Source organism: Eretmochelys imbricata, chromosome 7, assembly GCF_965152235.1.
Source record: "Eretmochelys imbricata isolate rEreImb1 chromosome 7, rEreImb1.hap1, whole genome shotgun sequence".
Lineage (NCBI taxonomy): Eukaryota > Metazoa > Chordata > Testudines > Cheloniidae > Eretmochelys > Eretmochelys imbricata.
The window spans coordinates 31587957-31657921 of record NC_135578.1 but is presented as its reverse complement, the minus strand read 5'-3'; the positions used below and the strand labels follow the sequence as shown (position 1 = coordinate 31657921).

Here is a 69965-nt window from a genome sequence, read left to right as displayed (position 1 = left end):
CTGAGTTAGGGTCTGTCTATGCTGCAGTCATAGGCTGCAATTGCAACTCGAGCAGACATACCCTAGCTTGTTTTAATCTAGCTAGCTTGGCTCCCAGAACAGTGAAGCTTCAGCAGTGCATGCTTCAGCATGGGCTAGCCCTGAGAATAATGACCCAGGGTTCCAGACAGGCTGGTCAGCCTGTGCTGAAGAATTGCTCTGGTACCTGAGCTAGGGAGAGTAAAGCTAGCTCAGTATGTCTGCTCAAGCTGTAGTCACACCTTCAGTCTTGATTTATACTGGTGTAATTGAGTGGTCTGGTGGTTAAAACCAGGCATCAAGACTCTTGGGTTCCATTCCCAGTTCCGTGAGGGGAGTAGGGTCTAGTGGTTAGAGCTGTAGGGGCTGAGAATCAGGACTCCTGGGTTTGGTTACCAGTTCCAGAACGAATAGAGTCTAGTGGGTCAGAGCAGCAGGAATGAGGGTCAGGACTTCTGATTTCTGTTCCCAGCTCTGGCTGGAGAGCAGTGTCTAATGGTTAGAGCAGATGGGGCTCGGAATCAGGACCCCTGGGTTCCATTCCCAGCTCTGGAATGGGAGGGGAGGTTAGAGTGTGTATTTGTTGGAGGGTTGGGAGTCAGGACTCCTGACTCTGAGGGAAGTGAAATGTAGTGGGCTAGGGCAGGGGAAGCTGAGAATCTGGAGGCCTGGGTTCCTTCCCTCTTTTCAAAACTGAACAAAGGAACTATCCTTTCTGACATGACAGTGTTAGACTGTGGAACTCATTGATACAGGATGACATTGAGGCCACAACTTAGCAAGATTCAAAGGGGAACTGGACATCTCTATGGGTAACAGGACTATCAATAATACAACAAAGAGTAGAAGGCATATAAACCTCATGCTTCGGGCCTTAAGCCAATCTGTGACTAGTAGAGCTGTGTGAAATTTTTCAACCAAAACTGTTTTGGGATGAAAAATGCAGATTTGGTGACACCGTAATGATTCGTGATTTCATGTTGGTTTTGCTGAATTATTTGTTTCGGGGGAGAATCCCAAAAAAGTCTAAATGTTTTGATTTTTCAATTTGAAACAACTTCATTTAGAAATTTCCTTTAATTGTTTTTTTTTATAAAAAATACTAAAAAGTTGAAAAGCAATTTGCAATCAAAGCAAAATGTTTAGTTTGAAACCAATTTTTTACTCTTTTTGATTTGCTGAAAATTTTGAACAATTTCATTTTCAGCCAAATCGTGTTTTTCCCTTGATTTTTCCAAATTGTGAGTGAGCTGAAAAATCCATTTTTGCCCAATTTTAATGACTGTTTAAGATAAAGTGAGACTTGATGGCGGGGAGATTATGACATATCTGCCCACTTCAGGGTTCTCACACCTTCCTCTGAGGCATCTATTGCTGACCGCTGTCAGAGAGACTCCATGGACCTTGGCTGTGATCAGTCTGGCAGTTCCTATATTCTGCCACCATTTCTATAATTATTCTTACAGAATTCCCTTAAGAATTGCCACCACGTGACTGTCCTGCAATAGTGGGCTAATCCTCAACTACATGGATTAACACTTGCTGAGGATCTGGCCCAAAAGTATTTGCTGAGCTGTTGGGTACAATATGTTGGATCCCAGCAGAGTGTAACAGCAGGTTTGGAACTACATGGAGGAGCTACATAGAGTAATTGAGTCGTGTCCCCCACCTTGCACACCAGCAGGTCCCATGGTATAAATTCTTGCTGTGACTTGGAGGTCAACATGCTGTCTGAAGAGGTTGATTCCCTGCATCAAGTGCAAAATTCATCCCCTATGGAGTTGTCACTGATGCCTGCATAATACTTCTGGCATGATTAAAACAGTAAAAGAGATAGGGGAGAGTCTTCAAACATGCCTAAGCCCCCTCTTTCAAAAGTGATTGGGAGCCACATTTTCAAAGGTGTTTTGGTGCCAAGAGATTCAGATAAGTGCCCAGTGGGATTTTCAGACATGCCCAGGAAGATGAGGCATCTGTCTCTCATGGGAGTGGCTAAGTCACTGGTGAAAATGGAACATAGGCTCCTAAGACACTTAGGCACTTTTGAAAATTTTACCCATAGACCCTACAACAGTTGCTCATTTTTCTTTCCTTAACTGGCTTCCTTGGCTGGGTCTGGCATGGTGGGTTTCAGAAGGATCTTCATCTGTTGTTCTTCACCTCTCAGATGCCTGGGTCTCAATGAAAAAGAATATCGGTAAATATTAACATTTATACAAGCATCAAGAGATGTACTTGGCTTAAAACATGCTTGGAGCTAAGGGGCCAGATCCCACCTGGTGTAAACCAGCCATAGCTACACTGGAGTCAATGGGATCAGATTATCTATCTAATCATGCCTATCACTTCTTGTTTGTGCTCTCTCTCTCTATCTCAGTGGACCCATGTCTATATCACAAAGCCCCCACATGGTGCATCATGGCGACTGTTCTTGCCTCCCAGTAGATTCTACTAACCGTGTCTCCACCTCCGTTATGGTCTCAGGCAATGGCACGTTGAGCGTCTCTGGCAGGAAGGTCGCTGCAATGCCGGAGATGATTGGGGCAGCTCCATAAATGATCAGTGGCAGGAAGGGAACGTATTCCTCCAACATCTTCACCAATGGGGCAGTGATGCTGCCCAGGCGTGCCATGGTGTTGCTCAAACCCATGCCGGTCTGCCTGTGAATTTGAAATCATAACAAACAGAGCTATTAGCATAAGCCACAGTGATGAGAAAAATCTGGGCTAAGGAGCTCACGGGCAATAAGCCAAGCAGTACCTCTCAGCTAGGCCCTGTGGACTAGTAGAGTGACTACAGAGTCAGGACACCTGGGTTCTTTTCCTTGCTCTGCCACCGACGCACTGCATGGCCTTGGGCAAGTCACTTCCTCTCTCCGTTCATTTCTTTCCCCTCACACCCTCAGTCTGTCTTGTCTATTATGATTGTGAGGAGCAGAGACTGCTGTCACTGTGTCTGGGCAGCACCTGGTACAATGGGGCCCTGATCTCAGTTGGGGTCTGTGCAGCGCCTGGCACAATGGGGCCCTGATCTCAGTTGGGGTCTGTGCAGCACCTGGCACAATGGGGCCCTGATCTCAGTTGGGGTCTGTGCAGCACCTGGCACAATGGGGCCCTGATCTTAGTTGGGGTCTGTGCAGCGCCTAGCACAATGGAGCCCTGATCTCAATTTGGGTTTGTGCAGTGCCTCATACAATGGGGGCCCTGATTTTACTCGGGATCTGTGGAGTGCCTGGTACTATGGGGACCCGATCTCAGTCAGGGTCTGTGCAGCAGTTGGCACCATGGGGCTCTGGTGTGGTCTCTAGGTGCTAACATAACAAATAGGAACTTTCCTTGGGGCAGGTTACCACACAAGTGCAGGGTTTCTTGCAGCTGGGACTGGGCTAGCTAGATCTTTGATCTGATGTGGCAATTCCTATTTCCTAGAAGGGCAATTTTGGGTGACTAGATTGAGATGCCTCAGAGGGCCCTCACTTTTCAGATGGCACATCCTCAGTAACTGCAGAGAATCAGACCCAGTTGCGGTGGTGTCCTAACGTGGGCATCTCCTAAAATCCGAAGTGCCCAAAATCATTAGTAGAGCTGGTTGGGAAATTGTTTTCCTGTCCCATGATAAATTTTGAGATTTCAAACATTTTCCCCGTTCTGAATCTGGATGAAATATTGAAATTTCAAAAAATTTTGGGAATTCAACAGTATACAAAAATCCTGGTTTGGGTCCATCACATCATTTTGTTTCGATTTCGAACATTATGAATTAGTACAAAAAAGGGGTTGCTGTTTTTTAATACAGATTCCAAAACACAAAGTTGTTTCCAGCCAGAAAAACTGAAATTTTCGTTTTGCAAATGTAATATCCAACCTTCCTCCCCCTTCCCCCACTTTTTTCTAAACAGCCCTTTCCTGTGAAAAGCTTTGGCTTTGATGAAATAGCTTTTTCCGTCAGAAAACTACATTTTGATGAAAAATTCCCGACCAACTCTAGTCACTAGTCACTTGGCTCTGGTTTTGCTGTTCCGCGGGGCTGCATGTGAAGTTTGAGCTGCACTCTCTGAGGTTTTTCCACCTACCTAATCACTGTGGGGTACAGCTCACTCGTGTAGAGGTAGACACAGTTAAAGGAGGCAGCGAGACTGCCTTTTCCAAAGACAGCCAGAACGGTGCGCAGGGTCTTCAGATCTTGGGAGAAGCACACAGTGGAGGAGGGGTTAGCACATGGGAAAAGGCTGACATGCTCAAGAAGGGTCAGGAGCTAATGGGATGGCGCCACTGGTGCCGATGGGGCCAGATCCCCAGCCGGTGTAAATCAGCGTAGCTGCACTGGAGTCAATGGGGCCAGATCCCCAGCCGGTGTAAATCGGCGTAGCTGCACTGGTGCCGATGGGGTCAGATCCCCAGCCAGTGTAAATCAGTGTAGCTGCACTGGAGTCAATGGGGTCAGATCCCCAACTGGTGTAAATCAGCATAGCTGCACTGGAGTCAATGGGGCCAGATCCCCAGCCGGTACAAATTGGCTGTAACTCCATTGGAGTCAATGGAGCCAAATCCACAGGTGCTCCATTAAAGCCAAAAGGGGCAAGAAATCAATGGGACTGGGCTAATTTACACCAGCTGAGGATCTGTGCCTCAGTTTGCCATCTAGAAATAAGAGTGATATTCCTTTCTGTGTTGCGTCTATTTAGATTGTGAGCTCTTTGGGGCAGGGCCTGTATCTCCCTTTAGGGCTTGGCACAATTGGGCCCTGATGTCATCTGGGGTCTGTGCAGCACCTTACCCAATGATTAAATACTAATAACCATCCACCCAGCTTTGTTTGTGAAACTGTGTCTGTTACCCCTCCCAGACAGCGGCTCATCCACTTCGCAACCATCTTGCAACAGGCCAGCCTGGGTCAGGCTGAATATGTCTCTCAGGTTGCTTCATGGGGAAGTGCCATGGCAACTGGTGTCATAAACACGTGTCAGCTGCTTCAATCCCTGGCTGCAGAAGGTGGTTCTGTACCCGGCAGGGCCTCAGCCACAGAACACAGCTGTGACGTATCGGTTGGCTTGAGCCCCATTAGCCCTTATGGACCACTCTCCTGGCTCTTCTCCCTGCAGCCGACCATATTAGCCAGGTTTTGGACCTTTGGTTTGACAAAGGCTTGAACACTTCTGGATCTAACCCTGAAAATCCAGGGCACCAAGTAACCACCTTGTGGGACAAAGATGTTGGCTAGGATAGAGAGTCCAGCCAGGATGAGGGTCAATGCCTGTGTGAACCGGCGCCCGATGAAGCTGATTGTGAGGACTGAGATGAACTTCGCTGGGAAATCAACAGCTCCAAAGACCATCTGGATCAAGAAGATATTGACACCGAAATTCTGCAGGTCCATGGCCAACCCATAATAGGCAAAGCTTGTGGAGAACCTGGAATGAAGCAGACAGGTATTGATACTTAGAGGGTCCTTATCATTGAGTTTATTTGTTACAAGCATGTTCCCTTTCAGCAATAGGCCCTGCAAATGTGTTTAGTGGTTAGAGTAAGGACCCCTGGGTTCTCTTCACAGCTTTTGGGTGGCAGTGTAGTCTAGTGGGTAGACTGCACTGTGTTCTGTTCATGGCTGTGTGAGGGGATTAGGGTCTAGTGAGTTAGACTGGGGAGCAGCTGGGAGCCAGGATTCCTGGGTTCTATTTCCAGCTTTGGAAGAAGGGTGGCGCCTAGTGGTTAGAGCAAGAGGGGACTTTGCTCTGTTGTTAGCTCTTCAGAGAGGAAAGGGGTCCAATAGCTGGAACAGGACAGTGTAGGTGCCAAGGACTCCTGGGTTCTTTTCCCAACTCTGTACTTTTGTCCTAGTAGTAGGAACAGGAGACTAGGAGCCAGGACTCTTGGGTCCTAAGCCTGCTTCTGGGTAGAAGTGCCTCCTGTTGGTTTTCTCTACATGCTGTCTCCCCAGGTGGGATTTACCGAAGTCTAGCTATAACATACTGCATTGTGATCTAGTGGGATATTCAATCAAGGTGAAATTGACTGTCATGCCGATTGAAATTGGCTGTCACTGACATGCCCTGGGGTGAAGTGGAGCATCAGTGGGGCTTAGTAGAGCTGAACAAAACTTTTCATCTAAAACTTTTTTCAGCTCAAAATGCAGACTCAGCGACATCAAAATGTTTAGGGAATTCATGTTCCTTTTGCTGAATTGTTTCAGGTTAAAAAAAAGCACCCCAAAACAAAAACAAAAATAAAAAAAAATCTAAATATTTTCAGTTTTAGTTCAAAATGAATCATTGTCTCAAACATTTCTTTAATTTTATTTTTAAAAAATCTTAAAATATTTGAAATCAAAACAAAATGTTTCATTTGATTTTTTCAACTTTTTGATTAGTCAAAAATTAAGAAAAAAATGGTTTTCTGTTCAACCCAAAATGATTTTTTACTGATTTTTTGGAATTGCCTGCAGGTCAAAAAATCCATTATTTGCCCCGTTCCTCAGCAAATTGTCAAGCCTGGTTTACTTGCTGCAGGCTGCTTCATATCATTGTTTCAGCTTCTGCTTTGTGCAATCACAAGAGCCGACTAACCATACAAAGCAGAGGCAGAAGGAGATCCGGCGTACAACAGGGGTCCGCACCAGGTCAATGAAGGTATAGCTGCTTTTTGTAGAGGCTATTTCTTTCTGCATGTTGGATCTCAAGACCTGGGGAGAGAAGAGAGTTCTGGGTAACAGCATGGGGCCTCCATTGTGGGAAAGGCCTGGAAACAGAGCAGGGGAATGGGAGAGAATGAGATTCTGGATCATCCAGTGGTGCCAAAATTCTTGTCTCAGAGCAGGCCTCAGTGCAGACAAAATAACGTGTACGTCTAGGAAGGGATGGATGGATGGCTAGATAGAAGGGTGTGCATGGGGATGGATGGATAGTTGAATGTATAGAAACATTTGTATGGGGATGGATGGATGGCTAGAGAGACGTGTGTGGGGATAACAGATAGATAGATGGAGATGAATAGAGATATTATGTGTATGAATATACATTTATAAAAGATGTGTGTTTATGTCTAGAGATGGATACATAGATGGCTGGATAGGTGGTTATGTATGTACGGCTATAGGTAGAGAGATTGATAGAAGATACCTTGTACATATGGGAATCCCATTGTACGAGAAAGAAGTCAGACCATGGTGAGAATACCATTGCTCAGGGAGCGCTAAAGCCAGTTGCACCACTAGTGTACATGTGCAGAGTCCCAATGACACGAGTGCAGCCATGCTGATTTATATCTGCTTGTCCCACGTGCCTATATCAGCCGCTGGAGTTGGTGGGAGCGCTCAGCCTCTCTGAGATCCAGTCTTACCTCTATGTTGAGTTTGTTTCCTTCTTCCTTCTTCCGGTTTATCCTGGCCACTCTCTTGAGCTGCTTCACTGCCTCGTCAGGTCTGCCAGCTATCACCAGCCATCGGGCGGACTCCGCGAACCACCTGGGTAGCAGAAGAATTGAAAACACAACTGCAAAGAACACGCGCATTGCTCTTGTTGCACTGGGATCAGCCCCACTGGAGCACGGTGCAGTACTTCTACACTAGGGGCAGTGCCCAAAGCCAGTGCAGGGCACAAGCAGTGACAGAAGCAGAAGGGAGCATGTTGTGGAATAGCCTCAGTGGAACCTGCATTCTCTGCTTTGGAGCATGTTGTGGAATAGCCGCAGTGGAACCTGCATTCGCTGCTTTATCTCCTCCCCCTGCTACCAGCAGCCCCCTCGTGACAGCCAAGTGTTACTGCAACCTGAAGCTCCAGTCCCACTAGGAGACTGCCCAGTGGCAGCAGATGGTACTGCACCTTGGCATGCATCAGGATGGAAGGATGGTTAGGGTGATAGCTGAGACCTGGCTTCAATTCCCTGCTCCCCTGCAGACTTCCTGTGTGACGGTTGCAAGTCACTTAGTTTGTCTCTGTGTCTGAATCCCCTCATCTGTACAATAGGATAATAGCACTGCTCTCCCTCAGAAGGTTGCTTTGGTTACAGCTGGTTGGCACTTTTCTGCTGAAATATTTTTCCATTGAAAAATGCGGATTTGTCCAAACTGAAACTGTTTGCAGGGAAAGGTCAGTTTCAATGAAGCTCTTGATTTAAAAAAAAAAAATGGAAAAAGTTTAAAAATTTGACCTTTATCAAAATTAAAAGTTTCAACAATTTTGTTTCAAAATTTTTGATCATTTACACTTAAAAAAAGGGTAAAAAATAAACAAGCTCCAGATCAAAAGAAAAATTTCAAAATTATCAAAAGGAAACATTTCAGCTGACCCGACCAAAATATTTTTTCAGATTATCAATTCACAAAAGTTTTCCTGATTTTGACTTTTGGCCAGATTCAGGATGGGAAAATGTTTCAAAGTCTCAAAAACTCTCATATTTTTTTGCCAGCCAGCTCTAGCTGTGAGGATAAATATATTAAACGTTGTGATGTGCCTAGATACCATGGTGGTGGGTGCCAGATAAATACCTATGATAGGTCAGTTCCTCATATTACTGAGTAGTGACATTATGGGTGGAGTAGCTTTGGTTTCATTGGAAATTTTTCACAATATTTTAAATTTTTTTCAGCAAAACAAAAGTTTTCATTTTGTCTGCATTTTGGGAGGGGTTTTTTAAAAAAATTATTTCCTCTCTTTTATTTCCTTTTGTCTTCATTTTCCACTGGAAAATGGGGGAAAGTGGAAAAAAATAGCTCCAAAACACTGAAATGAAAATTTTTGTTGTGTCAAAAAATTTACAAATTTAGAAATAAATGGTTGTTTTTCAGCAACCCCCCACCCCCATCCTGAAAACTAAAATAAAATGTTTCCTTTTGTTGAAAATTTTTGAAGGAAACAGAATTTTGGGGGGGGAAAAGCCATTTTTCATGGAAAAAAATTTAAGACATCAAATCTTCAACTCTCTCTATTCATATGTTATCCTCTTAGTCTCGCCATTTTCCTGGTTTGCTGAAACAATTCCAGGTGTGAAAATCCACAGCTTTCATAGTTCTTTGTTCATTATTTGTATTGCCATAATGTCCTCAAGGCCCAGTCATGGGGCAGGACCCCATTGTCCCAGGCACTGAACAAAAAGACAGTCACTGGCCCAAACAGCTTATAATGTAAGGACAAGACAAGCAACAACAGGTGGATACAGACAGGGGAGCACAAGGAAACAGCGAGACAATATTGGTCAGCATGATAGGCAATGGTCTCTGCATACCAACAGCCTAACTGTCGTCAGGTTTTTTTGTAAGCCTCACATTAAAGGAGAGTTTGAAGAAGGATTTGAAGAAGGACAATGAGATACCTTTGCCGATGTTTACAGGGGAACTCCTCCCAGGCATGAGGGGCAGCATGGTAGAAAGCACAAAGGTGCTTGTTTGAAAATTTAGCAAGCGGGCGACGGAGGCAGGCATCATGGGCCAATGGGAGTTGGGAGTTGGCATAGTGCTAGTGGATGACAGATGAGATAGGTACGGTGCAGTAGGGTATGAAGGGCTTTGAAAGTGAAGATGAGTAGTTTATGTATGATGTGATGAAGAACAGGGAGCCAGTGGAGGGCTGCAAAGAGAGAGGTGACATGGACAAAGCCATGAGACAGGGAAATGATCTTAGGAGGAGTGTTTTGAATGGATGTAAATGGAGCAAGATTGCATTTGCCAAGGCCGGAGAAGAGGATGATGCAGTAATCGAGAGGCAAGAGTATGAGAACCAGGATAAGAGATTTGTTTATTCTACTTGCTTAAAGTTTGTCTCATTCCTGCATCCAGTGAGAAAAGCACGATGGAAGAGGAATGGATCAGAAAGGATAAGGGTGAGCTAACCTACCAGGAGTAGATGAAGCAGATGAAATAGGGCAAAGACACCACAAGCTGCAGCCAGCGCCAGTTGGGGATAGCGTAAGCCACCCCAGCCAGAATGAACTGCCCGATCGTGTAGCAGTATCCATACATGGTGCCCACAACAGCCCGTGTGCGGGTGGGTGTCCATTCCACAGCTGGGGAGAGACATACACAAAGGGAAAATAATCTCTCTGTCCTTGGGCTGATGACCTCCAGTGGTGAGAACAAGCATGAGTGGAGGCAGCAGGAAGCATGTACAAACAGCCTACCCCTGGCTCTTTGAGGCTGAGGTGAAATAGCTCCCCAGAACATGCATTCCCTGATCCATGCCTCCTCCCCCTGCTAGCTGCGTCCCACCTAGTGGCAGTAGGTGGTACTGCACACTGCTGGAGGCGCTCCATCCCCCTCCCCATGGCAGCAGCCAGTACTGTGCCCTGCAGCAACTCCAGTCCCCTGGTGGCAGCAAGCAGTACTGTACCCTGCAGGGTTACAGCAGCACCAGTCCCCCAGTGGCCACAGGCAGTACTGCCCTCTGCAGGGTTACAAACACTCCAGAAGACCCCACAGGGGCGGCAGGCTGTACTGTACCCTGCAGGGTTGCAGCAGCTCTAATACCCTGCAATGGCAGACATGCACCCTGAAGTACATCAGCCACAATACACAGCTGTTATATAATTGAATAGGCTGAGTCCCATTAGCCTCTGATACCCAGCTGCCCCTGGGTCCTCCAGTTCCTAGAGGACCTGAATACCTTGTATAGTGCAAGGGACTTTCTAGTAATGAGGAGGGCATTCTGTAGCTCCTGGCTGGTGCACATAGCCTGTGCCTGTTCTGTAGAAGATGTATTGTGGAATCTCTGTTCTGTTGTGGAATCATTGTCATCTGATGACAGCACACCGCTCAAAATAGCTTCCATTCCATTCTTGGGGACCTGCATGCTATTGGAAGCTGCCCTGTTTTGTGGCATCTCCTGTGCTCTGGCACTGCAGAAGCACACAGAGGTGGGATTGTTCCAGAGAACTCAATTCTCGTTTAGGTACCACATTTTCAGAGAGAACAGGGCCAGATTTCGAGGTGCATAATACCTCCTAAATAACATGTTCAGGTCTTTGTCAGTTGTGGCAATCAGTGACCCAATGGGAGCTGCTGAGTGCTTTGGTAAATCCAGGTTGGAATGGGAGCTAAGATTCTTGGAAAATCTAGCTCCCAATTTTTGGTGCTGAGACATTGGACATCCCACCCAAGCTATGTGTGCTTCTGGTCTCTCTGTGCTGCCACCACAGAGTAATTTATCAGCAGCGGGAACAAGGCACCTCCGTCCATCCCCAGTAACCAGCTCATCTTGTGTCTGGGGATGGCAGGTGCCGGACACACTTACACAGAGAGACACCGTTCAACACAATGCCCGAGAAAGCCATTCCGGTCAGGAAGCGGAAGATGCAGTAGGCAGTGAAGCTGGGCGAGAAGGCAGTGCAGGTGCCCGTGACAGCCATCTGCAAGTAGCACCAGATCAAGAGAGACCTGCGGCCAAACCTGAGCCAAAAAAAGCCAAGAGAACAGGTGAGGGAAACCCAGGATACTGAGGCAAGTATGTTCAGAACCTGGTGCAAGGAACTATTGGTGCCATTGACAGGCATGGCTTCCTGGCTAGGGGAATGGGCAAAGAGGCAGGAGGCCCCAGTTCTAAAACCAGCTCTGTGGCACGTGACAAAAGGTTATTGATGAAAATACTTAATGTCAGTCGTGCCGTAGCTGCTAATGATGAGGCCTGCAGGGCTGAATTAAGGCAATCTAGGGCCCCTGGCAGTAGGGTTATCCCCTGGCTGGTATTTGACCGTTAGAAAAACATCCAATCTTGATTTAAAAATCTCCAGGGATAGAGAATCCACAACAGCCCTTGGGCCGTTGTTCCAATGGTTAATTCCTTTTGCTGTTCGAAATGTACACCTTATTTCCAGTCTGAATTTGTCTAGCTTCAATTTCCAGCCACTGGATCTTGTTAGATCTTTGTCTGCTAGATGGAAAAGCCTTCTGTTATCAGATTGCTGCTCCCTGTGTAGGTACAGTACCTTTATAGAGAGCCACATGTTTTTTGCAAATGTGAAATAATACGAAGTAAAGCAAAAAACTCACCCTGCAGTGACAGCTCCTATCCTGTGAAGCTTGGCCTGGCTCCCCACTCTGAATGGGGAGGGGGTGGGGGGAGCACCTTGCCAAATCTAAACAGCACTGCAACCCCGTGTACCAGATAACAACACCCTGAGTCGAGAGCCAGGCCCAACCACACCGCACAGGACCCCAACAGCTGCTTCTGCAGGGTGAGTGCAGGGCAGGCTCGGGGGTGCAAGACTCATCTCCCCCAGAGCCTTCCAACCCCTGGTGGCAGGACTCAACCCCCCTCTGGGGCCTCCCAACCCCCAGGGGCAGGACCCGATCCCCCTGCATGGATAAAATTAACAAAACAAAAATAACAAGAAATTCCCCCAAAAATAAAATATACAATTATAAAAAGAATTCACCGGGCTCCACTTACAGACTGTGATCAAATCACCCCTTAACCTTTGCTTTATAGATCAAGCTCCTGGAGTCTCTCACTGTAAGGCACATTTTCCAAGCCTTTAATCATTCTTGTGGGTTTTCTCTGACCGCTCTCCAACCTACCAACATCTTTCTGGAAGTGTGGACACCGGAACTGAACACAGGATTCCAGTAGCAGTCGCGCCAGTGCCAAATACAGAGATACAGTAACTTCTCTCCTCCTGCTCGAGATTCCTGATTCCGCCAGGAATCAGCCTTGCTCTGCTTCATAATGACATTGCTCTCACCTGTCTGACAGACCTCCAAAGATGATGCCTCCCGCCAGGATCCCAGCCATGTAGATGGACTGAGCCATCTGCTTCAGCTGCCGGGAGTCACACACCAGGTCCCACTGTAAAGGAGAGAGAAAATAAAGCTTGGCTCCAGGAGGAAGACTGGGTTGTAGTTAAGGCCCCAGACTGGGGCTCAGAAGAGCTGGGTTTGATTCCTGGCTTAGGCTGAGATTTTCAGAACCATTGATGGCATTTAGACAGCCAGTCTCCATAGCAATCATTACAGTCTGCAGGGCATCACAGCCTTAATCTCCCTGAGGTTCAATGTCCATCATCTGTAAAATGAGGGAGGATCATCCTGTCTTTGTCTCTGTGCAGCATGCAGCACAGCTGGGCCCCCGTCTCAGTTGGGGGTCCACCCAGCACAATCTCAGTTGGGGTCTGTGCAGTGCCCAGTGCAATGGGGCCCTGATTTGAGCTGGGGTCCATGCAGTATCTGGCACAAGGGTTCCCCAGTCTGAGCTGGGCTCTGTGCAGTGCCAGGCACAACAGGGCTCCACTCTCAGCTTGGGTCTGTGTAGCATCTGGCACAGTGAGTCTCCGAACTCAGCTAGGGTCTCTGCAGTTCCTGGCAGAATGGGTCCTTTAGATGTTAATGTAGGACCAAATATAATGATCCCATGTGAGGTGGATGGTCTTGAATGGAGTGAGCATTCAAGAGACCAGGACCTCTACACCTAGCTCAGACACTGACTTGCTGTGACCTTGGGCAAGTCATGCTGCCTCGCTGTGCCTCAGTTTCCCCCAGCTGTGAGATGGGATAGTAAGGTTTAGTCTCTATTGTAAAGCCCTTTGAGATCCAGGGGAGAGCAGGGCTAACTCATAGCATCATTCATGGTTCCTTTAATGTGGATTAGTGGATTATGTCCAGTTTAATTGAGAGGAAACTGACTGCACAATGGATGGGGGAATTCCCACCCCAACCAGTGCAACCACAGCTTCCTCCGACCGATACACTGAAGGAATCAAGACTCTGTAAAGCATAAAGGCCGTGTCCTGCTCTCCTTTATGCCTATGCAATGGCAGCCACTTGAAGCTGCATGGACTGAAGTCACCAGGGGTGCCAGAATGTAACTGAGAACAGCAGATGGCCCTGGATGAAATTCTGCACTGATTTAGGCTGAAACCAAGCTGATGTCAATAGACATGCGGGGGCTGTAGGTTGGTGCAAATTTTACGATCAGATACTAGGAAGAGGAGGATAAATAGATAGATACTATGACACGCTCTGCCCATAGGACTGTGAAACTTAGTTGCAAAAATCTATGAAAAGGCATGATTCCAACAAAAATATTTTCAACTCATCCACCCCAACTTCCACCCCATGGTTTCAGCATCCTTTTCCGAGCTGGTTACCCGCATTGCAGCAGGTCTTGCTCTCACGTACCTCTGTAATGATGGTGCTGGTGAAAATGCTCTTGTCGTACACCCACCCATCAGCACAGGGTTCAGTCTCCAGCTCGGTTAGGTTTGTGACGGTGGCGTTGGAGTCTAGGAGCTGCCACTGCATGGTGACAAAGCGGTGACACTTCTCTGGCTGCTGTTTGCTGTCCATGGGGACAGAGACCCTGAGGAGGTCCTTGGCAGCAAGCTTTCCAGTGAGGTTGGTGTAAGGAGTGTTGCTGATGTTGATATGGACATGGCAGTGGTGCGCAGAGATGGCAGCAGTGAAGTTCTGCAGGAGGTTATGGCTAGCCATCATGAAAACTGGGATAGCCAGTAAGATAGTATAGATGATTTGGAAGCGACCCATCCCCCCGACGTGGTCTAAGAGCTCAGCAAAACTCATGGTGCCGGGTTGGGAGATTCAACACTAACCGTCTGAGTTAAGCAAAAGTGATGGGTCTCGAATAACCGAGGTTACCTGAATAGGTCAATTACTTGTAAAAATTAAACTTTGTGCGATCAAAATATCTACACAGAAAGACGTTAATTTGAATCCAGCTTGTATTCCACTTCACAACTTCAAAGACAGCCATAAAGGGCAGCACTTCTTAGAAGAAGTCAGCTGTTGGCAAATAGTGTCTGTGGATTCTTGAGGGTGTAGTTTCCAAAGAAGAGGCATTGAGTTGTATTCTCCCTAAATAACTGAGTGTGCTACCACGTTGCTTCTCCTTTGTTGCAAAAATGCCCATGCAACCATTCCTAGTTTCCTGTCAGCTGCAGGAAAACTCCACACACCCTTTTTATGAACTTTAGATGCATAAGGGAATGGTTTTGCCAAGCTTAACTCCACGTTGATCCTTGCATTTTACCCTCTGGAAAAGCAGGTGGGGTTTATATATTCCTCGGAGGGTTATATAAGGCCTTAACCAGGTCACTTGGTTAAAATTGTACTTTGTTTTGCATGGATTAAGTCCAAAAAAGAAAAAGTCTGAAAGCAATGTGCTAGATACCACGCCAAATGCTTCCAGTGCAGAGGTGACAAACACACTGATCCAAGCTGTTAAACCAGATTGCCTTTGGGTGAGTATATTATTCACACCACAGGGCTAGAAATTAACTTAAATGAAAAAGGATCCAGATTTAGCTGAGATACCACAATCCCGCCTCTGTCCTGAGTTGTCACTATTCTTAAAATACCACCTGGATATACCCAGCTGAGACTGTTGCCAGGGATTGTACAACCCCTTAGTGTGAGACATCCCTGTCCCAAAGAGCTTACAGTCTAAATAGACAAGACAGACCAAAGGGAGGGTTGTAATTAGCGCTGGTCTGAAAATTTTTAGCAACAGGTCTTTGCAGGAAATGTTCTGCAGGAAAGTGTCATTTTTGACAAATGTCTTGACTCTAAAACATCTTAAGAAAAAAGATTTGAAGATGAAAAATTGGAGATGACAAATTTCAGTTTTTCAGTGTAAAATAACTTTTTGTTTAGAAATTTGAGCTAATTATAGTAAAAAATGTTTGGAAAATACAAAATGGTTGAAAGATAAACAAAATGTTTCGACTGACCAGACCAAAATTTTTTATTTCTTTTTTTGAATTTTGAAATATTTTGAGATGTCAACTTTTCATCCTGATTCCAGGCTGGAAATATTTTTATTTATTTTTTTTAATTAATTTTCTCTGGATGGAAAACCTGCCCTGCTTTATCGTTATCTTCCTTTTACAGATGGAGAAACTGTGGCACAAGGAGAGCCGAAATGACTTGCCCAAGTGTCTGCGACAGAACCGGGGATGGAGCCCTGAATTCGTGGTTCCTCATCCTATGCATTAACTCTGAGGCCATTCTTTGTCACAAGGCTCTTCTTGCTGTGGTGTAGTTTTGATGCCTGATGAGTTGCTTGGTATGTCCAATACTGCCAGAGTCAACCTAGTTGGCTGATCGGCTTAGTGGAGGTGTCCTTTGTTTGTTACATGCTGCCACTTACGCCTTGCAGTTCAAGTGCTAGGGGTCTCAATCAAGCCATTTGGGGAGGTTTAATGAAGGATAATATCTGAGTAAAAAGGAAATGAGATATGATCCTAAGACTGGTGCGTTATGGGTTGTTGTTTGTCTTGGTTCCCAGGTACCAATGACTGGCATAGATAGATTGATACATATAGGGATGGGGGATGTGTGGGGGGATAGATGGACGGACAGATATTTCTTTTGGGTCATGTCGTATGTTTCCTGGGGGGAGGGAAAAGCTGAGGAGCTCAGCAGAAGGGGGGCAGTTCTGTTCTGTGGGGTTGAGCAGGGCAGTGTGAGCTCACATAGCAGGTCTGTGCCCTGCCCCACAGCTCTGTGAAGGCCCCTGTCTGACCCGGGCAGACTCAGAGGCAGCTCTGCCATCTGCACTGCAGAATCAGGGAGGGAAGTAGGAGCGGACGCTACTGCAGGAGCAGCTACTGAGTGCAAACCATGGCCCAGCCCCTTTCTTCCTCCTCCCCCCAGGGGCACTGGAACAATTTCTACGGTGCGGGTGCTGAGAGCCATCCAACCAAACTGTAAACCCTGGATATGATGAAAACCACTTCAAGCCAAAGGGTGCTGCAGCACCCTCCACAGCTCTAGTTCCAGCACTTATGCCTCCCGCCCCGTCCTGCAAACCATGGCCAAGCCCCTCTCTTCCTCCTCCCCCTGCAAACCAGGGCCTGGCCCCGCTCTTCGTCCTCCCCCACCAATTTCCACCCCTTTCTCTTGTTTCTGTGTTTCCCTGTAGGTGCTGGCCAGTGCTGTGTGGCTTGCAGGAGCAGTGGTTTCAGGTACAACTGATACCCTGGGGCCCACCGCACCATTGGGGGCAGAGGTGCTGGGATTGCTGGGAGTAGCCAGTGTCAGGAGCTGGATCTCGCAGGGGAACGATTTGAAGGGACTCGGGGATTGGGGTGCAACGATTGGTACCCTGCAAGGCCAGGTTAGGGCTGGCATTGCCCAGAGGCCAGTGCGTGAGGGAGGGAGCTTCCACAGGGAACGCCCTTTCATTGGAGGCGGGGGTAACAGGGCGACTCACAGTCCTGAGCACAGTCCAAGAACCTCCCCTCCCCAGAACAATGGGATGGCTCTCCTGCTCCTCCCCCCTCCTTTCTCCCTCCAGCAACACCTGGCCTGGAAAGGGGCCAGGGGAACCTCACTGCAGCTGCCCCTTCTAGGCCTGGGAAAGGGGGGTGAAGAACCCCTGCAGCTGCGGGGGGAGCAGAGATGGGGCTGGGGGGCAGAATTGCTGTGGGGTTTGGGACAGTGCATAATTCATTGCTGGGCTGGCAAAGGGGCAGATGTGGGGCTGGGGGTAGAGCTGGACGGGGAACGTTTTTCCTTCTCCCTCCTGAAGCGTCACGATTTTGAAATTTTTTCCCATCTCGCGTTTGGACAAAAAAATTGCAATGTCCAAAAAGTTTACGGACCGATAAACCTAAGAAAAAATTCCAGCCAGGTGACTGAAAACGCGTCTTTCAATTTCCACCTTTTTTGTCTTTTTTTTTTTTCCCAGTAGAAATAAAAAACGCAAGACGGCCATTTAGAAACTGAAAACAAAACGTTTTGTTTTGAAAAGGGCTATTGGGACAAGTTAAACCACTCTCCCACCCCCCACCCCCACCTGTAAACCTGGGATAACAGCCCTGACCTCCTTTGTGAAGCACTTTGAGAACTATGGATGCAAAGCGCTAGGCACGAACTAGGGATTATTAACAACAGCCATCAAGTGAGTCCTTTTTTCTCACACTGTCCTTTACTGGTTCGGGGGGGCTGCCTGACTGGTAAATGGAAAAATCCCAGTCTAATATTCTAACTAAAATCAATTTACAAAAGTTGAGCATAGTTCTGTATGAACCCAACAACAGCAATTTAACAGCCTCTCTTCCTAAGAGATCTTTATTTACAAATAAGCTTCAAGTGTAGTTTCAAGGTGCATTAAAACCAAAGCTATGGGGTTCTCAAACTGTGGGTCACGACCCCATTTTAATGGGGTCACCAGGTCTGGCGTTAGACTTGCTGGGGCCCGACGCTGAAGCAGAAGCCCAAGCCCAACTTCCCAGTGCTGAAGCCCTTGGGCTTTGGCTTTGGCCCTCCAGCCCAGAGTGGTGGGGCTCAGGCAGGCTCAGGCTTCGGTCCCCTCTCCTGGGGTTGCGGTGTAATGAAATTTGAGAACTCCTGAACAATAATCACAGACTTTGCTAAAGCTGATGGGTGTGCCAAGCACTGTTTCAATTTGTGGAAGAAGCAATTAAGCCCCTTTATACAGTAGCACCAGCTACAAAGAATGAAGTGACCCCCTCTGGGAGCTCAGGGCTAAGCCCTGCCTGCTGAGGGGTTTCCCAGATTGCAGACACAGGGGCTAGGAGGATGGCTTTGCAGCCTGTGTGTGCTGGAGGCAGGAAGCCAGAAGCAGTTGTGGGAGCTTGAGAGGAGGCAGAGATGCAGGGCTTCTTGAGCACAGAGCCTGTTGGTGGGGCAGACTTGGGGATTTCTGAGCAGAGAAACTGTTGGCTGTTGTTATTTTCTTCTGTGTTTGGGGAAACAGGATTGTGTGTGCATTCTTTGTGAATAAACTAGATCAGGGATTCAAACTCAAATCACCACAAAGGCCACATGAAAACTAGTACATTGGCCCGAGGACCACATCACTGACACCTTTTCATACAAAGATACAAAAGCGCCCCCCTCTGCCCCTGGCCCCGCCCCCACACCACCCCTTCCATGAGGCCCTGCCCCTGCCCTGCCTCTTTCCACCCCTTCCCCACCCCCATTCCAACCCGTTCCCCACAGTCCCCACCCCAACTCCGCCCCCCTCCCTGCCCCTATTCCAACCCCTTCCCCAAATCCCCATCCCAGACCTGCCTCTTCTCCTCCTCCTCCCCTGGGCGCGCCACATCTCCGCTCCTTCCCCCTCGCTCCCGGAAAGTCCTAAGCACTGCCAAACAGCTGTTTGTCGGTGGGAAGCTCTGGAAGGTAGGCGGAGGAACGGGGGTGTGGCACACGGGGCAGGGGGAAAGGGGAGGTATGGCGGGCCGCAGGAAATAACTCCATGGGCCACATGTTTGAGACCCCTAAACTAGATTATATCATGAGCTCCCAGTGCGATGCGATCCTTAGTTGTATAAACAGGGGAGTAGTGAGTAGGAGCAGGGAGGAGATTTTTACCTCTGTATAAGGCATTGGTGAGACCCAGAGTGGAATACTGCATCCAGTTCTGGTGCTCACATTCTTGAAAGGATGTTGAAAAATTGGCGAGGGTGCAGCTGAGAGCCAGAAAAACGATTTGAGGGCTGGAGAAAATGCCTGACAGTGAGAGACCTGGGCAGCTCATTCTGTTTAGCTTCTCAAGGAAAAGAAGATTGAGAGGTGACTTGACCACCGTGTACAAGGACCTTCATGGGAGAAAATCCCAGGTACTAAAGGGCTTTTTAGCCTACTGGGAAAGGCAGAACAAGAACCAATGACTGGAAGTTAAAGCCAGACACATTCCAATTGGAGGCAACAGTGTTTCCCAGTGTGAATGATTAGCCATTGGAACAAACTCCTGAGGTGAATGGTGGATTCTCCATCACTTGATGTCTCCAAATCCAAACTGGCTGCCTTGCTGGAAGATGCTTTAGCCAAACGCAAGTTATTGGGCTCAGTACAGGTAATCAGACTAGATTATATAATGGGCCCTTCTGACTTCAAACTCTGTGAATCTATGAAAACCTACCCAGAACATACCTGTCTGAATCATCAATTTCTCCTGCTAATGGAAACAGCCCTACAAGGCCCTGAATACTGGCAAACCACTTGGGCCAAGGGGAACAGCACTACAGAGAAAGCTTCACCTCACAACTTCTCCATCTATGGAGCTTTCTTGCCACAGGGCTCACAATGAGGAAAGTATTTGCAATTAACAGCTATGGGGATTGAGCATTATGGGTTTCTAGAGACGGGAGAATGGGGCAGACATGGAGGAGGCAGCTGGAAGCAGCCAGTCGAACCATTGATGCCCAGTGCCACGTGACCTAGAGGCCTGAGTGTTGCCCTGTGGCTTAGAAGACCTGGCTCTGCTGCTGGGTGATCTTCAGTAAGTCATTTTCCCTTCTCTGTGCCTCATTTTCCCCACCTTTAAACAGGGATAATGATACTCCCCTTCTTTGTAAAGCACTTTGAGCTCTGCTAATAAAAAGCACATTATTGTTACTACTGTTTGAGCTAAAACAGCTCAGCCTGCTGTTGTAGTTGCAAGAGGAAGACACTAGGGGGCAGACAGGCTCACATGCACTGTTGCATGTATTTCCCCCCAATCTGTTGCATCTCACTGGACCAGCCCTGGGCTCAGAGGTTAAGTCATCACAAGACACTGTGCTGTGAAATGACTGTGTGTTTATTATAGGGCCATGTTTGCTCCCCACTATACAACGACTTGTTTTCTCCAGTGCACAGGCTGAAACACAAGCTTTGGGACAGATCCATCCCTGCTGTATTTCCAGTGGGGTCTATAATCTTTATCCCCCTCTTGTGACAGGCAGGTGCAGAGCAGCCTCTGAGAGCAGCAGGGAGCATGTCATATCCCACTGGAGTCTGTATCTCCTGTTCTATGCCTCCTCCCTCTGCTATCTGCAGCCCCCCAGTAGTGGTCAGGTGTCCTGCGCCATCAGGACATGCCTCAGTGGCAGCCGGCAGTGCTGCTGTACATCAGCCAGATAACACAGTATAATGATATCCGTGTCGGTGCTGAGTTACATTAGCCCCTGGTTCCATTCCCTGTGCAGCTGTGTGGTTGCTGAGCATTAAGAAATGCATGGTTCAGAGTTTGTCCCGGACTCCTTTCAAAGCAGCGGGGGAACAGGTTGCATTACAGAAAGCTGATGTCACCGTGGAGATAAAGGGCATCGCTGTGCTCCTTGGCACGCTCAGAGCTTTGGTTAGCCCTGGGGGTGGGGGGTTCCTGCCTGCCCCTGAGAGCTTTGAATCAGCCCGCACATTCCTTTCCCAGTAGGTTTCTCTTGCAACACTTCGCCGAAGCTGTGGTGCAGATTTAACCCCTTTCCCCCCTGAATCCTTGTGTGCAAAAACCTGCCCTGTGTGTGGGTCTCAAGGGACAAGTTGTTATCTGTGAGAGTCGTGTGTAATTGGATGACGGAATATTTGAAACTGAGCAGCTGCGACCCCCCACCCCAATGGATCCCGAAGGCATCTGGGGCCGAGTGCCATCAGCAAGTCTCTCTGAGCAGAACTTTCTCCTGGTTCTGAAGGGGAATCTTCTCTTTGGTGTCTTCACCCCTCTTCATTCGGGACCTTTGATGAAAGAAGGGGGGAAATACCAATGAAGCAGAGAGGCAAAACAGGCATAAGTTATTTTTCAGCCAGTTTGAATACTAAAATGAGGCTCAGACATTAGTCACCAGGGCTGAACTTCAACAATACAAGGGCATTATACCACTCAAAAACCCTGTGGTCTAGTGGTTGGTGCTCTGGCTGGAGACTGAGTTCTAATCCCAACTCTGCTATTGACCTACTGTGACACTGGGCAAGTTCTGTTTCCCCCACTCCCCGCATTGTCCATTTAGACCAGTGGTCCCCAAACTTTTCATTGTTGCACCCTCTCTTACCCCTGTCTGTGCACACACACCCTGAGCTGGGACCGGGAGCAGGACCGCAGTTCTGAGGGGTGAGGGGGGACACAGAAAGGGGTAAGGGGGTCCCCAGCTGGGGGCACGTCTGAGGCTAGGAACGGAGCCGTGGACAGGGGCTGAGGCTGGGGCCGGGGCCAGGCAAAAGTTGGGAGCAGAGTTGGGCTGGGTGGCACTCCCTCCCTGCTCCCCCGGAAGTTGGCCCAGGCCCTGCCACCCCCCACAAATGTTCCTCTGGCACACCCCACATTTTGGACTGTCACAGATTTAGACTGTCAGATCTTCAGGACGAATCTGTCTCACTGTGCATTTATACAGTGCCCAGCACAACAGGGGCCCCAACCTTGGGTGGGGTCTGTGCAGTGCCTGGTCTGATGGGAGCCTGGATAGCTATCTATCTTTTGACATACAAACCCAGTCTCTTTCTACTCACTGGAATCAGTCAGTGGATAGAGGATATCAGGAAACCCTTTGTACAGCACCTAGCACAACAGGGTCCAGGGCCATGATTGGACACCTGGGTGCCACAGTCATACAAATAATAACAACTCTCTGCACAATTTGCCTGGCTGGCTGCGGGGCGGACAGGGCTGATCCCAAGCACCAGCTGAGTGTTTTGGCCTTTGGAGCCCAAACCCTGTCATGGCCGCAGGTGCCAGAGTCAGACAGGAAGAGCGGGGAGACCTTCCATCAGACCAACCTGCTCTCCACCTCCTCCACAGTGTCTGGCAGTGGTTGGTTGAGAGTCTCCGGGAGGAAGGTGGCCGCAATGCCAGAGATGATTGGGGCAGCACCGTAGACGATTGGCGGCAGGAAGGAGAAGTATTCATCCAACATCTTGGCCAAGGGAGCCACAATACCTCCTACCCGGGCCATGGTGCTGCCAAAGCCCAGTCCGGTCTGCCTGGCGTTGCAGGGAAATAACCATCCAGAACAGAGAAGGGTCAGCTCAGTACTGGGAGTGCAGAACTGCTGGGTGGGAATGCTAAACAGTGACACAGCAGGATGTGCTGCTCACCCTTCACAGTGCTGACCCCAGCATGGCACTAGGGGGCGCTGTGCTGCCGGGAGCAGGGTGAGGGCTCAGTAGGATATGCTGTCTTCTCACAGCCAGTGCAGACCCCCGTGTCCCAGCATGGCACGAGGGGGCGCTGTGCTGCAGGAGGCAGGGTGTGGGCTCACTAGGGGTATACTCTCCCCTCTCAGTCAGTGCTGACTCCAATGCTGCAGTGCCATGCTAGGGGGCACTGTGCTGCAAGGAATGGGGTGCAGGGCTCAGTAGGGGTCAGCTGGAAATACAGCATCTTACCTGATCGGTGTGGGATAGAGCTCAGTTGTGAATAGAAACACGCAGTTGAAGGTGGCCGAAAGACATCCCTTCCCAATCACAGCCAGTGATGTGCGGACTATTTGCAGCTCTGCAAAGAGGGGACAAGGAGAATCCAGGGCTAGAACCCTGTTGCAAACTCCGAGCTCTCCCTTGCCTCCCTTCCATTCTGCATCCCAGCACTGTAACCTTGGCAGCCTCTCTCCTCTGCCCTGTTTCACCTGGCATATCCCCAACCCTGCTCTTTCTTCCTTCGTCACTTCTCCAAGACCCAGCCTTTCCCCTCTCTCCCATGGGTAAGAATCTCCTCCATCTCTCATCTTGATTGTTTTGTCCTCTTCCGCTCTGACCTCACTCGCGCCTACCTCAGGACTATTCAGATAGGTGGCTGTGTATGGAGATAGATAGGTGGTTAGGTATGACTGAGGGAGTCAATTACTCTTTGTTTGAGTTACTTTAGACTCATTGACATTTCTTGGAGGTTACGCGCTAAGCATTGTCGTATGTGGACTGGACCAAACCCACCTCTGGGCACAAAGATGTTGACAATGATGACAAGCCCAGCCAGGAAGAGGAAGGCTGAGAGCGTGATCCTGCGCCCAATGTAGGACATGGAGATGGTGACCAACACTTTGGCCGGGAAGTCAACAGCTCCAAAAATCAACTGGATCACGTAGATACTGACGCCAAAGTTCTGCAGATCCATGGCCAGCCCGTAATAGGAGAAACTGGTCGAGAACCTGCCGTTCACCATAGAGAGGGAGGAAAAGAGATGAGTGAGAGTCCTGTTGAGTGTGCAGCCCGGTGAGATTTAGCTCCAGGCCTAGTCACAATTTAAGCCCAATCTAGATGGGACTTTAGCACTATCTAGGCCCTTGTGCCAGCCCTGTGAACAGCCACAAGGCCCTCCCCCCCCCAAGTTAGAGTTGGCCAGGGGAAATTTTAGTGTTACACTTGTGGGTGCTCTGGTTGGTGTGTGCAGTGATGTAACACAGTGTGGGGGGCATTATTCAAAGCAGGGATGCCCAGGATTGAATGGACACACAAAGGGCCCTAAAATGCACCAGCTTTAGAGAGAAAACCCACAGACCTGATAAGAACCTGACAGACTGGAAGATAAGAGCTAGATAGACACATAAGGTAGACAGACAGACTGAGTATGTCTAGGGATGGATTGAAGCATGGATGAATAACCCTTAGGCAGACAAATGTCCAAAATCTGTGGATTATTTATGCTTGGAAATGGACTAAGTATCGATTTGCAGGCGATACCATGATGGAAGGGGTTGCAAGCACTTTGAAGGGCAGGATTAGAATTCAAATCAAGAGTGGGTCTGCCAAACCTAATTTGGATCCAGATTTAGGATCAGGGACAAAGGGAAGGAGTGCTCTTACCACACAACTGAGAGGCAGCAGAATATCCGGCGTATGGCAGGTGTGCGTACCAGATCCGAGACACTGTAGGATGACTTCACCATTGACAGTTCCTTCTGCATTTTGGAATTTAGGATCTAGTAGGGAACAAAAAGGTCAGTCGGGAAGCCCATAACAGCCCCATGGATTCAGCTGTGATGACACAGGACCTGCAAATGGCTCCTTGCTTCGGCAAATGGTAGCTAGTCATTCCTTACTGAGGCAAACTCTCATGGACCTCAGGTTTCAATTCAACAAGACCTACTTATGATTGGATATAGAGTCCACATGTATTGACCATACAGGCCTGATATTATTGATACTATTAGTAATATTATGGTAGCACCAAGAGGCCACAACTAAGATCAGTGCTCAATTATACAGCTCTTTCCCTCCCCCACCCAGCTATTTGAACCCTATCCCCCACTCACTCTGCCAGTGCCCCTCAATCCTGACCCACAGCCCTAGCTGCTATCCCAGCCCTGGGCCTCCTTTGAGCCCAGACTACCAATCGTGTGAAATGATGTGCTGGTTTTATAACATAGACAAATATCCGCAGGGGACTAAGTTAACATCTCTTTGGAGCAAGGGAGGAAGCCAGAGCTGGGCCAGCTCTCTGTTGAAATCAGGCTTTATTCAATCTCCTTTGCCCAGTGCTAGAAATCTGGTGGGACAGGCCCTAGTTCTGTGTCCTCTGATAGATTAAAAGGTTAAATGGCCTGATCATCAGCTGGTGTAAATGAATGACTCCAGTGGAGTTGTGTCCATTTAGACCACCTGAGGAGCAAGCCCTTCATTAAAGACTCCATTGGGTCTCTTTACCTCTGTGGTAATCTTCTCCCCTTCTTCCCGTTTCCCATTCACTCTGGCGACCCTTTGAAGCACCTTCACTGCTCTGTCAGCTTTACCTGCCAGAACCAGCCAGCGGGCAGATTCTGCGAACCACCTGTTGAAAAAGGATAGTCAAATGTTTCTCTTGCAGAACCAAGGTCAATGATAAGAAAAGGAGTACTTGTGACACCTTAGAGACGAACAAATTTATTTGAGCATAAGCTTTCATGAGCTACAGCTCACTTCATCGGACGCATCCCATGAAGTGAGCTGTAGCTCACGAAAGCTTATGCTCAAATAAATTTGTTCGTCTCTAAGGGTGCCACAAGTACTCCTTTTCTTTTTGCGGATACAGACTAACATGGCTGCTACTCTGAAAGGTCAGTGATGTGACCCACAACTTCGATGGGGTCCTCAAAGCAGGATCAGCTGAAATAATGCAGCACAAGATAATTATCTGTGTTACAGAGGGGGGAAATGAGGCACAGACAGGAGCAGGAACTTGCCCAGGGAGTCAGCAGCAGAGCCAGGAACAGAACCCGGGAGTTCTGTGCACCATCGTCTTGAAACCCAAATGCCTGACTCCTAGTTCCCTGCTGTAATTCTGCTTCTCTGAGAGCTGAGAATAGAATCCAGGAGTCCTGACTCCTAGCTCTAACCACTAGACACTGCCCCCCATCCTGTCTGCTAACAACCACAAGGAAAGAGGACAGCACTTGCGCCTAGAAGGAGAGCTCTCCAGAGACACATACCAGGAATAGATGAGGAAGAAGAAGAAAGGCAAAGAGACAGTCAGCTGGAGCCAGCGCCAGTTGGGGATGCCATATGCCAAGCCCGCCAGCAGGATCTGGCCCAGGGTATAGATGAATCCTGTGATGGCAATGGTGATGGTGCGGAACTGAGTGGGGATCCACTCCACAACTGCAAGGAAAGGAACCTTGTTTAACCTGCCCATGGGCAGTGACGAGGATACTGCTAGCCCTGACTCTCCTTGGACCCACTGGCACCACATGTTACTGCACCCTGCAGGGCTGCAACAGAGAAGAGGCAGCAGAGGGAATGTGAAAACAGCTCTGTACTTCGAGCTGAAATAGCCATGCTGGAGAAAGCAACTCTTGCCCCTGCTACCTTCAGACCCCCAGTGGTAGCCAGGGATATTGCAGCCTCCAGAGCTGCAGCTCCCCCAGTGGTAGTAGATGGTATTACAACCCTGTGAGGCTGGAGCTGCTTCAGCCCATAGCCCAGTGGCAGCAGGTGGTAGCAAGGAGAATGTACAAACAGCCCAATACCCTGAACTGAAATAGCCCCATGGGAGCCTGCTTCCATGCTCTGCACTTCCTCCCTTTGCTACCTGCAGGCCCCTGGGTCATGCAGGTGTACTGAGCCCCCAGGAGATCCCCAGTGCCAGCAGGTGGTATTGCACCTTTTAGTACATCAGTCACAATATCTGTTATGGGTTGAGGTGAGACACTTGAGACCTAGCTGCTAAACAGGCAGGGCTTACTCAGGCAAGCGATGCTGAGCCCAAAGCCAGATAGCGCCATCCCACCCAGGAAGCGGAAGACACAGTAGGAGATGTAACTGGGGGAGAAGGCCGTGCAGGTTCCCATGACAGCCAGCTGCAGAAAGGACCAGATCAGCATTGCCTTGCGTCCAAACCTATGGCAAAGGGGGACAGAGAAGGGAATAAGAAACAGGCATTGAGTTAACAGAGAAGGGAATAAGTAACAGGCATTGAGCTGGTCAGGGCTCAGCTGTGGTCAAATGGGCTATGATGTGATTGGAGAGGAGGTGATTCTTGGGGCTGATAGGACCATTGGCTTCCAATGGCATGTCCAGCTAGGTTGCCATGGACGACAGACCATGAACAAGATGGGGACAATGTGGAGTGATGGTTGACAGATTTTAAGGCTAGATGGGAGCATTAGATTGTCCAGTCTGACTTTTGTATAACACAGATCATTGGGCTAATTCACTAGGACCGGAGGTCCCAACTGAAACTGGGGCTCCATTGTGCCAGGTGCTGCACAGACCCACAGTGAGACCAAAGCTCCATTGTGCCAGGCGCTGCTCCGCCCCTGACTGAGATCAGGGCCCCATTGTGCTGGACACTGCCCAGAGCTGAAGTGAGAGACCATCCCAGAGAGCTTGCCCCAAACAGACAGAGTACCAAAAGGAAAAGTGGGGCAGAGAGAGAGGGAGGGACTTGCCCCAGGTCACACAGCAGAGCAGGGAATAGAACGCAGGTTTCCTGAGTCCCTGCCCTGTGCTGCCCAGGTCAGCTTACCTGTCAGAGAGACCGCCTAGCACGAGTGCTCCCAGCAGCACCCCAGCCATGTAGATTGACTGCGCCATCTGCCGGAACTTCCGCAAGTTACACACCAGGTCCCACTGCAGGTGGGGGAAGGGAGACAGAGAGCAAGTCAGTAATTTCTGCAGAGGCCCAGTGGATGGTGGTCAGATCCTAAAGCACTGGAGCATTGCAACAAGTCACAGCCAGTGCGCTGTGAACTCACAAAGTGTCCGAGGTGCCTGGTGTCCATGTACACCAGTGGTTGCTGTCATTACACATGCTGTGGTTGTGCAACACAGTCACGGGTGTCCTATTCTCATTACCCTGGAGCAACTCCCACTGGAATCACTGGGGCTGATTCTCACTCATGCTTAGGCCCCTCTGTGCCTCTCTGGCAACATAAAGGAGCCTTAAAGTGAGTGGTGTGGCCTCCTAGGAATCCCCACTGAGCTGGATGCCTCCCTGGCTGGTGTGGAGCTGGAATAAGGGCTGATGCAGGGGAAGAATGAGCACCTGGCCAGAATGCACGGCACTCTGGCTATTCTCTTCCTCCCAGGGGCTGTGGGAAGCAGCACATATGTGGAGCAGCCCAGGGGTTCTTGTCCCTGGCTGCCATCCCTGCCCTGACCATTCTCCCCTCCCAAAAGATGCACTGGTGATGCTGATTTTGCAAAAGCAATTACAGTAACAAACACCATGGTAATAGACCTACGAGAAACAGAGAGGGGTTTGTATGGTGATAGATGATGGGTGTGTCTGGGGATAGATATTACAGACACATGGAATGTGTTTCACACTACTATATCACCTGTATAAATGCTGTCCGTTATCTGTATGGGCTAGGGTTGGTATTCCAGGTTCCTGGGTGAGTAACAGGGTTAAACAAGTCTGGAGAAGCCTCAGCCCTTGGGGAAATTGCATAACCCTGATTTGAACTGGTTGACAAAGGTGACCACACAGAGGACTGAGAAAGGTCTGAAGTGATAATTCTCACCTGATCCAAGAAGTGATATAATGCTGTGCCCAAAAGGCACGGGGAGGGTTTGAAGTACTGTGTTCCTACCTCATTTGGACGATGGGTGACTGCCAGATAAGACAGGCACGTGTATAAACTATTGATTGTTTTCAAGGTATGGTTTTCTGTAATGCTTTAGTTCTGAATAAATTGTACTTTGCTTTCGGATAGCTGGCGGGGCCCTGGGTAAGCAGAGCTGCAGGTGTTGAATTCAAGTCAGGCCTGCAGGGATAATCACAGTGAGTTGCAAGAAGAATGGCAAGTTTGCTCTGGGGGGAGAGAGTTGTGGGACTCCATCCCAATAGAGGTGAGGACCGGAGGCTTGAGACCTTAGTGGGGGTGCCCTAGAGGAGGCCACGAAGGGGTCAGACATTTAGTTACCACAGGAATTGTGAGGACATGTAGATAGAGGGGTGCGTAAGGAAATGGATGGATAGACTAACAAATCAAAATCTCTGCAGATATGTTCTCGGCAGTTTTTGCCAAGAACCCCAGTCATTAGAGCAAAGCATTTGTGGGCATGTTAGCTCCCAGCAGGTAGCTTGAGAGAGCCCAGTGCCATGTGGCCAGGCAGTGGCCTTTGTACTTCCTTCAGAGTAATTTTGGACTGTAGAGTTTCTGTGGTGTTGATCAGTATCACTGGGATTCATGGAAGTGATGTTCTGTAGTCTGTGGTCCGCCATAACCCCCAGCTCATTCCCAGCAGTATGACGGCTTAGCCAGTTAGTCCTCTTTCTGTAGCTGTGCATTGTATTTTTCCTTCCTAACTGCAGTACTTTGCACTTGCCTTTACTGAATTTCATTGTGTTGATTTCAGACTGTAACAAGCTGCCCTGCTTCCCAGCTCCCAGAGACCCCACTGCTGCTCCCGAAGTCTCTTCTCAGGCACTTTTATTTCTCCAGGCTTTGGGCAAACGCAACACAAACAGTTCCTCAGCCCACCCTGGGCTACAGCTTCCAGCTAGGGTGACTGGGACCGTCACGGCCAAACTGGGACATACATTTTTCAGCTCTGTCCGGGCCATCCCTACTTTTCCCCCAAAACTGGGCATTTGTCCCGGCTGCAAGGCAGAGTGGAGGGTGGGGGCTGCTGTCCAGGGGCTCAACTGAAAGCAGCACTGCCTGCCAGCAGGAGAGCAGAGAAATTTGCTGCTGACGGGCAGTGCTGCCTTCTTCAGAGCTGACCCCCTGGGCAGCATGGAGCTCGGTGGGTCAGCCCCAGTCCCGCCGCAAGTGTCACAGAGCTCAGTGAGTCCATCTCAGCCCTGGACGGCATAGGGAGGGCAGCTCTGGTGAGCTCTGTGCGTGGGGGGATAGGGGAGAATGGGGGATGGGGGAGCAGCTCGGGGAAGCTCTGGGCCATCCCGTTTTTACTTTAAGAAATATGGTCACCCTACTTCCAGGGGTTTTTCCCCTTTACCTTTCAGTGGTTCCAGCAGGAATCTTCCATGCTCTGTTCCCTGAGCACCATCTCCCAGGGCTTTCTCCTTGGAAGGCCCTTTCCCCCCAGCAGGTTTCCCCTGCCTCCCCTCCCAGGGATCGCTTAGGAACTCCCTGATTCTTGCAGCTCCCTGGCTCTGTCTCAGCAGGTCTCTCCCAGCAGGTTCCCACGGCCTCCCATCCACAGAACTTCCTGCTTCTGGTCTGTGTCGCTATTCCCAGGGAGCTAGCAGCGGCTTCCCATGTCTACTCTCTCTACGCCCTTTCCTAACTGATGAGACCTGATGCACCCAGGTGTCCCCTTCTAATCATTATACGCTGACCAAGCACAGGTGCATTGGCCCTGCTCCTTCTTAGAGAACTGATGTCACCCTGTGACATAGACATTTCTCCAACTTATCAAGGTCCTTTTGAATTCTAATCCTGCCCTTCAAGGTGCTTGCAACTCCTCCCATCATGGTGTCACCTGCGAATTTGGTAAACATACTCTCCACTGCATGATCCTAGTCACTAAATGAAAATGTCGAATAGTACTTGAGGGACCCCACTAGATACATCCTCCCAATTTGACAGCGAACCATTGATTACTATTCTGAGAATGGTCTTTCAGCCAGATATGCACCCCCCCGTTATAGTAGTTTCATCTAGACCACATTTCCCTAATTTGCATGTCATGTGGGACTGTGTCAAAAGCCTTGCTAAAATCAAGACCTATCACATATACTGCTTCCCCCCATCCACTAGCCAGTTACTCTGTCAAAGAAGGAAATTAGGTTGGTTTGTCATGATTTGTTCTTGACAAATCCATGTTGGCTATTACTTACAACCCTATTATTCTCTAGGTGCTTACAAACTGATTGTTAAATAATTTGTTCCAGTATCTTTCCAAGTATTGTAGTGGGCCGACTGATCTATGATTCTATGATTCCTTCTTATTCCCCTTTTTAGAAATAGGTACATTTGCCCTTCTCCAGTCCTCTGGGACCTCACCCATCTTCCTTGAGTTCTCAAGGATAAACACTTATGGTTTTGAGATTGTTGCAGGTAGTTCCTTAAGTACCCTAGGGTGAATTTCATCTGGCTGTGCCAACTTGAATACATCTAACTTGTCTAAATATTCTTTAATCTGTTCTTTCCCTATTCTGGCTTGTGTTCCTTCCCCCTGGTTCTTAATGTTAAATCTGTTAAACATCTTGTCACAATTATCCTTTTCAGTGAAGACTGAAGCAAAATGGGCATTAAACTCTTCAGTCTTAATGTCATCCATTAGCAGCTCTCCTTCCCTGCTAAGTAAAGGACCTACATTTTCCTTTGCTTTTCTCTTGCTCCTGATGTATTTATAGAATCTTCACTTATTGCCTTTTATATCCCTTGCTAGGTGTAACTTGTTTTGTGCCTTAGCCTTTCTGATTTTGTCCCTTCATACTTGCACTATTCTTTTGTACACATCCTTAGCCATTAGTCCATGTTTCCACTTTTTGTAGGTTTCCTTTTTGATTTTCAGGTCATTGAAGATCTCCTGATGGACCATATTGGCCTCTTACCTTTCTTACTGTCTTTCCTGTGTATCAGGATGGTTTGCAGTTGTGCCTTTAATATTGTCTCTTTAAGAAACGGCCAGCCCTCTTGAACTCCTTTTTCCCTTAGCCCTGGTCTACACTAGGACTTTAGGTCGAATTTAGCAGCGTTAAATCGATGTAAACCTGCACCCGTCCACACAATGAAGCCCTTTATTTCGACTTAAAGGGCTCTTAAAATCAATTTCCTTACTCCACCCCTGACAAGTGGATTAGCGCTTAAATCGACCTTGCCGGCTCGAATTTGGGGTACTGTGGACACAATTCGATGGTATTGGCCTCCGGGAGCTATCCCAGAGTGCTCCATTGTGACCGCTCTGGACAGCACTCTCAGATGCCCGATTGTTTGCCGTTGCTCTGACGCAGGGAGGGGCGACTGAGGACACGGCTTACAGGGTTGGCTTCAGGGACCTAAAATCAACAAAGGGGGTGTCTTTACATCAAGGAGTATTTCAGGCAGGACTTCACGGAGGGTTCCAATAAGAAATGGTGCACCTAAGTTATCGTTCTTATTGGAACAAGAAGGTTAGCCTGGCCTCTGATTGATACATGGCTAGATTTACCTCGCTGCACCTTCTCTGTGAGTGACTGCAGTGTGACCTAGAAGAATGAGTCCCCTAGACGGGGGAGGGGGGAAGCAAATGAATACAGAACAAATCTGGTCTATTTCTTGTTTTGATCCACTCCATCTATCTTTTACATCTTTGGCTGGCAGCAGACGGTGCAGAAGGACTTCATGCCAACCACATCTCATGGCTGCTCGGCAGAAGATGGTGCAGTAGGACTGCTAGCCATCCTCATCTCTTGCCTGCCTGGCAGAAGATGGTACAATACGACTGCTAGCAATCCGTATCGCCTGCCTGCTCACCATAAGACGGTTCAATAGGACTGACTGCAGGACTAAAGAGAATGACCTGGTCAAGTCACTCCAAATTAAGTCCCTGCGCCCATGTCTGTCCAGGCGCTCCCAGCCGACGTGGCCAGGAGCACCTCGGACATGACGATGACGGCTACCAGTCGTACTGTACCGTCTGTTGCCACAAGGCAATGGGTTGCTGCTACTGTGTAGCAAAGCCGTACCGCGTCTGCCAGCACCCAGGAGTCATAGGGTGACGGTTACCTGAGCGGGCTCCATGCTTGCCGTGGTATGGCGTCTGCACAGGTAACTCAGGAAAAAAGGCGCGAAACGATTGTCTGCCCTTGCTTTCACGGAGGGAGGGAGGGAACGGGGGCCTGACGATATGTACCCAGACCCACCCGCGACAATGTTTTAGCCCCATCAGGCATTGGGATCTCAATCCAGAATTCCAATGGGCAGCGGAGACTGTGGGAACTGTGGGATAGCTACCCGCAGTGCAACACTCCGGAAGTCGACGCTAGCCTCGGTACTGTGGAAGCACTCCGCCGAGTTAATGCACTTAATGCACTTAGAGCATTTTCTGTGGGGACACACACACTCGAATATATAAAACCGATTTCTAAAAAACCAACTTCTATAAATTCGACCATATTCCGTAGTGTAGACATACCCTTAGATTTTCTTCCCCTGGAACCCCACCTACCAGTTCTCTGAGTTTGTTAAAATGGGCTTTTTTGAAGTCCATTGTCCTCATTCTGCTGCTCTCACTCCTTCCTTTCCTTAGAATCACTAAATCTCTCATTTCATGATCACTTTCGCTCAAATTGCCTTCTGTCTTCAGGTTCTCAACCAATTCCTCAGCTAGTCAGAATCAAGTCTAAAATAGCCGACACCGCTCCCCCTCCCCCCCAGCCACTTCCTCACCTTTTGAAACAAGTTGTCTCCAACACATTCCAATAACTTATTGAAGATTTTGTGTCTTGCTGTATCTCTGTCCCCATACAAACCGCTGTGTCTCTCTGTCCCATACACATCCCTTTGTCTACCTAGTTATGTATGCGATCCTCCTCTCTCTGATTCCAGAGCACCTGGACATTAATGGCACCTGGTGCCCCCAACATGCCCATTCCACCTAGTTCCTAGCAACGGAGTATGTCTCACCTCGGTAATGATGGTGGAGGTGAACACGCTCCTATCGTAGGTCCATCCTTCCGTGCAGGGCTCTGTGTCCAGCTGAGTTCCATTGGGCTCGGTGACGTTGGGGTCCAGGAGCTGCCACTGAGCGGTGACAAAACGGCGGCACTTCTCTGGCTGCCGGTTCCTGTCCATGGGGATGGTGACCTGGAGCAGGTCCTGGGAGCCCAGGTGCAGGGTGGCATTAGCGTAGCGGGTGTTGTTGGCATTGATATGGACTTGGCAGTGGTGCCCCGGGATGGCGGCGGTGAAGTTCTGCAGGAGGTTGTGGCTGGCCATCAGCACGATGGGGATGGTAAGCAACATTGTGTGGATAATTTGGAAACGTCCCATGCCGCCCACCTGGTGTAAGAATTCGGCGAAAGACATGGTCCCGCTGGAAGCACCTTGCCCTCAGAAATAACCCCAGGCTACAAAAAATACTCTAGGATCCAAAATACTTCTAGAGCTGCATGGATCTCAAACCCAAAAGGTGATTACAGGGCTGCTGCTGCCTCTGAGCTAATGCAACTCCTTCTGTAATTGAACGTCACGCTCCTAGATCCAGCAGTCCAGAGGTCACTCCCCTCAAGGGGAATCTGGTGTGCAACAGACTGGGGCTTTAGAAGGCTGATGGAAGAGTCCGTGGAGCCCTGGAGAGATTTGGCGTCTACCTAAGACGCTGCTGCGGAGTTGCTCCCAGTGCTGAAATATCGATAGGAGAGCTGGCAAAAGAGCTTTTTAGTTTGATCGAGGTGCTTCTGCCATGGATTTGTACCTGTGGCTTGAGATTAAAGTCCCTGTGTCTGTGAATCTTCCATGTAGCCCAGCAGAACAGGTGTCCCTTCTATGGCAAACAAAACAGGGCTTGTTAAAATCCACCATCAGTCATCTGCTTTGCAAATGTCACTAGGCACCTTTGCTAGGGGGGTGAAACCTTCCTAGATTCCTGTTTTCCGCCTTGCGGCAAAGAGATCCTGATTTAAGGGTCTTTGAGAGGATTATATAAGCTTTAATCAGCTCATTTGGTTAAAGTTATACTCCTGTTTTAAGGGATTAGTTCAAATGAAAAGGGAAAAAAGCTGAAAAAAATTAAAGGGGAAAATGGAGAAAAATGCAGCAAAGTGCACTGGGTCTCGCTGGAGGACAGGTTCAGTCTAAGGCTTGGGGCTCAGAATTGTGACATCCCCACAGAGCAAAGTCAGGGGAAGCCAGCCTTCTGGAATTGGAGAGGGGATGAGAAAGGAAATGCACCAGTGCTCTCTGCTGGAGGGACTGTGTTCAGAAATGTACAAGCTTTTTACACGACCAGGGCTCTGGGTGGCTTGGTAAAGGGCCTGTGGGTTCTAGAGGTCAAAGTGCCTAGGTCTGGTTTCTCCCACTGGGGAGCGTTGCGGGTGTCTTGTGACACATTTACCTGGGTTCAGCCATCAGAGACGGCTGCATGAGCACGTTGATCTGGGAAGTGGAGGAAAAATTAAATCTAAGATGGCCCTGCAGGTAAGACAGTGGACTGGGATGCAGGTGACCTGCGATTAGGGCCCTCCACCCCCACCCCTTCCAGTCATGAAGGATGCTCCACAGAGCCTGACCGAGATCAGGACCCCCCTCTTGTGCTGAGTGCTCCATGGATCCTGACTGAGATCAGAGCCCCCTTCTTCTGCCAGGTGCTCAATGACCCTGACTGAGATCAGGACCCCCCTCTTGTGCCAGGCGCTGCACAGACCCCAGTTAGATTGCAGGCCACCCCAGTGTGGTAGGCACTGCATGGGTGCACAGCAAGAGACAGTCCCTGCCCTGAAGAGCTCAGTCTAAACAGCCAAAGAAAGATAATTCTCCCCCATTTTACAAACAGGAAAACTGAGGCACAGAACGATTACGTGATTTGCTCAAGGGATCTCCTGGGTCCCAGTTCTTTCCCACAAGGCCATTGTTCATCTGCTGGTTAGGAATGTCAACCAGTGCATCGGTTCAGCAGAGCCAGTGGTAACAGGTCAAAGCCAAATGTAGTTACACAAAAAGCAGAGGCGGTAACAGATGCAGGGGACTGCGTGTCAAGACCTGGGGATGGAGCTGCTCCATTCAAAGCCTGAACTCCTTAGCCTGGGAAAACACCCACTATAGGCCAGTCCCTGGGGGTGGGAGGGATATTTGCATGGCCTTAGTTCTGTGTCGGAAGGATGGTGTTATGGGTAAGGCACTGGACCATGACTCCGGAAAAAATCCCAGATGTAAAACTCCTCGTGCCTCAGTTACCCCAGCTGTCTGTTTAAACTGTGAGCTCTTTGAGGCAGGGTCAGTCTATCGCTTTGTGTCACAAAATGGGGCCAAGGTCTGTGCAGCACCAAACACAATGGGGCTCCAATCTTGGGCGAGGTCTAGGCATATTCTGTTCTATGGAGGTTCTGATCTGCCTTCATCACCATAGTACCTCAGCTCCTATCTTTGCACCACCACAGTTCCCACTGGCTTCAGCTGCGACTGAAAACTGGGCCATGGTTTGGCCCCCCCGAATTCAAAGGCCGTGAAGATGTTGGCATTTACCTCCCAGCTGCATCACCGGTTGACCTGCCAATCAATGCATCTCTATAGAGCCGCATGCCACAGACAACTGACTTTATTCAGAGCCTCGATAATTTACCACATAATGTTTCATGGCTACTGCCTCATTATTCAAAGCCGGTCCAACTACGAGGGCCAGATTAGATGGTCACACTGAATAGAGTTTGGACAGTGTTGGGGGTTGCTAAACTGGCAAGTACTTGCTAGTCACTAATTAAAGGGACCCTGTCCTAGTACGAAGAACACGTTGGGCCTTGGAGTTTAGCCTTAGTAAGAGCTGCAGGATTTGTCCCAGTCGGTGACTGGTGCTTTGTAAGAAGGAAACAGACACACCGGTCTCTTTTATCGCCTATTGCAGCTGCAGTTTGTCCTCTTCTACCTCTTCAATCATTGATATTTATGTTACAGTAGCGCTCCCAGGTCTTAACAGAGATCAGGGCTCTTGTTGGGCCAGGCACTGCACAGGCCCCCTGATGGAGAGCAGGGCCCCATCGTGCCAGGCGCTGCACAGACCTTTGCCAGGATCAGGGCTCTGCCATGCGAGGTGCTGTGCAGACCTTGGCAGAAATCAGGGCCCCATCCTGCCAGATGCTGCACAGATGTATGGTGAGAAACAGCCCTTGCGCCAAAGATCTTACACTGTAAATTGACAAGGGAAGAATCATTCTCCCCATTTCACAGATGAGCTGAAACTGAGGCCCAGAGTGATGCAGTGACTTGCCCAAGGTCACACAGGAAGAATGTGTCAGAGCTAGCAATTGAACCCGGATTTCCTAAGTCTCAATGCAGTGTCATAACCCAACTCAAAGAAAGCCAAACTAGCTGAACTTGGACACCCCACTCCATTCTGCACTGTGTTATGGAGGGGGCCGAAGGCCAGCTTCTCAGCTGCAGCTCATTGCAAGGGGGCTGCACTGGGGGAATTCGATTTGGAGTTAGGGTGGGGCAGAGGCTATGGCATAAACCCCCTGCCCCATCCCCAAAGACCCTGCCTACGATGGGAGGAAGCAGCAGCCTTTCTCCTGGCAGGGCCAGCAAAGCAGATTTGCCAATGGCTGAACCATTTAGTCATGTTGTAAGTTGCTGGCTTATTTGAAGCTTGGCACAAGCATTAGACAGCAAGAATGGGGCCAGTGACGAGCTGATCTGCCAACTCCTTACTGCTGTGCAGAGCAGAAAGAACACTCTCTCCTCCTATCGCAGTGAATAAAACCCAGGAGTCCTGACCTCCAGCCACCCCTGCTCTAACCCGCTAGGCTTCCAGAGAACAAAAACCAGGAGACCAGACTCCCAGTCCACTTTGTCACCACTAGACCCCACTGCCCTCCCACAGCTGGGACTAGAACCCAGGAGTCCTAATGCTTAGATCCTACAGTGAGAAGGCCCCTACTTAGCTTTCCCTTGGTGTAACAACTAGACCACCAAGCTAGTTCAAGAAATACCCACCCAGCCCATGCAGCCAACTGACTAGGTCTGGAAGGTTCAGCTGCTGAATTCACTGGGATAGGAGCTAAGGTGATGCAGAGGCTGATGCCACATGGTTAGGTTTTCAGCACAGAGCCAGCTCACCAGTACCCTGTGGCAGAGTCAAATTGATCACAGCGGCCCTGCCATGGGGGAAAGGGGAGCACACAGAGCACCTGCCCTGCGGCCGGGAGGGCATGAGGAAGGGGCTGGGGAGTTGCAGTGTGTCCCTGAATTAGAGGGGGTTGGGATGGTGGCACCCAGGAAGCTGTGGAGGGAATGGAGGGATGCAAGGAGCCCCTAGTGTTTGCAGGGTGCTCCACCAGCAGAATCTACAAAGTGGGCGACCCCTACTGTCTGATGTGGCAAAAACCGTCGCTCCTGAGCCCTGGTGGCTGCTGCATAGGTGAATATTAGGCTTCCTGTGGGGCAAAGGAGGCCTGTCTTGTGGTTGAGGCACTGAGCTAAGACAGAGACCTGGGCCCAGTTCCCTGTGTGATCTTGGGCAAGTGGATTCCACTCGCTCGGTGCCTCACTTTCACCCATCTGAGTGTAGCATAACTCAGGTGTGGTCCACCGGGGTGGTGGCTCTGTTACAGGTATCTGCTGGAAAGTCTGCCTGTAGCGACTCGTGAATTCAGCTCTGGAGGTTCCCAGCTCAAGCCCCGCTGTGCTGGTCATGATGACATGTATCAGCCCAGCACAGTGGATTTGCCCAGTCTAGGCAAGACCTTGGTGAAAGACCTTGCCCTGGTGAAGCTTACAGGGTGGGGAGGGGAAATGACTTGCCCAAGGCAATTTGGGGCAAAGGCAAGCCTAGACCTCAGAGCTCTCAGCTCCACAGCCCATCGCTAGTTCATGCCATGCATGACCGCCTGCCGACTCACGTGACCTTTTCCCTTCCACCTCATTCCTACACCGCTCTCCTGGCTGCAGCCACCCTTTGGACCAGGCTGGAATTTGTTGGGTCGACCAGGCTGGAATTTGTTGGGTCGTCTTTTTTGAGCTGTAATCAGAACCCTGGTGAAGGTTCGCTGACCAAGGTCGAGGACCCATGATGCATTGGTGTCATGGTGGGGTGTTTTTCCAGCTGGTTCAGGCAAGTTAGTGGGTCAGATGGAACTTGGCAGAGTGTTAAGCTAGTTTCCAGAGAGGACACGCAGCCTCATGACTAGGGCCCTCCCCTAGGACTCTGGAGATCGTGCTGCCATTCCCTGTTCTAGTCCAGATATTTGAGCAAGTCGCTTGTTGTCTGTGATATTTGCACTATCATAGCACCTTGGAGCAGGATCCGATTGTGCTAGGCCCAGCACAAAAAGATGGCCCCTCCTCCAGCGAGCTGCCAATCTAAGGATAAGACAAGAGATGACAGTTGGATACAGCCAGACGAGGGAGCAGAAGGTAACCAGGAGACAATCACTGTCAGCTTGACAGGCTGTGGGCTCAGACCACCAGTGGCCTAACTGTTGTCAAGGTTGCCAAGGCCTCCCGGCAATGGAGCATTTGAGACAAGTTTGAAGGTGGACAGCGAGGTGGCTTTGTGGGTGTTTACAGGGAGCTCTTCCCAAGCGCGAGGGGCAGCAGAGGAGAAAGCATGAAGGGGTTTGTGTGAAAATGTAACTAGTGGGCACTGGGCGATGGAGGCCGGCATCATGGGCTGGCTGGAGGCAGAAGTCATCACCTCCATAGCGGATGAGAATGATAGGTCAAGTGGGGATAGAGCATGAAGGACCTTGAAAGGGAAGACAAGTGGCTTAGGTCTATGTGAAAGAGAAGGGGGAGCCAGTGAAGGGATGCAATGACTGGAGTCAAAGCGATAGGCTAAGAAAATGACCTTTAGCTCTTTACATAACACGAAGCAACCACACAGGCACAATGGGGTCCAAATAACAGTGGTAACTGAGGACACAAAACATGCAAGGCCTAGTTACATTCCCTGGTTGGGTTCTAAAACATAGAACACGGTGAGCACCACTACAGCACCAATTATTTAAAGGGATACTACCCTATTCCTACACACTACTTCACTTATGCTCTGTGCCTCAGTTTCCTACCTTTTAAAAATGGCCGTAATGAACGTCCCTGCCTCAAAGGGGTTTTGTGAATAGGGGCTGCTAAAAACTTTTTCCACCTGAACTTTTTTTTTTTAATGGAATATTAAAGTTTGACTAAATGGAAATTGTCATGAATGATGTTTGCGTTCCTTGAAAAGTTTTAATTTTTTTGTTAGAAAATTGAAAACCAACCCCCCAAACTGAAAATTTTTCAGTTTTCAGGCAAATTTTTCTGCTTTCCGGAGTTTGGGGCCAAAACTTTTCTATCAACCAATTGGGGGGGGTGCTGAGAGAGGATGGGTATATCAGGATGGATATCTATATGTAGATGGATGTGTGGGGAGGGTGGGAGGCAGGGATAGATCGATCCATTTGTATGTGAGATGTAAAACAGACCCCAATGCTTAGTGTTCTCTCAGTTCTAGATCTCACTCTGGCCTCTCGGAGACAGCGTACAGATTCATCTACACATTGTCCTGGAGGCCAGCAAGGACGATTAGATCATCTAGCATAACACGGGCCAGAGAATCCCGCCCCAGCAATTGGTGCAATGGAGTGAGTTCCCTTCCCTACTATGAGTGTGAGTGAAATCCTACCCCCATTGAGGTAATTTGGAAAACTCCCATTGACTTTGTGGGGCCCAGAGTTTCACTTTTGTGTCACTGCAGTGGGGCGTTTCATGGCACATTTGGGTATGATGGCCCCTGTCAAGACCATGAAAAACTGAGGAGAAACAGCTGGATCTGCAGGAGCAACATCTGGAGAGCCAGTCGGTAGAGAGATGGCCTGGGGCAAATTTGCTTGTTAGGGAATGATCCTAACAAGGAACCTGCTTGGAGACCCATTTGGGAAGATTGTGATCACCCCACAAATGAGTTGTAAGTGCAGTCTGGCAAGTCAACAAACAAATGAGCATCAAAGTCCACCCCTGATCCTTCCAAGCAGCTCCTGGGACAAAAGCCACCGGAAGTTGCTGAGTCTGTTTTTTTCTCCGGGTAATAGGATGGCCCCTTAATCTACAGTTGAACATTTCCAGGGTCAAAGGTCCTGCACCAGCTGTGCTGCCCTAGCCTAGAAGAGCTGGGTTCTGTTTCTGGTTTCTATTTGCCACTGACTCCCTGTATGACTTTGAGGGTTTCCCTTCCCTAGTCTTAGTCTGTTCTGGTTACAAGGATTGTCTTTCACTCTTCGTGCAATGCCTGGCAGAATGGGGTCCTGATCTACTTCAGGGTATATGCAGTGCCCAGCATGATGTGGGCCCCATTCTCGGTTGTGCTCCTGTAATACAAATAATTACAACTTTACTTAAAGTTATGCACAGGCTTAAACCTTTGCAGAATTGGACCCTGTTACGTTGTATCCCACTTGGGTGGAACTTAGCCACAAAATCACATGAAAAACTTTTGGGACAACACTACCATCTGGTGGAGGGAAATTAAATTTTTAAAAAGAAAGGAGTACTTGTGGCACCTTAGAGACTAACCAATTTATTTGAGCATGAGCTTTCGTGAGCTCAAATAAATTGATTAGTCTCTAAGGTGCCACAAGTACTCCTTTTCTTTTTGCGAATACAGACTAACATGGCTGCTACTCTGAAACCTAAATTTTTTAAATAATTGTTTGTTTGTTTAAGTTTATTGTTGTGACTGATAAAAGGGCATGAATTTATGCAACACTTGGGGAGCATGTTTCTTCCTCCAAAGAAATTAAATGAGAGGCCAATCATGCAAGCTATTCCTGACACATTATTATTAATTACTTATATTACTTAGTTACAGTGGCCCACAGAAGCATTAGCCAAGATCATGGCCCTGGCATAGTAGGCAAGGCACAGCCCCAGGGAGAGACAGTCCCTGCCCCGAAGAGCTCCCGGTCAAAATAGACAAAGGAAGGATTATTATGTCCCCATTTTATAGATGGGGAAACTGAGGCACAGATCAATTAAGCGACTTGGCCAAGGTCACACAGAGAGTGTGGGGGAAGAGCTGGGAATTGAACCAGATGCCCTGCATCCTCAGTTAGTGCTTTAGCTGCAAAGCCAGTGAGCCACACTCAGAATCTCATGACTTCCACGCGAACTTAGGAGCCTATACAGGCAGGAACTGCGGTTCAAGGTCCACCTCAGATCCCAAGTAAAATGAGTTTTCTAGTCTCAGCTGAATTCCCTGCAGGGGAAATCTGTCATCTCACCCCCCCCCCCAAAAAATATTGTAAACGCCAAAAGAAGCTTGACCCCTAAAGGCTTAAAAACAATAAATAAACAGAAAGTAAATTAAATAAGCCCAGCATTTATTAGTGTGTTTTTTTCTAATCTTGTGATTTTTAAGCCAATCTCATGATTTCTTGGAGGGAGCTGATTCATGATTTATGAACTCCTGGGGCTGGCAATATTGCTGACTCATGATTTTTTTACCCTCAGTTTTTAGCGACACTGCACGAGTCAGCAGCGCAAACACTCAATGGGTCAGACCCTCCACTGGTGCCAATGGCTGTAAGCCAATCAACACCACCAGAAGATCTGGCTCAGCATTTCCCTGACAATGCAGGAGGGCACTAGGACCCTGCATGGAATGTGAAAGAACCAAAATCTGTCTAGGAGGCAAGCTGGGGTGGATTGCTGTTACAAATTTCTCTCCACCCAGTGTGATTGCATCATGTGACTGCTCCAAGCTCTAAAGTTCCCTGCTGGAAGCTGAAGATAACTATTGGGTTTTAGGATTTTCAAGCCATGGGCCCCACTCCTCCGGTAGATTTCATCCTCCAGCCCCCAGTTTTCCACCCGGTGAGTAATCTTTGTGCCCTGGGGCAGCCAGCCTGCAATGAAATTGAAGATCAGTTCACTTCTATGCCCAGTTTCATGTGTTCTTATAGCTGAATCATGCTGTGTTCACTGGGTGTCAGTCCAGAGCCAAGGTATTGAACTGAAAGGAGTGGCCCCAGCCCCCAGGTTTATAGGGGTGCATCTGATCTGAGAGCAGATTATAGCTCCTGCACTCCCATTGTTTGTATTGTGGTAGTAGCTTGGAGCCTTACTCAAGGACCAGGACCCCACCGTGCTAGATGCTGTACAAACAGAACAAAGAAGCAGTCCTTGCCCCAGAAAGCTCCCAAGCTAATGTTCCCCCCTCCTCTCTCTTTCCCTCATGGGCCAAGTTGTGTTTTGTTTCCCCAAAAGAGGCAATTGATCTCTGAATGTCTCAAACCTTGGGGTGCCTGACACAAGGCCCCTTACCAAGGCTCTGATTGCCCAGAGGGTGGGTGTTTGCCATTTACTTTAAAACATGCCTTTGTGGGTTTTTTTGTTTTCTCAACGGATCTCAAGAAGGGTGCTGTCAGATATCTGACAGCTGACCTCCCTTCCTGGCAAGCTGGCTCCTTGAGTCCCTACTGCAGCAGGGACTGTCTGGCTTGATCTTAAGTCTAAAGAAAACCTGACTTTTAAAGGGTTAAACCCCAAGCCCTGCATGTGTGACTAGTTTAGATGGAATCTCATTTTAAGCTCCTCTGTGCAGCTGTGTTTGTTTGTTTGGGGGGAAGGGGCTAATCAGGTTATCACTAAACTTTTTGGCCATCTGGCTGTTGTCTGCACAAATGTCTTTCTGTTGAGCCTTTCTGGACTGATCATGTGAGACTCTGTAAGGTACAGAAACTTCAGCCGAGACCAGGCAGGCGGTTGCTAGTTTCCTTAAATCAAGTCAGTTCCTAGCTCAGGAGGTTGGAGTTGTGGCTCTGCTAAATCCAGGCATCTGCTTTACAAAAAGGTGCTGGTTTTTTAGCTCCTGAATCCATTGTACCCTCAATTCTCCCCAAAGTTTAGTGGGGTTCAGATAAAACATTCTGGCTTTTAATCATCTGGTCAACTAGCCTCCACCAATGGGGAGAAGGGCTGGGGCTTAGGGGCTGTATTATTTTCATACCCTTGTGTGTCTGATCACACTTCCCCCCACCCCTGTAGCTTTTGGTTTGACTAGATTTTTTTTCCAGCACTGACCACTAGCCATTGTGCTAAAGCAATAACTGGTGTCTGATACCCTGGGAAACCGAGGCACAGAAAGAGGAAGAAGTGGGAGTTTCTTGTGCAAGATCACACAGTGAATCAGCTGGAGATAAGACACCCAAGTTCTAACTCCCATTTGCCCCAGCTAATCTGCTCCTGTTTTAAGATGCCATCCATGAGACCCCATTCTCCTCCCAAAGCTGGGCATAGAACCCAGGAGATCTGTATTCACAGCACCCCTGCTCTAGCTGCTCTCCTCCCCTCCCAAAGCTAGGAATGGAACCTAGGAGTCCTGTCTCCCAGCCCCAACTGAGCACAGATGAGAGCCTCCTCTCCCTGCCTTCAAACTCTCTATATTCATTCTCCTCCCAGAGCTGGAGAGAGAACCCAAGAGTCCAGTGTTACCAGTCAGAGCTCCCAGACTCTCCCATTTCCAGCACCAATATGGGTCCCTCTCCTCCACCTCTCTGTCCATTCCAGGTGCTCCCGTACATCACGACGATCTTCGGTGGCTTGACCCATGGAAAGATGGTTCTGGTGCAGGGCATGGTCCTTGCAGAGGCCGAAAGGTAAAAGGCTATTTCCCTGGGGCTCAGGCTTCTCATCCTACTCAAACCCCTTGATTCATGGCTCCTGCAGTCAGACAGAAAATGCACCAGTTCAGTGGCTGCTGGGAGTTAATTGTGTTAAACCCTCTGATTTTACAGTGCTCAGGTGAGCTGTAGCTAGAGTTTCCTTTAGTCAGGGAGTTTCAGGATCCTTCCAGTCCCTTACAAGGCTGGGCCAGGAATTTGCTTATCTATGATGCCACTCTATGGGCCTGATTCTTAGCTACAGTGAAGCCTTTCTTGCAGCATAAGTCGGTGGAAATGCTCTCCTGATGTAAGGGAATCCCTGACTGGTGAAAGGCCAGAGGAATCATGGCATAGTTGGTACAGCACTGGACTGTGACTTGGGGGACCTGGGTTATACTCCCACCCCACCCCAGCCATTGTCAGAGTGCATTATGCTACAGCTAGTATCTGCTTTCCAGGTGGCATGCGGGAGGTATGGATTAGAGCAGCCTAGAGGCAACTCTAACTTATTCCTGGGGACAAAGTCAGTTTAAAGTAGAGTTGGGCTTTTTTCTACTTTGTTGGTGATTTTGAAAATGACCCCTTTTTAGGGTCAAATGGGGATGTTCACTTGGATCCAAAACAAAATGCTTGAGTTTTGATGATTTTTTTAACATCTTTGAATTTAATAACATTAGCAGCAACTTCAAGACAAACCAACAAAAATCACTGAAAATATCAATTTAAAAAAAAATGGATTCCCCCCCCCCAATGAACAGTTTGGCAAAATCTTCTAGTGTTGCTGAATCTTCATTTCCCTCCCCCCAACAAAACAAAACAATTTCAGCCAAAAATGTTTTCCCAGTTCCAGTTTGAAGCTACCAAGGGTTGGGGTTGGGCAATCCCTGGACTCCAGCAGAGTCAGCCTCCAAGCAGGGAGTTAAGGGTTCTTGTCCCTCCTTGACCGGTGGCTAGGGTGTTCTGTGCTGTTCTCTTCTTCCTAGGGAAGCATGAGTGAGAACCACTCTGGGTGGCTCCACTTCACACAAGTGGTTTAAGTATGAAATGGGGTTAATTTTATGAATTTGCTGAAATCTAACAAACTAGATTTGCCAACTGGATATGTGTTATAGACAATGTTAGAATGGAATGGAATGGCATAAACTCTTTTTTATTGAGTCCAAGGAGCATTAGCTTATTAATTCAGTGCTGGGTTCTTTTCAGGTCAACTTTTAACTTGAATAATATTTGCTTAAATCAAGACACTTGGTTATTCTCAACCAATCAACAATTCAGTTATTCACTCAGAACCACATCAGCATATAATCAATAGTTCATTAATCAAGTGTAGACCACCAGTGTTCTAGTCCTGTACTGACCACACAATGTTGTCTTGTTTCAGAGTAACAGCCGTGTTAGTCTGTATTCGCAAAAAGAAAAGGAGTACTTGTGGCACCTTAGAGACTAACCAATTTATTTGAGCCCTTGTGACGGACTATGGCTGAGGCTCAGCAGTTACACCAAGGACCAATGAAAATCACCAAGATTTCTTATTATTTTTACTTATGCCACCAGTTCTTTAGGACCTAACACACTTATCACCCTTCCAGTATCTCTCCAAGGAATAAGGAGGCATTTGTCTCTTAAGGGAGCAGGCCTGCCTGTTCGGATGGATTGGTTTAGAATAGCAAAAGCAATTGCTTACATTTACAGTTCAAATCTCTTAGGTCAGTTTGCCTGGACTTACGAAGGAGGCCATGTCTATAGCAATAGTTACAATCTCTAAACCCTGGTTACTTGAGGTCTTGCTAAAGAGCGTTGGCTCAGCAAGATAACCTACAGGAATTAATGCTAAAAACAGAAGAAATACAATCCTTGAAGCGAAATCTCGCTGCTTTTTCTTCTGTTAAACCTCTGAGTATTGGTTTCAGTAGGGATTATACAGCTTCTTTGTGGGTTCAGTTAGCTCTTGTTAGTTCTGTGACCCTGTATGACAGGGGGATTCATCAAAACTCTGGGGTCCCACTTGGTGACCTCAATTTTTATATACTCTGATTTGAGGGCTTATTGGAGGGGGCCGTCCTCTGATTTCTATTGGTCACTTGCCAAGTGGCTCTTGGCTTTCAGGTTTCTCAGTTTCTCTGCTGCTTCTGTCCATGTCCACTAGATAGGGCACGGGCTTACCTGCGGTGGCTCCCAGTCAGCGGTGCAATGGGGGTGCTAAGGCAGGCTTCCTGCCTGTCCTGGCACCATGGACCGCACTGTGCCTTGGAAGTGGCCAGCAGCAGGTCCAGCTTCTAGGAAGAGGTGCACAAGTGGCTTCACATGGCTCTTGCCCGCAAGCACATCCCCCCCACCCCCACTCCCATTGGCCAGGAACCAGCCAATGGGAGTGCGAAGCCAGTGCTTGGGGCAGGGACAGTGCATAGAACCCCGTGACCCCTCCGCCTAGGAGCCAGACCTGCTGCTGGCTGCTTCCAGGGCGCAGTGCAGTGTCATAACAGGTAGGGACTAGCCTGCCTTAGCTGGGCAGCACCGCCAACGGGACTTTTAAAAGCCTGGTCCATGGTGCTGATGAGAGCTGCCATGACCCAGTGCCTCACAGTACTGGGTCGCGACCCACAGTTTAAACACCACTGGTCTAGTGCACAGACCTTTACAAAGGAAACAAACCCCCTTGTCTTAATCTGGTAGATGTGTTCTGTATATTCTTTGATGAACTTGAATACTTTTATTTCAAATCTTTCAAGGCGTATTGTAGGATATGAAACATTACATTAGAGGAACAAGACAGGTTGTTCACAGATGTAGATCTGATTCATAAGGCAAACAGATCTATAGTTTTGGAGTTGGGGTGCATATTATATATATCAGCGGTTCTCAACCTCCAACTGAAGTAGCACACAGCTGCGACCCAGCTCAGCAATGTGCTAAAGGCTGCCAGCATGCCAAGGTCACCAGGTTCCCGGCTGCCTTGCGCTCAGGGTTCTGGGCTACCCAGTGGGGTCTGGGGCTCCCGGCTGGCCCGATGGGGGTGGGGGTCTGGGGCAGCCACCCTGTCCTGCAAGCTGTGGAGTCCGGGGAAGCCACACAGCAGAGGACTGGGCTCGGGACAGCTGGCCAGCCCCGCATAGGGAGGGTCTAGGGCTCCTGGTTGGCCCTGCGAGCTCTGGGGTCAAGGGACGGGGCAGCTGGCCCACTGCATGTGGCAGGATCCGGGGCAATAAGTTGAGAACCACTGCTGTAAACTAATGGCATGTCTATGCTACCATGGCGCAGCTATGATGCTTCAGCTGCCATAGTGTAGACACTTCCTACAGTAACAGGAGGCAGTTTTTCCACCGATGCAGCTAATCCACCCCCCCCATGAGGTGGTAGCTGGACCAATGGAAGGATTCTTCTCTTGACCTAGCCACGTCTACTCCAGGGGCTAGGTCAACTTTCCCACAGCGCACAGAGTGTGACACTTGTCACAGCCCCGAGCGACATAGCTAGGTCGATCTAAGTTTAAGTGTTGAGCAGGCCTACGAGATGAAGTCTTTTCCGTAAAAATTTTTTTGGAGTCCTTGGTCTGAGAAACTAGCAATAGCTGGAAGGTTCCTTCTCCAGTGCCAGAGTTCTCCTTCTCTGGGGAACTGTGCATTTTAACAGGAGCTTAACTAATGCTCCCCAGACAAGATGTCCCACCTCTTGACTCTCCTAGTCTTCAGCTCCAAGAGGGAGCTAAGGTTTGGAGTAGGCGTAAGAGCTACTGCCACCAGATAGGCAAATGGGCAGAGAGAAGTTGTCAACGTCCTATTTTCAAGGTGTATTTGTAGGTCTGTGCTTCTGACAGCTACCTTCATTCCCCCAAATTGAGGTTCAGGCCCCAGGTCTGCAAATATCCTGGACTCCAGCAGGGTCAGTCTTGTCCTTGCCTAGAGCTGGGGAGAGAACCCAGGAGTCCATGTAGTGCCCCCTGCCCACTCTCGCTCTGTGCTCTGTCCCCCAGGTTCCAGGTGGATTTCCAGTGTGGCTGCAGTCTGATGCCCCGGCCAGACATTGCCATCCACTTCAACCCCCGCTTCCACTCCCGGCCCCACGTAATCTGCAACACCCTGCAGAACGGGCGCTGGCTGGAGGAGACCAAGTTCCCCCACCTCCCCCTCAAGAGGGGAGAGGCCTTCCAGCTGCTCTTCCTCTTTGGGCAGGATGAGGTACAGGTGAGGAGTGGTGGGTGGAGCCCTAGCTTGTCGCTGGGTGTTGGGGCCTTATTGGAAATCCTGGGAAGTGGGCGGGCACAAGCCCACCCATGTCTAAAGGCCCCTCTCCCAGCCTTGCCGGATGGGTGTTGGGATGCTTGGGCGTTCCTGTGGCTCTACATGTGTCCCCACCCCAATGGGGGCCAGGGGTTTCCATGGCTACAAGCCCTCCCTTCTGGTAGGCTGGGGGGTTCCCATGGCTATGTGGCAGGTCTTCTCCCCCCTTGCCCCCCAGCCTTCAGTGGGCTGGCGGTAGCAGTTCCAGGGTGGTAACTGGAGCTGCAGTGGGATGATGATCTCCCTTAGGTGACAGGCACAGAGAGGCTGCAGGCTGTCTCTGACCCCTGTTATCAGCCCGTTCGGGCAAGCATGCACCCAGTGCCTCCCCCACCGGGAGTTCAGGTCCCAGGGGCCCTGTCCAACATTGCCCTGCAGCCCCTTAATGCCAGTGAGTGCTGGTGCAAAGGAGGCCACAGGGGAGCTGGGGGGGGAATGGTCCCCTTGGAGTAGCTCTGGTGCAGGGGGCTCCCAAGCGTAGAGGTGGCTCCTCTGCAGCAGCCCTGGCACAGGGAGAGGACATGGACAGGACTGCCCTCTGGCTATTCTGTGCCCCTGGGGGGCATTAAAGGTGGGACAGCCCCTCAGCCTGCTCATGCTAGCGCTGGCAGCTCCTGAATAGGGGAGACATACAGGGGTGAGCCTGGCTCTCTGCTGGCTTAGCCCAAGGTCTCACTGGCATGACTTCATGGGGGCTCCCCTGAATTACACTGGGGTGACTGAGAGCAGCATCAACCCAGTAACTTAGGGGTGGGGAAAGAAAAGGGGCCAGACCTTCAGCGTGTGTAACTAGATGTAGCTGGTGGCTGATTTACACCTGCTGGTGTAACTGGCCCCTCTGACGCCCTGGTGACCATGGTTACTCCAGCTGGTTGCTGAGATCTTGCCCATTCTGGGAGCTGAACTCCTCCCCTCTCCCTCTCTCCAGGTGAGCGTGAATGGGCAGCACTTCCTCCAGTATCACTCCCGCCTGCCCCTGGCCCGAGTGGACACCTTGGGCGTGTTTGGTGACATCATGGTGAAGAGCATGGCCTTCCTACGCAGCAATGTAATCCCCTCTGTGGGGCAAACCAATAGGGTGATGGGGCACCCTGCATCGGGGAGGGGAGTCAGTGGGCGGGGACAGGGCACACAACTTCAGTGGGTGGGGGGAGGGGGAGGATGAGGCCCTGGTGTAGGGGGAATGAGGGTGCACACAGAAGCATGGGGGCAGTTGGGGACACCCTGAGCCCTTGGCATGAGAAAGGGGATGGGAGTTGCAGGAAGTCCCTGAAAGAGCAGGGGATGGGAGGGTAGCAGCCAGGGAGCTGTGAGGGGGAGGGGGGATGGAAGGATGTAAGGAGCTCTGATGTGCACAATGAGCTCAGCCAAGAAGCAATGAGGTGTGAGACCCCAATTTACACCAGCTGGGGGTCTGGCCCAAGGGACGCAAATGGAGCAACCCCTAATTTATACCAGCTGTGGATCAGGGCCCCAGTCCTTAACTCTCTCTCTCTCTCTCTCTCCTGCATGGGCAGCCCTTTGACGCCAGCCGAACTGAGTACCCTGTTGCTCATGTGAGTCCAGCTGAATGTCTCAGCACCAACCCAATGGGCCGGCGGGTGTTCCCTTGTAGTGCTCCCTTCATCGTCGGCACCAGCTCGAGCCTCCCTCCTATGAGACAACCGCGATCTGTTTGCAGGGGCAGCTGGCTGAGGTTTTCCAAAGTGCCTAGGGACATTAAAGGGGGGTGCCTGGCCGTAGACACTCCCAACGGGGTCTGATTGTTGAGCCAGCACTGGTCGCTTTGAACATCAGGTGCCTGGAGTTGAGCAGCAACCCCTGAAATATGAATCACCCCCAAATCGCCAGCCCTTCTGGGAACTCTTGGTCTTAAATTCAGGCATCTGTCCCTGATAAATCCCAGCACACGTCCCATTGTGGATAGCTCAGCAGACGACTATCCATCTCCTGATGTGTCAGCTGAGTAGGGAAGCCAACTTAGGGGCCCTTCAGCCAGCCCTCCCCGATCACACACATCTGGGCTTGTCTCTGCTTCCATGACCCCCATGGGGCTCTGCAGGGGGGCAGAATAGCCAGAGCATGGGCCTGCCCCAGCCACACCCCCACACACCCTGGCAAAGCCAAGGTGTGGGTGGGGGGACTTGGTGTCTTCCCTTATTTGTATTATGATAGCACATAGAAGCCCCCGTCACAGACCAGGACCCCATTGGGCTAGGTGCTGTACAAATACATGGCAAAAACCCAGTCCCTGCCTCAAAGAGCTTCCAATCTGTGGTCCTTTTGCATCTCATAGCTGACGGATCAGGGGAGGAGAGGGTGTTAGCATAGAGGGAATGACCTACCGTCCTGGGTCCTGTAGCAACCCATCTGGGGATCTGTGCCGTGCCTGGTGCCGTTCCCTGAATGCAGCTGATGCCGGAGCGTCCAATCGGGCCCAATGACTTCAGCCTCTAATAACGCATCACTGCAGCAGTGCAACAGTCTGTCTGACTCTGAATTGTCCACGCAACCCCATGCAGGTTCTGAGCTACAGACCATTCCATGGGTGTGTGTGCTGGTCTCTTCCCTTCCCCCCCACCGAGTGCGCGGCTAGTGGAGGACTCTGTGCACGTGCAACAGGCATGTCCTCATGCAAGTGCACCTCTCTTGTTCTAACTTTTTCTCCTCTCCTTCCTCCCTTTAGCCAATGCAGCTAAACAGTTCCAAGCTGGTGAGTGAAGCCTGCCTCTGTGATCTCTAACGGGCAGGTTCCTGCACCTGTAAGGCAGCTGGGTTTGATAGGATGGGGGGATGGCTGAAATTTGAGGTCGGGTTGCAGCTGCTAGCAACTGCATGTGCAGAGGGATGGGGCTGCAGGGGGGACTTCTGCACTGGATGCCAGCACTGCTGTGCTTTAACCATGGAGGGTTGTATTGTGGGGGCCTGCTGGATTGGTCCCAGTGATAATTTGGGGTACCCCAGGCCTGATCCCAAGGGACTGGGTTTCCCACAAACTGGGGCGATCCTCTGGATCCCATGGGATCCAGAGGTTCCAGTGACAACTCCCCCTCTCCCCCCCACACAAACACACTTCCCACCCTCCCATGGGTTCATAATCTCTACAAAGCCATCACCAGACCCCTTCTTCTTCCCCCCCCCCGCCCCAGCTTCCTACATAGGGTCCCACTGGGGCTTGTACTCCCTGCTCCTGTAGTTTAAAGGCTAATAATGGCACCTGGGTTTTTCCTTCCTCAGGCTGTGCCATACTGTCACCCGCTCCCCTGTGGCCTTGCATCAAGAGATACCATTACAGTGAGAGGACTGGTTTGCCCAGTGCCAGAGGAGTAAGTATCTATCCAAACCTCACTCCCCCTTGACCAGCATCTAACCCCCAGCTCCCTGTCTGCTGCACTAGGTGTGACTCCTCAGGGACCATTCTGATCAGCCCGTCTGACCTCTGGCTTGTGCTATGCAGAGAAATCCACCCAGGGATTCCTCAGAGAGCCCTGGAGACGGTGCTATGGCAGAAGCGTAAACTGCCACCCTGGTCAGGCCTGGAACCCATGACAAAGGCCCAGGGCCCTCTTGCTGAAGCAGAGGGGAATCCTGGTGAGTGACATCAGTGGAAAAGTCTTTGGCTGCAGCTCTTAGAAGAAAGCAGTTCTGCACCACGTTCCATAAATACATGCTCTCCCCAGCAGGGGGCAGCTGTGGCACACACTAGTGTAGGGGTCTCCAACTCAAATGACCATGAGGGCCACATGAAGACTAGTGCATTGGCCCAAGGGCTGCATCACTGACACCCCCCCCTCCGCTTGCTGCCCCCGACCCTGTCCCCACCCCCAGGGAGTGCAGGAGAGGTGCAGGGTGCGGCAGGGGGCTCAGGGCAGGGGGTTGGGGTGCGGCAGGGGGTTGGGGTGTGGGGTGCAGGAGGGGTGCGGGGTGCAGCAGGGGGCGGGCAGGGAGTTGGTATGCAGGAGGGGTTTGGGGTGCGGGCTCCAGCCCAGCACCGCTTACCTAGAGTGGCTCCGGGGTGGCAGGGGTGTGCACCGGGGCCAGGGCAGGCTCGCTGCCTGCTGCCCTGGCCCTGCGCTGCTCTGCTCTGCTCCACTCCAGGAAGCAGCCGGAACCACGTCCCTCGGGGGGAGGGGGGGTGGGGTGCATGTGCTGCTCTTGCCGCTCCTCCGGGTACCTCCCCCAAAGCTCCCATTGGCGCTTCAGGGAGCAGCGTGGAGTTCGTGGCGCTACGGGGTAGGCAGAGGGGTGCGCAGGAGGCAGGGCGTGGGGAGTTTGGCGGGCTGCACTAAAGAACCCTGCGGGCTGCCTGCGGCTTGCGTGTTTGAGACCCCTGCCAAGCTTCCGGTGGCCCCCACCTACCGTGTCTCTGAGCTAAACCTTTGCTGCAGATTCAGCCTCAGCCTGAGGGAAGACCCGTCCCATGTGCCCCTAAGACTCAACGCCTGCTTCAGAACCAGAGCCCTGATGTGGAGCTCCTTCCCAGATGAAGCCCTGAGCCATGCAGAGAAAGTGGCAGCCTGCTTCCCCTTTCATCCCCAGCGCTTCTTTGAGGTAACACTCTATTGGCACGGAAGGAGCAGGGTCTGTCTCTTGCAGGGGTAGCAAATGGGGCTCAGGCTGACTAATAACATCCCTATGTGTAAAGAACAGGAGTATTTGTGGCACCTTAGAGACGAACAAATGTATTTGAGCATAAGCTTTCGTGGGCTACAGCCCACTTCATCGGATGCATAGAGTGGAACATATAGTAAGAGGACATATATACATACAGAAAATATGAAAAGGTGGAAGTTGCCAGACCAACTCTAAGAGGCTAATTAATTCAGATGAGCTATTATCAGCAGGAGAAAAAAGATTTTGTAGTGATAATCAATATTGTTAATCTTTCCAACTATACTCTTAGCCCAGCAGAAGAGTCTGTCCTATCTCGGGGCCTCTCCTTTTGTCCCTCCAGGCCCATGAACATGATACAGTTCTGCAGTGACCTAGAATCCTACTTTCAACTTCTCCGACTCAGACTATTTCCAACACAGCTCTGAAAAATATACTAACCCACAGAACCCTTCCTACCAGCAGTACAAAAAGAAGGATTCTGCATGGACTCCTCCTGAAGGTCGAAACAACAGACTGGACTTCTACATAGATTGCTTCCGTCGATGTGCAAGGGCTGAAATTGGGGAAAAGCAGCATCACTTGCCCCATAACCTCAGCCACACTGAACACAACGCCATCCACAGCCTCAGAAACAACTCTGACGTCATAATCAAAAAGGCTGACAAAGGAGGGTGCTGTCGTCATCATGAATAAATTGGAATACGAACAAGAGGCTGCTAGGCAGCTCTCTAACTCCACATTCTACAGGCCATTATCCTCTGATCCCACTGAGGATTACCAAAAGAAACTACACCATCTGCTCAAGAAACTCCCTGAAAAAGCATAGGAACAGACCTGTACAGACACATGCCTAGAACCCCTACCAGGGGTATTCTATTTGCTACCCAAGATCCATAAACTTGGAAATCCTGGACTCCCCAGCATCTCAGGCATTGGCACCCTAAGAGCAGGATTGTCTGGCTATGTGGACTCTCTCTCCTCAGGCCCTATGCTACCAGGACTCCCAGCTATCTTCGAGACACCACTGACTTCCTGAGGAAACTACAATCCATCGGTGATCTTCCTGAAAACACCATCTGAGCCACTATGGATGTAGAAGACCTCTACACCAACATTCCACACAAAGATGGACTACAAGCCATCAGGAACAGTATCCCCGATAATGCCATGGCTAACCTGGTGGCTGAACTTTGACCTCGTCCTCCCCCACAACTATTTCACGTTTGGGGACAATATATACCTTCAAGTCAGCGGCATTGCTATGGGTACCCGCATGGCCGCACAGTATGCCAACATTTTTATGGCTGTCTTAGAACAATGCTTCCTTAACTCTCATCCCCTAATGCCTCTACTCTACTTGCGCTACATTGATGACATCTTCATCATCTGGACCCATGGAAAAGGAGCCCTTGAGGAATTCCACCATGATTTCAACAATTTCCATCCCACCATCAACCTCAGCCTGGACCAATCCACACAAGAGATCCACTTTCTGGACACTACGGTGCTAATAAGCGATGGTCACAAAAACACCACCCTATACCGGAAACCTACTGACCGCTATGCCTACCTACATGCCTCCAGCTTTCATCCAGACCACACCACGCGATCCATTGTCTACAGCCAAGCTCAAGATACAACCGCATTTGCTCCAATCCCTCAGACAGAGACAAACACCTACAAGATCTCTATCAAGCATTCTTAAAACTACAATACCCACCTGCTGAAGTGAAAAAACAGATTGCCAGAGCCAGAAGAGTACCCAGAAGTCACCTACTACAGGACAGGCCCAACAAAGAAAATAACAGAACGCCACTAGCCATCACCTTTAGCCCCCAACTAAAACCTCTCCAGTGCATCATCAAAGATCTACAACCTATCCTGAAAGATGATCCCTTACTCTCTCAGATCTTGAGAGACAGACCAGTCCTCGCTTACAGACAGCCCTCCAACTTGAAGCAAATACACTCCAGCAACCACACAACAAAAACACTAACCCAGGAACCTATCCTTGCAACAAAGCCCGATGCCAACTCTGTCTACATATCTATTCAAGTGACACCATCATAGGACCTAATCACATCAGGGACTCATTCACCTGCACATCTACCAATGTGATAAATGCCATCATGTGCCAGCAATGCCCCTCTGCCATGTACATTGGCCAAACCGGACAGTCTCTACGCAAAAGAATAAATGGACACATCTGTCATCAGGAATCATAACATTCAAAAATTGGTAGGAGAACACTTCAAACTGTCTGGTCATTCAGTAGCAGACTTAAAGGTGGCAATTTTGCAACAAAAAAAACTTCAAAAACCGACTCCAAGGAGAAACTGTTGAACTTGAATTGATTTGCAAACTAGATACCATTAACTCAGGCTTGAATAGAGACTGGGAGTGGCTGGGTCATTACACTAATTGAATCTATTTCCCATGCTTCCCATGTTAAGCATCCTCGTACCTCTTGTCAACTGTCTGAAATGGGCCATCTTGATTATCACTACAAAAGTTTTTTTTTTCTCCTTCTGATAATAGCTCATCTTAATTAATTAGCCTCTGAGAGTTTGGTCTGGCAACTGTAATACTGTCTGGGGGATCTCCTGAGGGTCCAGCCACTGGAGACTCCAGCACCCTGTTTTTCACCTGGGGCTGCATGTAGCCTAGGGAGGAGGCACAGAGTACAGGGCTTCTGCACATGTTCTCTGCAGCCCCATCACTTGCGCTGGGGTAGCTGCCATCAGCATGCCCTGTAGGCTCATCAGTAGGACTGAAAGCCCCCTCCTCCCAGGCCCCCTGCCCCTGAAAAATTTCAGGCAGGGTGGGTTGAACCTGGAGCCCAGAGCTTCAGTTCCCTGCAACCTCTGGGCTGCCTCAGTCCTTCACAGGCAGACAGTGGAGTCCCTTGATCAGAATCCCTCCTCTATCCTCCCCCATGTTACAGTTCCCTGACTCTTGTCTTCCCACCCTACAGCTGGCTGCACCTCTGCCGAGCTATGTGAAGGTGGGCAGGGGGGAGGAGAGTGACGTGCCACTCCAGAGGTAGCTGCATCTCAACAAGCCAACTGGGAAGGGGGTGAGGGATTGTAACTGCTACACAAATACAGACTCACATCCTCCGCTGAGATAGTCCTGTTTCCATTGACTCCAAGGGAGTGATTCTCATTAACACCAGTTGTGGATCTGGCCCATACCTGCCATCACATTCTCTGCCAAACCTCTCCCAATCCTCTTCTAGCTGCTGCTTGTCTGTGAGGAGGGGAGTTTCAAACTGGCACTCAACGGGATCCCCCTGGGCCAGTATGACACGCCTTCGCTCTCCTGGGACCGGATCACAGAGCTGTGGATAGAGGGTGACGTCACACTCTACAGTGTCCTCTCCTGACCCCTTCACTGCCAGGAGTCTTGTGGGCTCTGCTCAGACTGCATGGACTGGACTGAGCCCTGTGTGTTTGAAGGAACTATTGCATGGGGTGGTGGGGCTGTCCCAGTGAGATAATCCAGTCTCCCTTCCCGCTGATTCTCCACTCACCTGAACCCCCATGGACTGGGCTGGCTAGAAGATAGGCCCATTCCTTAGCATTCATTCCATTCTTTGCACAGGGTGGCAGAAGCAGGTAAGCAAGGGGCCGTCCTAGAGGCATCCTCTAGTGCCCTCCTGGGTGGCATAAAATGCGGACAGGACTCTTCCTTGCATGGAGTGACAGGTTCCAGCACTGGACATGCACCGCGTGGTTCTAGTGGGACAACCTGGTTCTCTGCAGCTGCCATATGGCTTGCTCTAAAGGGCTTGGTTATGTTCCTGGGCACCAGCTCTTCCTTGGCATGTATATTTGCTCTCCATCAAGGATAGTTTGTTTGCTATTTTAATTGTAATAAAGTCCCTTTTCTGCAATGCTCTGACTCTGCTGAGCCACTGGCAGGGGTGGGGGGAGGGAGATGCTGAGTGCTGGGGGTGGGGTGTGGAGCCATCCCACATGAAATGTTAAACACCTTGAGGCCTTGAGCCTATTGGCCTCTGATTCCCAGTTCCTGTGCTTCTAGCTTTAAGAAACGTCTGTCCTTTTCCCACCTGTACTCTGGGGCCTGATGGCTCCCTGTGGCCCTATGGGCCTTGAGGCAAGCAGTCAGTGAAGGGCATACCAGCCATAGTGAAAGGCATACTGGCCACATCCCCAATCTACCCCCTCACAGGTGTAACCTGCACCCACTCAGTGTGGTGGTGTGTCTTCTGTTCGTGATGGTTGGGCCACAGGTGAGTTGACGAACCTATTACAGCCTCAGCTAACTCAGTGGGGTCTTATAGCTGAGGCAGCGGAAGTGCCTGCTTGGGGATCCCAAGTTGGGTCCTTGCTGCGTAACTCAGGCATGGCCTGTTGAGCGCTGGTCAGAAACAGGAGGATTTTTCGCAGGATGGAGAAAGCTGAGTTGGGACAGAGGCAAAACTTCCAAAGATATTGCGAAACCAGCTTTGTGGTGTGTGGGGTTTGCGGTGGGGTTTTTTGGTCCATAGAAACAAAATGTTTCCATTTCCACTATTTTTTCAATCTTGTATTTTTAAAAAAGAAGCAAATTTGAGAAACAGAAGGTCTAAAATGTTTCTTTGGAAAACAGGACCTTTTGACAGTCAACTTTTTTTTTTTTTAAATCAGTTTCATCAAAATCCAAACAACTTCACTAAGAGCTTCAGTTTAGTCAAAATTCGTTTTCTATCAGAATGTGCCACACTTTGACCAGCTCTCATCCAGTTACACGAGCAGCTGTTCTCAGGGGATTGGTTTCCCGTAAGAAGGGCTCAGAGGCCTTGGTGTAACTGTAGATCAGGCCCTGCCTCTACACAGCGGGATCTGAGCTTCCCCCTCCCTTAAGCACAGAGGCCTTGTACACAGAGCTAATCCCCCTGATTAGCGCTGGTTTGGTTTCTCTGTAAGTGGTGGTGTTACAAATTCCCTGCCTTCCCCAGGAAAGGCATTACTGGTGGCTTTGCATGAGGTTAGCTTCAAGAGCCACATACTGAACATCTGGTCCCTTAGAGCCAGGCTGCCTAAAAGCAGAGTAAGTGCAGGGGGAGTGGGGCAGTCTTGGATCGGGTTCCCCCACTTATCTGCCACCTTCCTCACACCACCAGCAGCAAGCCCTGCCTCCAGTTCAGAAATCAGGCTCTTTATTTGCAGATCATGTACAAAGGGGGAAGGATCCCAAGGGGTTAAATGGACATAGAATAAAAACAACTCAAGGTGGAAATTCCTTGCCCCTTCCTCTGAAGAAGCTGTGTCTAGCAGCTTTTGGAGACAGGATATGGGGCTAGCTGATCCCATTGGTCTGAGCTCCACCTGGTTGCTGTAAGTTTGCAATGGATCACCCAGCCAACTACACAGGGAGAGTGTATGCAGCAAAATTTTAAGGTAGAGCAGAATAATACAGGGGCTTGGTTGTATTGATGGGACTGTGGCGTTGGCAGACCAGATGCCAGCTCATGCCATGGTCCCCATGCCTCAGTGGACATTGACAAATATATGTCTGGAACCAGTCTGGCTCACTTGTGTGTTAGAATTGTAATACCTATTTTCCACAATACTAAGAATATGCTTAGTGTTTAGACTTCATTGAATTCTTGTGGGTGGCTGCATGCAGTAATCTCACTCATAGCCACTGTATCCCATATTGTAAGGTCATGTTTAAGCTTCTGTAACTGTAAATCACCAGACAGGAGAGAGACATTAGATTAACTAGTGTGAAATGCTGGTGGCCATGGAAGGAGTTATGTCCTGGCTGACAAGGAAGGCCCATCCATGCCAGCAGACTAGAGTGGAACATTAGAGGACAAAAAACTGTTTACTCTCCCCTCTCCCATGAAGATGAATTGTCCAAGTAAATTCCTCCCATCAGCTGAGTTTGCAGCTCAAAGCAGAAGTGGGGAAGGGAATAAAAAGCCCTAACAAGGAGGAACTGTATCTTCATGCTGCTTGGACTCTGGGGGGCAAGAATTACCAGGCATAAGCAAAAGATGCCCACTGCTTAGCCTGGGTTAGCCCTAAAGGACATATAGAGCTTTCTTATTGGCAGGCCTGCCGATGGGGGGTGGTGGGGTAAAGGGGGCAATTGTCCAGGGTCCCAGGCAATTTAAAATGGCCCAGCGACCCCTGGCCACCGCTGCTGCGGTAGTGGTGGCGGCGACTGGGAGCCTCGGGCCCTTTTAAATTGGCCGGGTGGGCTGCAGGGCTCCAAGGCGCGCATGAGGTGCCAAATTTTTAATCTGACAGGGGGTACTCCCCCTTGGCTCCGCCCAAACCCCGCCCCCACTCCACCTCTCCTCCAAAGACTCCGCCCTGCCCCACCTCTTTCCTGCCCCTTCCCCACCCAGTTCCTCCTTCTCCCCCCTGAGCACGCTGCGCCCTCACTCCTCCCCCCCAGTGCCTCCAGATGCCGGGAAACAGCTGATCTTCAGTAGGCAATGGGAGGGAGGGGGGGGGGCATTGATTGGCAGGGCCCGCCAGCAGGCATGAGGCACTGGGGGGAGGAGGAGGGTCTGCTCGGCACTCACCATTTTTTCCCGTGGATGCTGCAGCCCTGGAGCACCCACACAGTCGGTACTGATGTACCGGTGACAGCGAAGGCAGCTGGGTGGGCATGTGGAAGCCCTGGCCATGCCAGAAAAGCACAGCCAGCGGCTCGCTGGGCCCCGGCAGCACCGGCGCAGCACTGCCCAAACATCAGGCGGACCGCGTCCGCAGCTCGTGCATGCACCCTGTGGTCCAGCTCCTTGGCGATGCTGGACCACAGGGTGGTCCTGGCTCCAGCCCGCCCTGCACGAATCAAACCTCAGCCATCCCTTTCTAGGGGCCCTATTCACTGTTCTGTCCTGGGGCCTGGAATTGCTGTCGGTGGGCCTGCTTATTGTAGATGCTTCTATTACCTTTTTGAACCTTAAGATTGGAACTCACTTGTGTGTGTCTGTTTTCCTGCTTTAACTTTGTAAATAACTCTCATTTCCTTTTCCTGTATAATTTAATAAATCTTCAGATAGTTTATTATAGGACTGGCTACAAGTATTGTCTTTGGTGCAGTGGATTTGGGGTAAGTGACTAGTCCTGGGGACCTAAATATTGCTATGATTCTTGGTGTATAGGACCATCTATCACAAAGATAAGCTTATGTGCATGGAAAGACAGAGCAGAGTACTCAAGGGGACTGTCTGTGACTTCATGTTAGGCTGTTCTAGTGCGTGAGGAGTGCACAATTGACAATTGATCGGTGAAATGGAAGTACAGAACCCACCGCCACTTTGGGATTTGTGCCCTGGTTCTTAGCAGTCGGGCCTAAGGCTGGTACTCATGCTCCTGAGCCACTGCTGGAGAGCTTGATAGAGATCAGTATATGTTCTCTTTAGACATGGCTATAATAGGTTGCTATAACAAGCTGGTCCTATCCATATGCACATGATCCAGTTGTAACCCTGATCCTTATACAGGACTGCAGCATACCATAGCAGCATGCTGGCCCTGTCTGTACATGCATGATCAACCCCTGTTACAACCCTCATATTTTCAGTGCTGTAACAGGCTCGTCTCAGCCATGCATGATCAAATCATGTTATCACCCTGACTCTATGTGGGTTGGATGCTTGTGTGGCCATAGGCCAGCTCATTGGCTGGTGTAAATTGGCACACACCCCCTTGACACCAATACTGATTTACAGTGGCTGAGGAGTTGGTCACCATGCTTAGAACCAGATAAGCAAACCCCACACCGCACTTAACTAGAGAGGAATGGGGGCCTTGCTAGCTAGGCAATAGACTGGGATTCAGGATGCCTGGGTTTAATTCTCAGCTCTGCTGCAGACTTCCTGTGCATCCTTGGCCAAGTCACTGCCAATTCTGTGCCTCCATTTCCCCAGCTGTGACATGGGCTGGAAAAAGACGCCATCGCTTGTTTACACTGTGGCAGGGTAGGGTTACCATACTTCCATATTTTCCCGGACATGTCCAGCTTTTTGGTTCTTAAATCGCCATCTGGGAGGAATTTTTAAATATCTAAAAATGTCTGGGATTTTGCCATTATTATTTTTCCCCAAAGAAAAGTTGATCATTTGAGAAAGAAAGTGAATGTTGATCGCTCGAGAGAGTGCCCGCTTTTTCCCCCTAACTCCCAGCGCTTGCGCTGCAAAACAGCTGTTTCACGCGGCTAGGGGGGAGGAGGGGGAATGCAGTGCACTCAGGGGAGGAAGAGGGGTCAGGGTGGGGATTTGGGGAAGGGGTGCAATGGGGCAGGGAGGGGGCGGAGTTGGGGCAGGGACTTTGGGGAAGGGGTTGGAATGGGGGAGGGGAAGGAGTGGAGTTGGGGTGGAGGGCGCGAGCAAATACCTCCCCCCTCAGTGGAGTCTCCTCTCTTTTGAATGTTCAAATATGGTAACCCTATGGCAGAGACATCTCTTGCTATGGATCTGTGCAGTGCTGGTTGAAGGGGCTGATCTCAGTAGGGGCGTGCTAACATAATGCAACTAATTGACGACGGGTTGGATTAGTTAGGAGGCCAGAGGTGATGGGCGTAAGTGTGGCTGAAGTGAGGCCTCCTATGGCCACACAATGGGCAATACATCCATGGAAGCCTTAAGGGGAGACTGAGCTGCTGAGGTGATGGACACAAGTGGGGGTGAATTGAGGCCTCGTCAGCCACTGGGTGGATGGCAGTTAAGCCAGCGATGGAGGCTGGAGCCACTGGATGTGACTGGAGGTGAACTGAGGCCTAGTTGATGAGCCCTCACCAGGCAGAAAGAATGAGTGTGATTGGTGGGGGGGAATCCATGTCCCTGAGTGGAATGGAGATGATGCTTCCCGTTGGGGTGAAAGGGAGTGAAAACGTCCTGCTGACTCAGAGCTGTTTGCTGAGCTTGCGCACCTGCCTCTCGCGTGCCTCAAAGGCTATCTTGGTATCCATGAGCTCGCTGAGGGCCTTGCGCATCTCCTCCATCTCGTGCTCGGCCTGCTCATAGTTTTGAGCCAGTTCCTTGTTCTCCCGCTGCAGCTCCTCCATGATCAGCTTGATGTCCTCGTTCTGGCGACGGCAGTGGTTCTTCAGCTTCTCCGCCTCGGCCAACAGGGTCTCTACTGTCTTCACCACTGACTCAGTCTGCTCCCTGGACATGGCTGGGGCAGGAAGGAAAGGCATCATGTGAGGTAAGCAATGACAGGCAAGGATGAATACCAACAAAGTTTAGAAGCAATCTGGTTTCACTGTGGCTTGGATAGGAAGAAATTGACCTTGGTGAAATCATGTGGCAATGAGTTCCAGAGGATAACATATAATGTTATAGCAGTTAATACTGAAGCTCCATATACTCCTTAAGGGTGAAATTTCACACTCGTTAAAGCCCCCACTTAGCCACCATCTTGACCAATGCAAAGAGTTGAACTGGGGACATCTATGGCTAAACACAGGTCTTTACAGTGTGAGCTGAAGAGAGAATCTCTCAAATGAAGAGCTGTAACAGAACCATAGCCTCTGTGGATCAGGGACAGATATGGATTACTCCGTGTTCCAGCACAAATCTTATTTACTACTTAAGACTAAACCTTGTGCTGGCCCCTTTACAAAGGGCTGAACATCACCCAGTGGGAGCATATGGATCTGTGATAAGAGCTGGCTGAAAACTCGATTCACTATGGCCAGGAATCCCATGATGCACTGCCTGCCCTCAGCAAGAGGGGATATCGTGGTGCATTGCGGGGAATATAGTCCAGCCAGAGAGCCTGGCCTGTAAGGGAGAACAAGAGCATGAGGCACCCAAAACACAATTCCCATGAGGCACCTGAGTGCCATTTCCTAATTGAAATAATTCCAGTTTCATTTATTTTTTAGCAGAAAATTGAACTCTTCAGGGGATGGGGGACTATTTTTTTTTCCTTTGCTTTGGGTTTTTCCATGGGTGGGAGCGGGAGGGGAATCGTTTTCCAACTAGTCTGTGATATTAACTACTATTTCATTACATGGAGGCAGTGTGATCTCATGGCTAGAGCACTGGAGTGGGGCCTGGTTTACACTTAAAAATTAGAGCAAAGTTGCTCAGGGCTGTGAAAAATTTCACACCCTGAATGTTGTAGTTAGGTCAACCTAACTTCCAGTTTAGATTCAGCTAGGTTGACAGAAGAACTCTTTCATTGACCTAGCTACCAGCTCTCAGAGAACTGGATTAACTACAGTGATGGGAAAATCCTTTTCCATTGTTGTACGAAGTGTCTACACTATGGTTGCTCAGCTGCAGAGGCATAGTTATGCCTTGTAGTGTAGACAAACCTTGAGGACTCTGAAGATCTGCGTTCTATTCCTTACTCAGCTACTGGTCTGTGGGGTAACCTTCGGGAAGTCCCTTCCCCTTTATGAGCCTCAGTTTTCCCCATCTGTACAATGGGGATAATGATACTAGTAAAGTGCTTTGAGATCTACTGATGAAAAGCACTAGATAAGAGCGAGGCGGTGGTGGTATTACATGTGATCAGATAGTTAAAGTACATGGGTCCAGATTGTCAGTGGAGATAAATCAGTGTAGCACGTTCTACCAGCTGTGATCTGGCCCATTGCATAACAACAGTAGCAGCACTTTATATGGACTGAAATAACAGTTACTATACAATAATTAATGCTGGGTTAAATTTGTTTGAACAACATACTTTCCCATCAGAAATCGTGGTTTCATCAAAATAGATTATTTTCTGCTGGGGGAAAATGTTGGGGGGGGGCAAAACCAGACTGTCTTTTGGGGGCAGGGGTGCGAGACTCAAAACCAAAATGTTTGGATCAGTGTTCTGAAATAAAACAATAATTAGAACAAAAATTTTAGTTTAGCGTGTCACTTTACATCAAAATGGCAATTCTAAATCAAAATGCAGTTCAAAACCAAGATTTTTGTTTTGAATCCAACCATTCTGCAATGAAACACTTAAAAAAAAATGTGGAAACAAGAGCTGGTTGGAAAATGTTTGGTTTGTTTTCCTGCAGAAAATGTAGCCAAAAATGTCACTTTTCCATGGAAAATTTCAAGATTTAAAAAAAAAGGAAAATTTATCCAAAACCCCAAATATTTCTTTTCTAAAATGCCACTGCAATACCTCAAGTTCCCAGGATTTTACAGGCCGGATTCCCTGATTGGATACAACTCCCATGAGGCACCATGGTTTTCCTTCTTGCTGAGCTGCCGTGGTGCCTCCTGGGAATTGCAGTTTGGGCATCTCATACTCCCATTCTCCTTTATAAGCTCTGTTTCCTGGTCAGACTACATATCCCATGATGCACCAGGATCTCCCCTTATGGTTCCCACTGTCCAGTAGATGGTGTTGGGAGCAGGAGCAGCTATCCCAGATGCATGAAAGTGACACTTCTTCCGATCATCCTGCTGTATCTCGGAGCTAGCTGGCATGCCCAGAAAACCAGGCCTCTTCAGGATAATGCTAAATCCTCATCCTCCATTCCTGGCCCTGCCTGTGAATGAAGATAAAACCTGTTGGAAATAGCTCCCACCCCACGCCAGAGGGCTGCTAACAGGGATCATGCTAAGTGGATTTGTGGCTACCACGTTTTGTGCTAATTTGATGGTCACTCTTTTGGCAGCACCCCAGGGATCAAACCAGGGACTTACAGAGCCAAAAGCATGAGCTAGTACAGCTTAAGCTAAAGAGTCAAAACTCCACAACTGTAGCCTGTAACAGCTCAGTGAATCAGCACAGAAGGGAGACCCTGGCCCACGCTTGCCAGAGGGTTACACTAGCTCCGTGTGCGACGTATTATGCACATGATTCAATGCCGTGGTTTCCAAACTGTGGGTTGCGGAACGGAAGGCACTGGGTCGCGGCGGCTCTGGTCAGCCCCGCCAACCAGGCCGATAAAAGTCCCATTGGCAGTGCTGCCTGGCTAAGGCAGGCTAGTCCCTACCTGTTCTGACACCGTGCTGCGCCCCAGAAGCGGCAGGTCTGGCTCCTAGGCGGGTGGGGGGGCCACAGATCTCCATGCGCTGCCCCTGGGCCCCCTCAGGCCCCACCCTCTGGTCAGGTCCAAGGTGGGAAGGCAGAGGCAGGCAGTGCGGGGCAGCTGCTCCTCTGGCTCGTGGTGCCATGAAGCAGGCAGCCGTGAAGCTCCCCTGTCTCTGCGACTGCTCCTCAACTCCCAGTCTCCTTAGACACTTCACGCAGCCGGTAAGAGTTGCCCTGGTTATGGGGACCCAGCTCTGGGGTGTCAGAGCACTCGGGGGGAAGCCCTCCCTGCACACAGCCCCTAGCTACCCCTCTACCTGCATCCTGAGCTTATCCTCTGCCTGAGTGGTTTTCAAATTTTTGATCTGAATCCCCCCTTTGAGTTATATATATAAATTTTGGTTAAATCCCCCCACAACCCAGTAGGCTGGGTGAGCTGCTGAGGTGAGTCAGGGGGTGGAGGTGGTACTCACTCCCTGGACCCCACTGTGTGGAGCTGGCCTAAGCCCTGCTAGCCCTTGCCCCCACCAATAGAAGTCAAAGTACACCTCCCCCAGCCCTGGAGTTTTTGTAGCATGTTGTGGGGGGCCTCAGAAAGAAAAAGGTTCAGAATCCCTGGGCCAGGGCTTCCCCACACTGGCCCCTGCACATCTCCGAGTAACTGAGGAGCCACTGATGGCTCCAGGAATGCTCACTTGTAGTAGCCCTGCTGGGGGGTAGCCAGTTCCCCCCGCAGGCACCCAAGGGATGGACATTCAAAGGCTGACATGAGAGCAGACTTGGGCCCTGTAGGGTAATTTGTAATAGATCATTGATGCACGGACCCCTTTTAAGGTAAGTTCTCAAAGCACTGCAATAACACAGACCCGCTCCCCTCCCAGAGCTGGGAACAGAACTGTGCACTCCTGATTCCCAGTCTCCCAGGCAGTAACCACTGAACCCCACTCCCCTGTAAGAGGTGGGAATAGAAGTCCAGCATCCTGATTTCCAGAGCCTCCTAGATCCCACTTCCCTCCCAGAGGCAGGGGTAGACCCCATGAGTCCTGCCTCCCAACCCCCTGCTGCTCTAACCGCTAGACCCCACTCCCCTTTCAAAGCTGGGGTAGCAGTAGGAGATGCAGGGAATGGCTGGTAGGAAGTGTTGATACTCAGTTAACTGCAGCTGTGTGTTTAAACGCATGTCAGGTGCCCATTTGTGTATGAAGGTCTGTCTGTGGGTATGGGATGTGCTGGGGTGTGTCGGGGGGGGAGCATACATTGATGTGCTACTGGCAAAAGGGTGTGAGTGTATTACATGGGGTGGAGGGTGAAGGGCTGTGTGTAACGTGTTGGTGTGTGTCTAATCTGTTGGGGTGCTAGTGTGTATATGGTGGGTTGTGTAATTGTGCATTTGTGTGGGGAACGGAGTGAGTGTGTATTTGCGTGCTCTGTAGATTGGGGAAAGTATTGGGTGGGGGGGAATGTGTGGCCAGTGTATTGTGTGTGAAGCAGTGTGGGGGTGGTGTGTGTACGCAGACAGGGTGTATGCTAGGGGAGCACATATAAACTGGGGCGGGGGGTAGATGGGTGAGTGCAGAAAGTATAGTTGGGGGTAGAGAGCACCTGCAGATGGCATGTGTGTTGGGGCGCAGGTGATGTGTGCAGGCACGGTGTGTATACTCTGCTCTGTGTGTAGAGCCTCAGGGCTTCCAGGCAGGCCCTGTTCCCTCTAATCCCCTTCTCCTCCTACCAATCACGGAACTGGCACCCAAGTATTTCAACCCTCTTCCCACCCCAGGCCCCCGTCACATGCAGCAATTTCTAAACCTTTGCAATAAAAACCCACCCCATCCTATTGCTGTAAATACAGAAACACCCTCTCTGCCCAGGCCCAGCTGGGCTCAGGCAATCTGCAGGGGGCGGGGAGGCATGGGGCAGGGAGGCGCTGGCATAAATACGCCTAACACTGTCGTGTTCTCTCCCCCTCCCCCCCCCCCACAGCTGCTGCAAGCACAAGCCAGCCTGGGGATGCTGCGGTTGGAGTGGGGGTTTCTTCCTCTTTGGTTCTAGAACCAGTGGGGTCTGGGAGCTAGGGACCCCTGGGTTCATTTCCCAGCTCCAGGAGGTGAGTGGGGTCTAATGTTTAAGGAGGGGGCTGGGGCTCAGGACTCCTGGGTTCTATCCTCACCTGTGGGAAGGGAGTTGAATCTAGAGGTTAGACTGGGGGTGGGGCTTGTCCTGGAAACCAGCATTCCTGGGTTCTACCCCTGGAAGGATACCAGAGCAGTAGCTCTCCAGGGCCCGACCTGGGAAGCCTAGCAGCTCAGGGTCTGTGGGATGCTTACCCACAACCCTCCCCATTCCATAGGATCCCAGGGAAGGGCTCACTCACCAGCCGGGCTGCTGGGCCTGAAGTAGCTGTTGAACTGGAAGAATTTTTCCAGCTTTCCTGATCGTCAGGCAGCTGGCGAGTGACTGGGTCCGTGCTGGGGCTCAGGTCCTGCCCAGCGGGATGTGGGGGTATGAAGCCAGGCCCTTGATCGATCAGCTCATCAACGCGGTTCCAGCCAGTGACTCGAGACCAGTGATGCAGAGAAGCTGAGTAGCAGCAGCAGATTGAGCAGGCGGATTAACACAGGCTAAATCCATTCAGCTCGGAGGATTTATGCCCCAGATTGCTGCTTCCACTTGGGAGGGGAAGAGAGGGCATGGGATACAACAGCGTAATAGCATTGTACCTAGTCCTGGACAGATGTCAACTCATTCATCCATGCTGGGAGCTGGGTTGGTACTATTGGAGAGATGGGGAAACTGAGGCACGGAGCAGGGAAAGGCTGTGACGTGGGGACCACACCTCTGCTTGGCTGAGACTTGCTGTATTATCCCTCCAGCTACAATGCACATCTCAGGGATAGCTATATTTAAGTGCAATTCACAGATACATCAAACTTAACAAGCTTTTTGGAGTGGGTGGGAGATTGCCCTGGGGTCATGGGGGTGCCTTTGGCCCCCTCCCACATGAAAATTCACCTGCGTTTTGCTGAGTTATTGGATCTAAGCTTAGAGAACACAAATAGACCTGTTATGTGCTTAATAGGAGCCAGGGTGCGGGGGAGAGGGGAGGGAAGTCTAGAGGCTAGAGCAAAGCTGGGCTGGGAGTTAGGACTCCTGGATTCTATTCCCAGCTCTGGGAGGAACAGGACAGTGGATGTCAGGACTCCTGAGTTCTCTGGACCTGGCTCTGCCACTAACTTTCTGCCTGATCTTAGACAAGCTTCTGCACCAGTCTGTGCCTCAGTTTCCCCATCTGTAAAATGGGGATAATAATCCTTCATCTATTTAGATTGTAACTTCACTGTGTGTCTGTGCAGCACCCAGCATAATGGGGCCGAGAACTCAGCTGGGGTCTCTAGGCACTACCATAACACTACTAATAATGCACATCTCATAATGGGCTCCCCGATCTTAATTGGGGCCTATAGACACTATCATAATACTATTAATAATGCACAGGTCATAATGAAGACCCCTATGTCATTTGGGACCTTTCGGTTTTACTGTAATACAAAGAGGTTTGCTATGCTTACCTGGGAATACACTGCCTCTTTGGCCTTATTGCAGGAGTAGAACGTGCACCCCATGTGGGTTACAGAGCAGCAGCCGAGTTAGTCTGTATCCGCAAAAAGAACAGGAGGACTTGTGGCACCTTAGAGACTAACAAATTTATTTTAGCATAAGCTTTCATAGCTACAGCTCCCTTCGTCGGATGCATGTGGGTTAGACTCTTATGTGCTGATTTCAGGTACCCTACTGGGGCTTGGAAATTTTAGGGGTAAATTGCCTATAGACTGAGTGCCTGCTAGCTTTGACTGCTACCGCCTTCGACCACCGCTAGTAGGAGCTATTGCTTTCAGACACCGGTATCTGGATGAAATCCAAATGTAACAGACCTGGAATTCCTAGTTCTTAGGGAGTTTTTAAACATTTACTGTTGTTTTCTGGGCCCCGGAGGGAGAAGGTCAATTCTGGAAAGGTAAATTAGGAGTCTGAAGTATTTCCACATTGCCAGGACCGCCTGCGCTGGGCAGCTGCAGCTCCCAGCTGTGGCTCCGCAGGCAAGTCCCTCCCAACCCGGGCAGGGGAGAGAGGGGAATAGCAGCAAATGATGGGTGGAGGGGGAGAAGAGGCAGGGCATGGGAGATACCAGCACTCCTGCTGCAGTTTTTTTAATATTGCAAGGTTGCCAACCCTACCAATAACTCAGGCTGACATGGAGCCTGCTGAGTTGCTGTTAAACGGCAGCTGGGTTCCACTCCAGAGGCTGCTGCATCTCCATCTGGGGGAGCAATTCCCATATGAACAGCTGCTGCACCCTGTCCCAGAGGTGGCTGCCTCCCAGACCCAGGCAAGGGATTCTCTGTATAAAATAACCCCCATGTTCCAAATCAGAGGCAGCAGCATGCCAGCACTGAATGAAATGATTCCTCTCTGCCTGCCTCTAAATCAAACCTCCAAGACACCTGCACCTCTTCCTCAAAGCTGTTAATATTACATGTACTAGGGAAGCAAGTAGGAGACCTCAGCTTAGATTGGCAGCATTCGATATTGGCTCTGACAGAGTAACTACAGGCCTCTGCTATCCGGGGGAAGGGGATATGACCCATCTCCTGAGAGGCCTGGCAGGGAAAGAAGAATTGCCCCTCTGTGAAGTTTCTACCCCCACAATCCCTACAGTCTGTCTGCAGCATCCCGCTCTATGGGGCTTGAGTGGCCCTGGCCCAGAGCTGTATAATCAGC

General features: G+C 49.9%; 3 protein-coding genes across 3 annotated transcripts; 1 reads left to right on the top strand and 2 right to left on the bottom strand.

The window, feature by feature from the left end:
* Positions 1 to 2110: 2110 nt before the first annotated feature.
* LOC144267453 (solute carrier family 22 member 6-A-like) lies at positions 2111 to 14517 on the bottom strand. Its single transcript, XM_077821435.1, has 10 exons — positions 14116 to 14517; positions 12684 to 12787; positions 11237 to 11391; positions 9845 to 10013; positions 7353 to 7476; positions 6581 to 6696; positions 5214 to 5428; positions 4091 to 4199; positions 2475 to 2678; positions 2111 to 2195 (listed from the first exon to the last, which is right to left on the bottom strand). The coding sequence occupies exons 1-10, from the start codon at positions 14515 to 14517 to the stop codon at positions 2111 to 2113; spliced, it is 1683 nt and encodes a 560-aa protein (XP_077677561.1).
* Positions 14518 to 21335: 6818 nt separating this feature from the next.
* On the bottom strand, positions 21336 to 34073 carry LOC144267529 (solute carrier family 22 member 6-A-like). The gene is made up of 10 exons (XM_077821574.1): positions 33672 to 34073; positions 27614 to 27717; positions 26831 to 26985; positions 26079 to 26247; positions 25318 to 25441; positions 24478 to 24593; positions 23608 to 23822; positions 23065 to 23173; positions 22456 to 22659; positions 21336 to 21420 (listed from the first exon to the last, which is right to left on the bottom strand). Exons 1-10 carry the CDS (start codon positions 34071 to 34073, stop codon positions 21336 to 21338), a joined length of 1683 nt encoding a protein of 560 aa, XP_077677700.1.
* Positions 34074 to 42491: 8418 nt separating this feature from the next.
* On the top strand, positions 42492 to 56611 carry LGALS12 (galectin 12). Its single transcript, XM_077822673.1, has 9 exons — positions 42492 to 42545; positions 44241 to 44329; positions 48306 to 48516; positions 49541 to 49660; positions 50130 to 50168; positions 51299 to 51325; positions 51850 to 51938; positions 53001 to 53163; positions 56465 to 56611. Exons 1-9 carry the CDS (start codon positions 42492 to 42494, stop codon positions 56609 to 56611), a joined length of 939 nt encoding a protein of 312 aa, XP_077678799.1.
* Positions 56612 to 69965: the final 13354 nt, after the last annotated feature.

Excerpts from the sequence above, each read along its gene's own strand:
- LOC144267453 (XM_077821435.1), bottom strand. The coding sequence starts at position 14,517 with ATGAGTTTTGCTGAGCTCTTAGACCACGTCGGGGGGATGGGTCGCTTC. Across the intron at positions 6,697-7,352 it reads GAAACAAACTCAACATAGAG|GTCTTGAGATCCAACATGCA; the intron begins GTAAGACTGGAT and ends TTCTCTCCCCAG. Across the intron at positions 2,679-4,090 it reads CTGTACCCCACAGTGATTAG|GCAGACCGGCATGGGTTTGA; the intron begins GTAGGTGGAAAA and ends TCAAATTCACAG.
- LOC144267529 (XM_077821574.1), bottom strand. The coding sequence starts at position 34,073 with ATGTCTTTCGCCGAATTCTTACACCAGGTGGGCGGCATGGGACGTTTC. Across the intron at positions 23,823-24,477 it reads TGCTGCCTCTCAGTTGTGTG|GTTCTCGACCAGTTTCTCCT; the intron begins GTAAGAGCACTC and ends GGTGAACGGCAG. Across the intron at positions 21,421-22,455 it reads GTGGAGGAGGTGGAGAGCAG|GTCCCGAATGAAGAGGGGTG; the intron begins GTTGGTCTGATG and ends CTTTCATCAAAG.
- LGALS12 (XM_077822673.1), top strand. The coding sequence starts at position 42,492 with ATGGGCCCCACTCCTCCGGTAGATTTCATCCTCCAGCCCCCAGTTTTC. Across the intron at positions 49,661-50,129 it reads TGGCCTTCCTACGCAGCAAT|CCCTTTGACGCCAGCCGAAC; the intron begins GTAATCCCCTCT and ends CTGCATGGGCAG. Across the intron at positions 51,939-53,000 it reads GTTTGCCCAGTGCCAGAGGA|ATTCAGCCTCAGCCTGAGGG; the intron begins GTAAGTATCTAT and ends CCTTTGCTGCAG.